The sequence below is a fragment of the Perissodus microlepis genome, chromosome 9 (assembly GCF_051167445.1).
Source record: "Perissodus microlepis isolate ML-2025 ecotype Zambia chromosome 9, ASM5116744v1, whole genome shotgun sequence".
Lineage (NCBI taxonomy): Eukaryota > Metazoa > Chordata > Actinopteri > Cichliformes > Cichlidae > Perissodus > Perissodus microlepis.
The window spans coordinates 17,214,714-17,285,810 of NC_140469.1; the positions used below are offsets into that span (position 1 = coordinate 17,214,714).

The 71,097-nt window shown below is 39.8% G+C and overlaps 5 protein-coding genes and 1 pseudogene across 6 annotated transcripts; 4 read left to right on the top strand and 2 right to left on the bottom strand.

Moving 5' to 3' along the window:
* Nucleotides 1–3,468: 3,468 nt before the first annotated feature.
* drd3 (dopamine receptor D3) lies at nucleotides 3,469–33,067 on the bottom strand. Of its 2 annotated transcripts, none has more exons than XM_084939342.1 (8): nucleotides 32,704–33,067; nucleotides 30,487–30,819; nucleotides 24,640–24,752; nucleotides 21,201–21,337; nucleotides 16,876–17,069; nucleotides 13,890–13,955; nucleotides 10,757–11,126; nucleotides 3,469–9,193 (listed from the first exon to the last, which is right to left on the bottom strand). In XM_084939342.1, exons 2-8 carry the CDS (start codon nucleotides 30,775–30,777, stop codon nucleotides 8,997–8,999), a joined length of 1,368 nt encoding a protein of 455 aa, XP_084795468.1. In that variant the 5' UTR covers nucleotides 30,778–30,819; nucleotides 32,704–33,067; the 3' UTR covers nucleotides 3,469–8,996. The 2 variants fall into 2 exon arrangements, with proteins under 2 accessions (XP_084795468.1, XP_084795469.1); XM_084939343.1 differs by having other exon boundaries at nucleotides 10,757–11,123; nucleotides 32,704–33,066.
* Nucleotides 33,068–35,459: 2,392 nt separating this feature from the next.
* LOC146380340 (thiosulfate:glutathione sulfurtransferase) lies at nucleotides 35,460–37,782 on the bottom strand. Its single transcript, XM_084940368.1, has 4 exons — nucleotides 37,490–37,782; nucleotides 36,854–36,976; nucleotides 36,595–36,757; nucleotides 35,460–35,751 (listed from the first exon to the last, which is right to left on the bottom strand). Exons 1-4 carry the CDS (start codon nucleotides 37,668–37,670, stop codon nucleotides 35,697–35,699), a joined length of 522 nt encoding a protein of 173 aa, XP_084796494.1. The 5' UTR covers nucleotides 37,671–37,782; the 3' UTR covers nucleotides 35,460–35,696.
* An 11,858-nt stretch (nucleotides 37,783–49,640) lies between these two features.
* On the top strand, nucleotides 49,641–51,010 carry LOC146380341 (cystatin-B-like). Its single transcript, XM_084939346.1, has 3 exons — nucleotides 49,641–49,818; nucleotides 49,906–50,007; nucleotides 50,686–51,010. Exons 1-3 carry the CDS (start codon nucleotides 49,750–49,752, stop codon nucleotides 50,812–50,814), a joined length of 300 nt encoding a protein of 99 aa, XP_084795472.1. The 5' UTR covers nucleotides 49,641–49,749; the 3' UTR covers nucleotides 50,815–51,010.
* A 3,843-nt stretch (nucleotides 51,011–54,853) lies between these two features.
* LOC146380342 (cystatin-B pseudogene) lies at nucleotides 54,854–55,431 on the top strand (annotated as a pseudogene).
* Nucleotides 55,432–56,997: 1,566 nt separating this feature from the next.
* On the top strand, nucleotides 56,998–58,314 carry LOC146380343 (cystatin-B-like). The gene is made up of 3 exons (XM_084939345.1): nucleotides 56,998–57,191; nucleotides 57,271–57,372; nucleotides 58,002–58,314. The coding sequence occupies exons 1-3, from the start codon at nucleotides 57,051–57,053 to the stop codon at nucleotides 58,128–58,130; spliced, it is 372 nt and encodes a 123-aa protein (XP_084795471.1). The 5' UTR covers nucleotides 56,998–57,050; the 3' UTR covers nucleotides 58,131–58,314.
* Nucleotides 58,315–66,999: 8,685 nt separating this feature from the next.
* On the top strand, nucleotides 67,000–67,824 carry LOC146380344 (cystatin-A-like). The gene is made up of 3 exons (XM_084940369.1): nucleotides 67,000–67,118; nucleotides 67,224–67,325; nucleotides 67,497–67,824. The coding sequence occupies exons 1-3, from the start codon at nucleotides 67,044–67,046 to the stop codon at nucleotides 67,635–67,637; spliced, it is 318 nt and encodes a 105-aa protein (XP_084796495.1). The 5' UTR covers nucleotides 67,000–67,043; the 3' UTR covers nucleotides 67,638–67,824.
* Nucleotides 67,825–71,097: the final 3,273 nt, after the last annotated feature.

The following is a 71,097-nucleotide window of genomic DNA, read 5'->3' on the forward strand; positions in this document are numbered from 1 at the left end:
ATTGACAGAATGAGGGGATTCCAGGTGTGCAGGGCCCAGAGAGAGAAGGGTGTGACTGTGCACAGAATGCATTATCATGCATGTCAACTCCCAGTTCATTATAGGAATGTGCCTCTATTTAAGGAGCACACCTAATCTGCTGCTAATTGCAAATTGCAAGATAGAGAAAATCCTTCCATCTGGGTAAAATAACCATATCATGGACATAATTTCCTCCAAATCTCCTGGGAAATACAGGAGGCTCTGTATTGATGGATATTCCCTCTGCTGAGCTCTCCGCCGGGAAAATGTGAGAGCAAATCATCCCCAAGATGAATGCTGATAGGTTTTGAGGGGTTGTCCCTCTATCTTTATCTTCCACCACTTCCCTTCTGATCATTAACTCCAAAAGTAGCTCCCCAGTCGAGACCTGGCCTGGAAATAATCACACGACCACATTGTGGTGGTAATTCTCAGGGCCTTTAATCTCCTCGACAGAAGAGGTTCTGAAAAGACGATGCACTGACCCTGAAGAGCGAGAGTACATCTGATATTATGCAAAATTTTTTTAATGGATACATGTGCGCTAATGTGTGTGTACTCACTTTGTGAACAAGTGCATGTGCCATGAACTGTGCGTGAAGCTTTCTCAGGACTTATCAGGTGATCCTCTCTGCCCGGATTCTTAATTAACTGTTCACATGGCACATAAAGTAACCTATCATCCTCATTTTGTCTGATCTTACAAACATCAGGACACTTTTCCAAAGGGCTTCTTACTTATAGTTTCACATCCAAGAGCAGGTCCACTCTGTGCATCTTAACTAAAGCATCTTATTGAAGTAATGCACTTTGAAAAGTCCTTTGAAACGTCCCTTATTTACCAACACTTTGCACCGTCAACCATCTAGAACTAATTCCATCTAATCACACTAAGTTACTTCAAATCCTTAGTGTCACTTATGAATGTTAATCGTGAAATGCACAAAGAACACAGCCCTCCTGAGGCCTCCATTTCTCCTCGTGTACGTCTTCTTCGTTATCACAGGAGTGAGATAAATTAAGCCTGTAACATGAAGGAGACGCGAGGCATGCGGGGCAAGGTGCAGTGTTCACAGGCCTGTTTGCAAAAGACTGAAGACACCAGGAGTATACAGGTTTGGATGTTATCCCATGTTCCCTGAATAATTCAGTAAATTCAATTCAGTTTTATTTATATAGCGCCAAATAACAACTGCCTAATATTGTAAGGTAAAGACCCTACAATAGTACAGAGGAATCAACAATCAAACAACACTGTATGAGCAAGCACTTGGAGACAGTGGGAAAAAAACCCTCCCGTTTAACAGGAAGAAACCTCCAGCAGAACCAGGCTCAGGGAGGGGTGGCCATCTGCCACAACCAGGTGAAGGTGAGGAGAGGAAGACAGGACAAAAGACACACTATGGAAGAGTGTCAGTGAGCGATAATAACTAATGATTAAATGCAGGCTGGTGTATAAACACATATTGAGTGAAAACAGGTGTGTGAAGAAGAAACACTCATTGCATCATGGGAAGCGCCAAGCAGCCTAGACCTATTGCAGTACAACTAAGGGAAGGTTCAGGGTCACCTGATCCAGATCTAACTATTAGTTTTATCACAAAGAAAAGTGTTAAGTTTTAAGCTTAATCTTAAAAGTAGAGAGGGTATCTGTCTCCGAAATCCAATCTGGGAGCTGATTCAAAGATCTGGAAGCTGAAGGCTCTGCTTCCCATTCTACTTTTAAATATCCTAGGAAGCACAAGTTAACCAGACGTCTGAGAATGAGGTGCTGTGTCGGGGTGATACGGTACTATGAGGTCTTTAAGATAATTATTGAAGACTTTGTACGTGAACAGAAACATTTTAAATGGGATTCTGGATCAAATAGGGAGCTAATGAAGAGAAGCGAATGTGGAAGAAATAACAATGAAGATGAAAAAAACACTCCCGCCTTCTGGTTTTCAAACTCAGGGGATCAAATGAAGTGATGCTTATGAAGCTGAATGACTCTAAAACAAAACATATATTCAAACAAAATTAAAATTATAATTCAAGGGCGCATTAGTTAGGATTGTTGGATGAGAAGGCCCTGGTTTTAAACCGCTGGTCAGTGTGGAGTCTGCCCGTGCTTGTGTGGGTTCTCCAGGTACTCCGGCTTCCTCCCACAGTCCAAACAATTGGTAATTGGCAATTCTAGCAGTTCTAAATTGGATGTAGGCGTGAGTGGTTGTCTGTCTCTCTGTGTTAACTCTGTGATAGACTGACGACCTGTTTAGGGTGTACCCCACATTTTGCTCTGTGACAGCTGGGTTAGGCTTCCACTTGACCCCACAGTGACGAGATTTGGTGGCTCTGTTTATGCTGTAAAGGGCATTAATTGGGTCTTCTTGTCCACACATGTTCACTGCATTATAGTATACATTTTTTTCTCGAGTGATCACCTTTGGGATTAAAATATCTGTTCTAATCCGAATGTCTTTTCCAGGCTGACAGTGCTCCATTCCATAGGGAATGCTGAGTCACTGAATAATTTAATGAGTATTACAATTATATGAACCTTTTTATAAATTATATTTGTATTGATATTAAAATTAGTATTATTTGCAGACGACACAAATATTTTTTTGTTCTGGGGGGAATCTAAAAGAGCTGCTGGATACAATTACATCAGAAATGTGCAAAATTCGCTTAATCTAAGTAAATTCCCAAAGAAGCACACAAGTGCAGATTCATATAGATGGTGTGGAAATTGTGCTTTTTTGTTTGTTTGTCTCTTTTTTATTTCTCTCATGTTGTTGTACTTTTTTAAGATGTTCAAAATAGAGATTCGATTCAATTCAATTCAATTAGACTCAACTATTATATGGTATGGCTTTTGCAGTCTTCAGATCAAAATGTAGGAGATTTTTATCAGACAGACATTAAAATGACAAATGATGAAATACCTTTTAGAATTTTTTCACAGCAGACCAAGCATCTTACTAAAACATTGTATTTTGATGTTGCCTTAGTTTTTCCCTTGTCCATATATCCAAATTGCAACTATTGAGAAAAATGAACGAAAACCAAACAATTGCAGCTGAAAGCACAGAAATAACTTTTTGTAAGCTAGCAAAACCTCTATTAACTCTTTGTGATGCTAGCAGGACACTATATGAAAAAGCATCGTGATTAGGTTTAATACAGTCCAAACTTCGCCGAGTATGTGTTTTTACAAAGCTTGATGCTTAGCGCTAATCTTTGAGCCACCTCTCATTTGTTTATACTTTCAGCCAGACTTGTTGTAATGTTTCAAAAGTGGTCTTGAGCGATAGTTTTCCAGATTTTTTGAAGGTCTTTCAGATTTTTCTGTTGGACACCAGCTGCTTTTTTTTGTTGTTGCTTGTTTTCAATCCCAACTTTTACCTAAAGGAATGTTTTTTTGTTTATTTGTTTAGCCACTTAACAAGGACAAAAAATCAGTGGTGTGTCTCCACATAACAATAGGCGCTTTATTACAAGCAGCCTGTCACAAAAATTATTAATTGGTTCCCATTTCTTTACTTGAATCTACAAAAATGCCAAAGATAACACAGTTTCACAAACATATAATGGTATTTTTGGATAAACAAGATGATTTCCAAAAAGATATTAGCTGAAAACTTGGCATATCTTGACATGATGTGTAGTGTGTCCTTATTTTGATTTGAGGAAAGTGAACAAATGGAGAACAAAAGAAAAAGGACAAGGACAACTGAGAACAAAAGAACACTGTCAGTGCAGTAAAAGCATACCTGGATAGAAAAACACACAATGGAGCACTATCAGTCAAGGACTGGCATCCCCAGAGCCTGAACCTCAACATTATTGAAGCCGTGTGGAATCATCTTTACAGAGAACAGAACAAAAGACAGCCAGCATGCAAAGAAGAGCTTTGAATGTCCTTCAAGAAGCCTGGAGAACTTTTCCTGAAGACTACTTCAGGAAATTAAAAGAAAGCTGCCTTAGAAAGTTCAGACTGTGTTGAAGAATAAAAGTGGTCATACCAAATAGTGACTCAAGCTGCTTTTGTCTCGTATGTTGCCGTGTATGAATAAATCCCTGCACCTGATTTCCTAGCAAAATATAAAGAAGTGAGGAGAGACCCAGCAAATGAACTTTTAGTGAGCATAAATTATGTCAAACACCTCCTTTACCCTTGTAGAAAGTGCCCAGACTGCAGTTGAGCCCTTGTAATGTGCCCTTTTTTCAGGTGTGAGTGTGTCACTAAAGGGATTGTGAAATGGTATGGCCTAATCAAAAGGAGCTGAAAAACCACTGCGTTATTACATCTTGACCAGTCAAACAGAAACAGAACTCATTTCCTCATCACACACAACTCCTTAACCTCAAAATGGTGTCAAATTAACAGTAAAGGCAGCATTCAACTGACATGGAGAGACAGTGAGGGGAGGATAATTATCATGCCGCTTTGACACACTGGTGGGAGGAAAAAAACCTCAGAGGCTGTGGTGAAAGAAGACAAGGACAGACTCAAGACGTGTAGCCAGTCCTGACTGTAATCAGCATCTTTATCTATCATCATTAGGCACTGTTAAATGCGGCAACTGCCGATCACATCCATTTACACGCCCACAGAAATGCACAAAGCCTCTCAAATCCATTAGGAGAGGAGGAAGGAGCAGGAAGAGTCTTTCTGTTAGTAAAGCAACCGAAGGCATCAACTTATTTATGTCCTTTCACCTCCTCAGTGGCAATGCAGCAGGCAGTATTGAGAGTCAGAGTCAGGAGTCCGACCACGTCAGAGTAATTAGAAACTGAGCAGCCATCAATCAAGCAAGCATCCTCTTCCCTCTGAGACTTACTGATAAACATGCCAAAAGCTGCACAGCATTCATCTTTTCATGAGCAGCGCAGCTCAACTCTTCCTCCGTCTTTTACTCATGGATGGCTCCTTCATCTGTGGCCCTCCCAACTCACTTATGTTCTGTCGTGTGCATCACATAAATGCATGCAGACAGAAAGAAATCGAGCACTGGTTAGTGCTTTCAAAGACATTCAAATCGCGCAAAAAATACGCTCCCCAAAACCCCTGTATGTGTCCACCCAGGCATAATTATGCATGCAGCTGTGAAGCATACATACAGGGATCATGTTTGCGCATGCAGCATGAAGTGGAGAGTGAACCCAGTAACAGTTAGTTTGCATAACAGGTCTAGGGTGGAACTGCTGTTTTTCCACACTTGCAGCAGGACTGAGGAGACGTGCATATTTGCTGGCTGTTCATTCAGTCGGGACATTTAGTTCAAATTAGCTCGAAGGTTTGGATTAAGATTCTTAACAACATGACATGTTCCTTATCTTAAACACTGCATAATTACAAAAAAGAAAAAAACTTTTTGCAAGTGTTTTTGCTCCACAAGACTGTCTCTATATTACTTTTCTGTTTTGTCAATTAGCACTGCCTGCTTTTTCCTTTCCTTCTTGCCAAAAATGTAAATGCAGTTTAAGATATTACCCAAATCTACCGTGAAATCTCTCATCTTTGATGAGATTGATTCCACTATGGCTTTGCTCCATTTCCTCCACCTCTCTTTGCCCTCTGCAGTGCCAGTTTTTTGGGGTTAATCTTAAAGGAAAACTACAAAGAAAGCTGACAGAGAAGTCTTTACATTAGATGGTGTGGAGCTTCACCAGGCTGGTTCAGTGCTCACTGTGCAGTATACGAATTAAGTAAAGGCTCCACGAGGCATCTCACATGAACCAGAACGAAAGCAGCAGCGAGGACTTTGAACGCTGTCAACACTTCAAGTAGCCATCTCTCTCTCTCTCTCTTTCTCTCTCTCTCTCTCTCTCTCTTTCTCTCTCTCTCTCTCGCTCTCTTTCTCTCTCTCACTTTTATTTCATTTAAATAAATAAAAAAATCAATAACTATTGATAAATAAAACCATACAGAGCAATTGAGCCAAAGCACAGCAACATTTGCAGTATTGCAGATGTGGCTGCATGAAGTTACTACTAATGCAAACATTTCCATCTTTGGAGCTTCACTTTACATCAAGTTTTATTCACAGGAGTTCACAGGAAATGCAACGTGTTTGTCAATAAGCCTAGCACTTAGAATCCATATTTACAGACTTTTTGACAGATGATCAATCTGAAATAATGCTGAGAGTGGTTTGGAGACAGGAGACCTCAGGAATGCTTAGTCAACTACTCTCACTGGGTCCTACTATTCCACACTGATGCCATTCACATAAAATCACATTACAGAGTGATGGGAGCAGGCCAGCAACTGCCTGACTGTTAAAACAATAGTTTATGCTGATAGTAATATCAGTAATATCAGGTAATATCAGATTTGGCTGATATTACTATCAGCCAAATCTTTATGAGTGTCACTTTAGAAGCTGGGTTTGTTTTTATAAAAGCTAGTTCAGCATGTGCAGGCGGCCACATGATTCGATAATCTAGGTCTTTCCCCACTAATCTGGTAAGCATTTTCAGTGATTTCTTTATTAATTTCTTCAAAATAATAAATATATTATTAGATTATGTTTGCTGTTAGCGTTACTCATGTTGGTTGGCTTGTGATATTTTTAGCTAACTTCTTAGCTAATGCTAACTGAATGATCACCGTGCTTCATAATCGTCTTCACAAACCAATGGGTGACATCATCCTGGTTATTTCCATCTTTTATTCTCTGTATGGTATATAAAATAAAAAATATTTTACTGGTCTATTTTTTAAATAATTTAATATTAAGTTGTTTCCTGGGACTAAAAAAACATTTTTTTCTAATTATTGAAAACATTTGTAACAAATGACAAATTTTCTTTTAATGTTTAGAATTTGGCAGTTTTGGAAATATTCTAATTAGAGCATCTGGATCCTCCACATAATTGTAGATACTCAGTGAGCTCTTCATGAGCTTACTTTGACCTCAGGAAAAAAAAAGTCAGCTCACACAGACATCTTTCAACGTAAAATCAGATTACCATGAAATTGGATGAGCACGTACAATACCCCAAAGTGGTAGACTCTTGTTTTCTGTGACCCTGTAACCTTTCCTCTGGCTGCATTTTAAGGGACAACTTCAATATTTTTAGCATCACTACAGATAAAGATAAAACCCCATTAGCTTAATATATTTCATCCCTCCAGGAGTTTCACATTGTTAGATGTAATGAACATTAAGCCTCTAGAGTAGCGTCAGGCCTTTGGGGCTTTAGGTTTATTTGCAGGAGTCTGTTTTTTGTTAATTGTCACTGTATTACAAGGAATAATCTGGAGGTACATGCACGCAGCTGGGCAGCATTTACAGCATAACCTTTAATTAAATTCAAATTCAATTAAAGAACAGAAAAGCAAATCCCTCATCTGATCACAGAGGAATCACAGCCTGTTTTAAATCCTGACAACAGCTCAACAAATGTCTCAGCACCAAATTATGTACTTTTTTAACAGAAGGAAGGATTGCCACAAATGCCACGAGCTATTGATGTTTGCATTATGATGATTACAAACTGTATGTTCCGCTCATGTCCCAGCATACATCCATAAATAAAAACATGCGCACACACTCACGCGCCCGTTTACACACCTTGTGCGTCATCATCATAACCGGTTTCAGCGGAACGACTCGATGGCACAAAGCGTCAGGGGAGCAGGTGTTTATGCCTGTCAGAGGAGTAGAGAGAGCCTGAGATGTGGGCTGAGAAACACCGAGCCCCTTCTCCTTCCTGCAGCTTTCCATCCATCTCCTTTTTCTCCCCTCTAGTCCTCCTCCTACAGTCATCTTTGATCCTTGTTCTCTCACTTCATTTCTTTCATTTTTGGCTTCACTCATTCCCACTCAGCCCCCCCTCTTCATCATCCCTTATCTCTGTTTTGCTCCTCAGACTCATCCTCTCTCTGTTTCTTAAATCTTCAAAATATCATGGTCACTCAGCTTGGCTCCTCCACGGTCCTCCCCAGAACTCTTTTATGCACCAAACTCTAATGGCATCTTTCATCACAAGTAACATTTAGATGTATGCACGCATACATGAGCCTGAAAAATGTCTATTTTTTTTTTTAATTTTATTGACAACATAATGCAGTAAATATTCGGTTGCGCAGCCAATGAGACCAGCCAAGCAGGCAGCTCTGATGAAGTCACAGGGAGGGTTGCGGATAAATAGACAGTCGCTTTAAAAAACAAACAAACAAACAAAAAAAAACCTGAATGTCTCCACTCTGCATCACATTAAAACATCACACATTTCTAATGAATGGATGAATCCACACTGAGCACAATGTCTCCAGACCAGGACAATCTTCAGGGACCGGCGTGATCCGCGGTGATGACAGAGAGCTGAGAGGAGTTAGTCCACACAGTGCGGTGGCATTTGCCTCCGGACAACTGAGGCCTGCATCTTTGCGATCAATTTTTCAGCTTTAAGGATCCTTTTTTTTTTTTTTTTTACCCCAGAGCCTTCACAGCTACATTGAATTGAAAGAGCGTGAGCGAATACCATCAATTAGTCAACACATTACGTTAGCAGCAGGCTTCTGAACGAAGCGGCCTGCAGCTCTACAGTCAGTTTTTCAGCCTCTCACACTTCCATCAATCTGAAAGTACTGAATGGAGGAAGCGTGCCAATGAGCAGTACACATAATGCACAAGACACATCCACAAGAAAGCCCAAAGCCTGTGCTATAAATAAGACTGTATGCATGTTTAAGTGTCATTTGAGGAGTCATACTGTTCAAATACAATCCCAGCCATGTCGAGAAATGAAAGCTTTAGCCCTCGTCGGAGTCCGAAAAGTAAACTTCCTTCTGTATTTGCATTTATTGTACCCTGCAGTGTTTGTCCATTTCCGTGCTTCACCTCGGTGCCGCTGTGTAACTTATGCAGCACACAAAGCATGCACCTCTCTGGCCACTGTTTACTAAATGCTCCGCGCCGGACTTGTAGCGCGGGTGCGCAGCCTCATTTCCATTTAAATTTCCTGACGTGGCTCCTTCCTCAGCAGCTGAGGATCTTGATGAAGGCCCGTCTGAACTCGATGTTGAAGGTGGTGTAGATAACAGGGTTGAGGGCGCTGTTGACATACCCGAGCCAGGTGAAAGCACTGTAAAGTGCAGGAGGCACGTAGCATGTCCTGCAGTGGGTGTTCAGAATGTGAGTCACAAAGAAAGGCAGCCAGCAGATGAGAAACACCCCTGGAGCGGGCAGACAGCAGAGAGGTATGGAGAAAGGACAAAACGGAATTGAAGGTGTACGCCGGACAGAGTGGTGGGTATAGTAATAACATTTAAAATAAAAAGGAAGAGAAAAGGAGAGAAAGAAAAAAGAATTTGTGTTAATCATGGTCACAGCACATGCTGGCTAAAACCTCCCTCAAACAGTTATCTACCAAAGCCTTCTTAACAACCCTATAATAACTACACTGGGTTGAAACCTGCATCTGCAGGAACAGTAATGGTTTGTTCACAACAAACACAAAGCGAGGTTACGCTTTGTGACGCAGATTTGCAATAACAATTTAAATTTATTTCCCTCTTTGCACAGATGGGTGGGCACGGTGGCGGTTAGCACCACCACCTCGCAGCAACAAGGTCCTTGCTTTAACGCCCTCATCACCCGGGGTCTTTCTATGTGGAGTTTGCATATTCTCCATGTGCCTCGGTTGGTTTCCTCCGGGTACTCCAGCTTCCTCCCACAGTCCAAAGATATGCATGTTGGCCATAGATATGAGCTACATAAATGTGGCGTGCAGTCTAAAGTGCTTTGATTTGTCATTAAATGAAAAAGTGGAATATAAAACCCAGTCCATTTGCACTTTCTATGCAGTTAAGCTGCATTAAAGTGTCCCTTCATGTTTGGTGTGAACACAAAGTAGTGTTTCTCTGACAGTTTTGAAAAAAAAAAAAAGAATAAAATAAAATAAAGAATGGATTAAGCCCTACTTTTGTCTGCTCTAACGTAAGCTTCAAATGTCACAGTGTCTAACTACATAGTTTACTACCTGCAGATAAATACAGACATGGATAAATCTTCCACTACTGCCCTGTTGCTAGTGGGCAGACCTATGAGGACACTTTTAATGGGCCAATTAGACCAGTTTTAACCTGTGGTTTGTGCGGTAGTCATATTGAAGTCTTACCCATCAGCGGCCATCAGGATACATTTTATTGTGTATAAACAAGACTGTAAATGCTGCATTGTACCTTGAGCAATCATTAAATTCAAGCGCTATAATTGGTGTCTTGACATTGCGGTAAAGTTGTGGTCAGTTTGGATGAAAAAGCAAGGCTGGGATTGTCTTCTGTGCATGCGCCACTGGCTTTCACTGACACCAGTGTAATGTAATCGGGCACCTCTGATTACATTTTGTCAGTGAGATCTATGCTGTGTCAGAGCTAACTGGACCAGGCCTAAATAAGCAACCTGGCTGATAATTGGAGCGTGTGAAAGCTGTGTCAGGAGCTACAGTGTGTGCGCTGTCTGGGCCGACACAGTGAACCCGAAGCCTGACATTTCAGCTTGATTTATTGTAGTATAGATAAAAACAATATGCAGGAAATGCACACAGTGAGAAAAAACGTGTTGGTACTGTCGTGGGTATATGTGGCAGAAGAGTTAATCATACAAATGTGAAAGAAGTCGAAGCAGAATAAGCAACTCGGTCATATATCGCCTCTCTAAAAGCTGCCTGTGTCATAGAGTGTGTTATTGTGACATTTACACTTTCATTTCCTCAGCTTATCTCAGCCTCCACTCACCGAGCACAATGGCCAGCATCTGAGTGGCTTTTTTCTCCCTCGCGTGCATGCTCCTGAATCGGGGATTGCTGATGTGAGACATCGGCCGCAGTGATGTGTGCGTCTGCCCGTTGGACAGATCTTTCACCTCACAGCTCATCCTGACAGGAGGACGTTGGATCTGGCTGTTCTCGTCGGGGTCCCGTTCCCCCCGCTCCTCCTCTACATCCATCTCGGTGCGGCCACACGAGGCATGGCTGATGCTACAGTAGTTCTGCATGTCCACCGGGGGCAGCACTGAGTTCTCCACCGGCCCTGTCTTTGGGCGTTTGCCCCACAGGCATCCTGAGAGCAGGTTAGGCTTGGAAGGACCCGAGGGTTCTTCAGTCTGCTGACACGAGACACGACACAGTTATTGACAGCTTGAAATCAATAAAGGCTTAATGCTGGGTTGGTGTGCTGGACGTATCAGGACAACAGTTTCGAGCCTGAAATTAATTTTTTGCTTTTTGCTTCCACACCAATGCTTCCAACAGACAAACTGATGTGATTTTTCAAGGGGTTTACATACTGTCACCGGTCCCTTTTTCAGGTACACCGAAACAGCTGAACTGCTCCTTAATGTAAATATTGAATCAGCCAGTTACATGACTACAACTCAGTGCTTTAGAGGATGGAGACATGGCCAAAACAAACCTGCTGAACTTCAAAGTGAGCATCGCGGGTGATTAAAGTTACTTTGAATGTGTAACAGTTCCTGGTGAAACTGGACATTTGTTTCATGGATGTGTTTTCAGCACCTCATTGAGTCTATTCCACCATTAATTAAGGGAGCTTTAAAGGCAAAAAGGAGTCCATGACAATATTAGCAAGGTGTATTTTAGATGATGTGATGTTTTATTGTGTGACTGGCACCAGGGAATTGAGAAGAGACATTTATTAACTGTGTACTTTTCACAAATTTGGATTTAATTGTGTGATGGAAACTGTGCTAAATAAAACAATAATTAATTTATCTTATTATGGCCACAACGATTCCTAAATTTTGAACATTTTGTAACACTTTCAATTCCACAGCAGAATAGTAACAGTAAATAACCAGACATCCTAATAGTGTGTTCACAGATAGGAGGGCACGCTGCGGTACATTCAAGACCAGTAAAGACGCATACAGGAGATCAGAGACAAACCAAAATCATGGTGATTTTTGGTCATACTGCCCAGTCCAACAAAACTGATTTAAAGCCAAAGCTCATCAGATTTTAAAGTTTTATTGCAACGCAAGGCCATGTTATTATACTTGCACTAATCAGTGTCTTCATAAAGCACCAGATCAAATTATGTGTATGGTTATGTGATTTGGTTGGTCTGTCGAGTATTTTAGTGTTTCAGATCTCCCTATTGCTATTCCATTTGGTGCTTTGGCTAGCACCAAATGGAATAAAAACAAGCGGTCACCTCAGCAGATGGATCTACAGATTTTATGCCAGATGCACTCCCCGACACAACCCTCCCATTTATCTGTACTTGGGACCAGCTGCCAGAGTGCAGTAGTGACCGTGATGCTAGGTTTGTGTCTTCTCCCAGGATCAAGCTGGGGATATTTTACATGTAAGGCAAATGTGCTAACCACTGCACCACAGAGCCACTAGTATCTGAGCATCAGCTGGCAGACAAAGTTTCCATCTGGTGAACATATTCAACCATTTATTTGCAACAGAGACAGATGAAACAAAACCAGCTAGGCAGGATGAAGGCTCAGTGGTTAGCACTGTACCCAGACAGAGAGGGCCTGGTTTGTCCTGCCAGTGAGATATATATTATTACTTCTTATCTCATTCTAGGACACTGTTGTAAAGGAGATTTTTCATCACAAAAGTTTCACTAGCTGGTTTAAAAAAGGATTTAAAAAAAGCCATTTTCCTCTGTAGAGGGTAAAAACCAAAACAGAGGTTAAAGATTCACAATAAACACCCCCAAGCAGCAGATGGCTGCCCCTCCCTGAGCCTGGATAGGCCAGAGGTTTCCTCCTGTTTAAAGGCAGTTTTCCTTCCCACTGTCACCAAGTGATTGCTCTAATTTATTGAATGGCTTTCTCTTGTAGGGTCTTTATCTTACAATATACAGTGCTTTGGGGTGACTGTTGTTGGGATTTGGTGCTATATAAATCAAACTGAATTGAAATACAAGTTTAAACGTTTCCGTGTGCCTGCTGAATGCCTAAATATCTATTTGTTTGCTTCACCTCTCTTGACTAAGGTGACTATGTGCCAATTTTGTGTTTTCAGCTTGTGTTGCCGCCCCAGAGTATTGAAAACAACATTATTCCGGTTTTAATGTCTAAATTAAGTCATCACACTTCACTGCTCTACCTTCTATTTTCCCTCACCCCTCGTAATATCTATTGAGAAATTGCCTTTAGCTTATCCTCCTTAACCTCATGCGGAAAATATGTGAAGCTGAGAGCTAGGCTGCTGCGCTAAGCCAACAAAGTGGCAAATAAGACTCAGAAAAATGTAAAGTTATGGTCAATACATATCTGAAGGGCTCTTCAGATGGACTAAAAGTGTGCCCAACTCCAAGTTCAATAGTTGACATTCAGCACACGCCAGGAAATCCTGCTACATTTTAGGAGCTGTTTCATTTATCTCTTGTACCAGAAATTACTTTAACTTTCCAAACCTGCGACAAATTCAATCTCAATTTTCCCTCTCCAGCAATAACACGTTTTTAAGCACTGTGCAATTTGCAGTAAGACCACAAACATGAATTTTCATGATATTCTCAGCCCATCGCGCTTTTTTATTTCCTTGCTGATATGAATCCTCTGCCTTTGAATGCTGTTTGAATTTTGCAGGTGGTGAATTTTGCAAGTGCATCTCACGCAGTCTTTGCTCAGCCACGCTTCACAATCACAATTTCTGGCTCCTTCTGTGACCCCCCCAGGCTGCGACCACACAGCCAAATGAGAAAAAAAATCTAATTTATCTGAATATGGTCATAGAGACACCGAGATGAAAAGCTAAAATTCATGCAACCACATTATAAAACTGCAACGCAGTCAATATAAGTTACCTAAGCATTAAACAGTGATATATAAGTTAAAAAGTAGAGCAATAGAAAAAAATAAAATCTGGTTTAACATAATACCCACCACTTTAATCCTTATAGGTGACAAGTCATGCTTCGCCTTTGGAGTCTCTTCTTGCAGACAGGTCTCCTACGGGGATCAGAGGAAAGTTCAACAGAGAAAATAGTTTCCAGAGAAATGAACAAAACCCCGTCACCTCAACCCCATCAGTCCACAAGTGGAACATATTTGTGCCGTTCACTTCAAACTCATTGAGCCATCTCTTTTCATCTCCCAGAATGCTTTCATTAAAATTCAAACAATTCTCATTGAGCGTCCCCGACGCGGACTAAAAATCAAAAGAATTAGGATTTACGCCTGTTGTGCCTTCAGTCATTCTCCCTCCTGAGCCGAACGCTGTGCAGTCCAATTAAAGCTTGCCGCGAAAATAGAGCTAGGTGCCTTTGAAACACACAAAAAAGACATACTCCTCCTTCATAGGAAACGTTTATTCTCTTGACTCAGTAAGAGTCCTATTATCTTGTTTAAAAACATCATTCCACCGTAGTTCTCTCAACCTGAACCCCTGCAGAGCTGGCATCTTACAGCTGGAGGCCTCTACTCCTGGATGAGATTCCAAAATGGGACTGCACTGTTATCTAGTGTTAAAACGGAGGGAACAAAGGGAAACAAAGGGTGCAATGAACGCAGCCAGAATACTCAGGAAGCTTCTAGGTGTGGCAAAGCTATTCAAGTCACTGGGTTGAATTGTCTTTTTATACACCATATTTTAATAATAGGGTGCAGATGTATTAAACGTGACCTAATGTATCCTTGCCTGTGGTTATTAACATCCATCATCTGTATGATAGATGTAACTGGGACACGATTGAAAAACTGACAGCTTGTTGAGAGAAAGAAATTGTCTCATAATAGAGATTAAAGAACAATGTGACCCTTGTGCCTACATTATTATTATGAGGACTAAAATATAACTTAAGCTTGCTTTGTTTGTCAGATCCATCCATCCATCCAATTTTACTTGAATAAAGGTCACATGACCCCATCAGCGCACATTAATCAAAGTAAAACATTTTCACTGAAGTTACTTTAACTTCTTATTAATTCTCAGCTGGTTTTGCTATGCAACAAAACATGGAAATGTCCATATGTGTCAACAATGATGTCTATTTGCAATCCTGTGAAAAACTAAATAGACCCTCACTATCTTTATAGACTCAAAATCCAGACCTCAACCTGATTGAAATGCAGTGGTGGGACCTTAAGAGAGCTGTAAAGAAATGAATGTCTGAAAATGAAGTGGAGCAACATCGTAAGGCAGAATGGGCCAAAACTCCTTGACAATGACACAAGAGACTGATAAAGTCATTGTCATGGTCCCTGTGCCTCCCCGGCCAGCCCAGTGTGGCCACAAGTGTTTGTTATTTTACTCTCTCTGCTCCCCTCGCCTTACTCTCTCTCTCTCTCCTACCTGTCTGCCTGGGCGGAGCTCTGATTGGGCTCCCGCCCTTGGCCTGCGCCTGCAGCTGATCTCCGGTGATTTGCAGCTCTTCTTAAGGCAGGGGCTCTGAGCTACTCGTTGCTGGAATATTGAGTAACTCTCGTTAGTATTGCCTGGCTTCATTGCGATTCTGTTGTTCCCGTGCTTGCCTTCGACTTACCCTCGTCTGTGTTAATAGGTTTACCTGGATCAGCCCTTTTGTGACCCCTGGACCCCGTGAGTGTGAGTGGGCAGCTTGTGTGGAGATTATTTGGACAAGAAGCGGAGCAAGTGCGAAGAAGTGTGTTTCCCCAGTGTACATAGCGCACCAGTGTGATTAATAAAGTATTGTTGAACCGTGCTTTCTCAGTCTGCGCCTAAGTCCGTTCCACCGCCGTGACAGTCATAGAGAAAAGCAACACCTCAAGTTATTGCTGCTAAAGGTGGTTTCACAAACTACTGAATCATTGAAGTACTTGGATTTTTACAGCACTTCAGGGAGTCCAGTGAAAACCTTTTTTCTGACTGTCAACAAATAATTATGCATTTTTTTTGTTTTTGTTTATTTACTTTTTCATTCAGATTTTTTTAATACTGGGCTCAAGCTCAGGAGCCAAACGTAGCACAGATCTTCTGATTAAACTTGCTATTCGACAAGACATTTATTTAAGAACATCTGTAGTTTTGCGTTGACAGCTGTGTCAGCTGCTAATGAACAGAGTTAAACACACATTTACATTTCATCTTTGCCCGTGTTCATTCTGCACTGCATGCCGACATTTACAGAGTGCACTCGTACAAAATCACACAGCTTTCTCTATTTTTCCAGTAATAATATTATATTCTGCAGATTTCTCTGACATTTCCTTTGAACCCTCTTAATTGCAACTGATTCAGCATATCAGAAGAAGACACCTTTTCCCGTGCACTTTTACAGTATTTCTTGCAGTGGTTTTCTTGTTGATCACTTTGTCTACATTTTGTACTCTAAAATTAAACAATTATTAGAGTCTAATAGAGTTATTTTTGACATCTTAGGTTTGATATATGAAAGAAAAAAAAAAAGAAAGGATGATGTGTTTATTTTGCCCTCAGCAAAAATAATTCAGGCACCACTGTGGCCCCTTTATACTCTGACGTCTGTCAGAATATCTGTTCTTTAATGTGACATTTATAGAATAATTAAATGATTTTGTGGAAGCAGGAACACGTAGACCAGAGAAGCGGAATCCCTCACAACCCCATCGGCAAATCATACCCTGGTCAGATGATTATTAAATCATTATAACAGCACATCTACAGTTCTAAACACCATGAGCTCATTATAAAAGAGTCAAGGCAATCTCAGTGTAAGTAATCAAGTGAATCTTATTGTTATTCATAAATGTTTGGAAGATTTTGTGGCTTTTTATGACAAGGTCAAAAACTTCTTCATGATGACCCCCAAAGCTGCTCCTCTAAATAGATTTTTAGAATCAATAGATAATTATTGTTAAACTAACTATCTCATAAAGCATCTTTCACTATACCGTGCACCACTAAAAAAACTAATAATGGAAACCGACTCACCACAGACGGTGGGGTGGAGCCTGGCTGCACCTTTCCACTGGCCTGTCCAAAAGTGATCCTCTTCCGCCTCATCCTGAGGAAGACGTAGATGCGGATGTAAACCAGCAGAGTGACAATAAACGGCAAATAGAAGGACACCACAGAAGAGTAGATCACAAAGTCAGGGTTGGAGATGGAGCACACCAAAGGGTCGTCTGCAATAAAAGGAAAATATCATTATGGAAAACAGCCTTAAAATTATAGGATAATAAAAGAGACAAACATCATCATTTAAAGCTGGCTCTCTGACCCCAGAGTATGCTATCAATCTTGAAAATAGCCTTGATCGTTTGTCCTCTTTTCATATAATGCCTATATACCGAACACATGCTATACCCCAACAGAGATCACTGCAAGATAGAGACATGACTGATCTGACAAGAACTGAGCAATAAATTCAGGATAAGAGACCACTTCATATAATAAAGGCTGTATATAGACAAATTCTTCATCCAAAATCATGTCACCCGTATAATTAGCATGAAAATAAATGAAAAAAAAAGCTGCAGTGAAATGCATATCACATGTCTGTGTTTGTATGAGCTTCCTGAGCAATACCTCAGTACACAGAGAAGTGGGATGAAGGATGGATAGATACAATCTATTTGGTGCCACTCTCCAAACTACCTTCAGCTGCTAGACTCAGAGTACTGATTATTTCTTTTTTGTTTGGGAACAAAACAGATTTGTCTGTTTGAGCTGATCCGTGTCAGTCGATTACTTCAAAAGAAAAACAAAGGATTTCAGACCTAACAGGACCCCCCCACCCCACCCCGGTCTCCGCCCCTGAGTGGTCAGATTCCTGCAATAAACAGCCATTTTTTTCACTCTGGCTATAAGTAGACTAAACTTAGTGCTTGCATGTCTGTGATTTGCTTTACATTGTGTTTCACTAATGGTCTTAATTGTGTGTGTTCACTCATGCATCTGTGTTGCTGCTGGCTATTGAAATTAAAATAGCTGCTGGTGACATTGTTCATATTTTGTTATTTAGCTTCAAACTATATGTGATTTGGCTTTACAGCACATCTTCAGTGTTGGAAAACACAAATGATTTTTAACAATAAACAAGACGGCATCTGTTTTCCACTTGAAGTAACTTCATCCAATCAGACTGCAATGCAAACAATATTTTGAAAGGACAAAAGAAATATTTGCTTTACTTTTCTTTTTAACTAGAAAAATGTGTGACAGAGCAAACAAAGTTGCAAAGTATTGAAGGACTTCCTACAATAATTAAAAACAACAAAAGAACAAAAATAAAAACCAACCATAAAACGAGCACGGATCATGAATAAATCAATACAAAAATCTAAAAGGATCAAAAGCAAAGAAGACAGGGATAAATAAACAAGTATTAAATAAATAAAACAGCCACTTACCAAAGATACAAAAAAGTCCTCCAATGAAACAGTGTATTAAGAGTTAAAAGTTTAATGGACATAAATGATTCAATCAATCAAGTGCAATCTTTGAAGTAGAGAAGAAAGTGTAGAAATAAGAAAGTGATTTCAGTGACTTTGATTGTGGTGTGGTTTGTTGGTTGTCTGAGTATTGCAGAAAGTGCTGATCTGCTGTGCTAGTGTACTACCATCTCTAGGGTTTCCTGAGAATGGGCCGAAAAAGAGAAAATATCAGTGAGCTGCAGTTCTCAGGGTGAAAATGCCTTGTTTATGCCAGAGGTCAGAGGAGAATGGCCAGACTGCTTTGAGTTGATAGCAAGGCAACAGTAACTCAAATAATTGCTCATATAACTGCGTCAGATGGCCACCCCTCCCTGAACCTGCTGTGCTGGAGGTGTCATCCTGTTAAAAGGGAGTTTTTCCTTCCCTCTGTTGCCAAAGCACTTACTCACAGGGGGTCATATGATTGTTAGGGTTTTCTCTGTTGTATTGTTGTAGGGTCTACCACACAATATAAAGCGCCTTGAGACGACAATTCACATCGGGTCACCAAAATTGAACAGCAGAAGATTTGAAAAATGTTGCCTGCTCTGATGAGTTTCAACCACCTGAAAGCATCCATACAATGGTGGTGTAATTTTCTTGTCCCATTTTTATTTATTTATTTATTTTTTTACCAAATATCGATTCATATGTACTCCACATTCACCAGATCTCAATCTCTCCAGTAGAGCACCTTTGGGATTTGCTCGAACAGGAGTTTGACATCATGGATGTGATGCCGAATCTGTGCCATGATGACTTAAAGCACTTCTGAAGACAGAAGGAGGAACCGACCCAGTACTAGCAATGTGTAACTAATGAAGAAGCAAGTGAGTGTGTCAGTGAGCACCCAGGCATGATCGGGGTTAATGAGTGCTTATAGTAATTTAGAACATGTCTAATTAATGCTTTAATAGCAACATTTTAAAATGAGGAAAATAGCAAGCAGCAATTTATTGTAAGTGTAATTTTAACTGGAAGAAGTAAAAATATGAAATTTAAAGGCATCTATGACCTAATCAGGGGCAGACAGAAATGCACACAATAAGGCTCAGCATGAAAACAACTGTCTATCCAACAGGCAGATAGAAATTTGGGGGCTGATGATTTAAAGTTTTGACAATAAAGAAGGCTCTATGTGAAAATCCAGTGTTGAGTGCACAAAGGTAAACAGAACCGCTTTTGCAAATATCAGGAAAAAGTCCACAATTTATTCTGGACAAGCCAACAAACTTGCTAACGTGCCATCTCTGCGGCTTTCATCGGAGCCAAAACGGACATCATGTTGTTCAAATACAGCAGTTTGGCTAAAAGATTCACAAAAGAGTAATGATTAAAAGCAAAGCGGGATGATTCTGGCTGAGGTTACGGGTTTGTAGCGAACATCTAATGTTTCTATATTTTATGTAAACTTGCTCAGGGGAAAGCATTTTGAACTATAATCATCATTCACTCCAAAAGACATTACAGTGCTGAGTCCAATACATCTCAGTCTCTGAGACAGCAACTTTGATAGACTGGCCCCTCTGGCTGGGAGAGTCACATATTTGAGTCCAGCAGAGTAACAGTGGAGCCATTTTTGGCCTCATGACAGTGTTTGGCTCCATGTTTCTTGAGCGGATAGCTGTTTTATGCTGTGAAATTCATTGTGTGAATGCTCTCTTTGTTTGCTCAATATAAGCTTGTCTATTTCAGAGGCAGGGCCATAGCAGATGTAATGCCACGCTACAACACATTTGTAAAGAAGCAATACGGAACCCAAATCAAAAATTATGTAGTGTTAAAAAGCAAAAGACTCTCTGTCCTACCTGGTTTCACTGACAGTGAATGCCTCGAGTATAAAACTATAGGTTTTCTGACCACGATTGTGTATGAAAGTGGATACTTGGATGAGCTGAATACTTCAGATGCTGAGTTCAAAATAGCAAAGTTTTATGTTCTACTTGCAGACAAGAATGAGGGGATTTTTGTTCCTGCAGTGATCCCACGATAGAGTAAAACGCTGTTAGAATAAATACAGAACAGCATAGAAAAGTATCTGTATAAAAACACATGCAAAATAAAAAATAGCCCTACTGTGCACAGTACAGGAATCACTGCACATCCTGCTGTGTCTTTTGGTCATGCATACTTATCAACCTCACCTAATGCTCCCGTTGCACTGTAACAGGAGAAAACCCACCATCAACACTGCATCCACCCTCTGCACCTCCCTCCTGTTGTAATCTCCTTGCTACACTACAATCCTTCCTCGCTCTTCTTCTCCTTAGTCAGGCTTCTACACCTGTAAAATGTTCATCTGAGCAGATTCACCATCTGTTGATGGTAAACGCTCTTGCTTGTGGAAGTAACAACATCCAAATGAGAAAAGCTGTAACGCTGGGTTTTATTAATAACCAACAGCAGCAGTTGTGGCATTGCAGTGAATCTTCCACTTGTTGGTTTATATATTTACTTATTTTTTTAACAGGAAATATTGTAGCTGTCAGAAATTGCACAAAATCTCAAACTCTGTGAAAACGCTGCAAAAGTGTGACATGAATGGTCATTTTCTCTGTGATTACATCCTTCACAACATGACAGGAATACTGCATTAGACTCTGCTTCCCTGATCTGCCCACATCCTTCAGATTTGACATGTTCTAGCTCTTAATGCCAATAATATCATTTGCTGTTACTTTCACAGACTTGACAAAACTCAGATGACACATGAAATGTTTACAGCACTTGAGTTACTCGCCACGGCCATCCTAAATGCTAAGAACACTAAACTTTAATTCTAAATTACGTAATTAACGTTAACCAGAAAACAAGCCAAAGTCGAAATGTTGCTGAGCTGACCTGTGGTGTTGAATCCAAACAACAGGGGGCAGGACACCGTGAAGGCCAAGACCCACACGGTAGCAATCATGACAAACACTCTTTTTCTGGAGCGATGAGTGGTGTTGTACAAGACGGGCATCACTACTGCCGTATACCTGCAGACACAGACAAGGATTAGAGTTTGCTCAGCTTTGCAGACGTAGTTGTACAGAGGACAGGTGGTGACATTTGAATGAAGGAAAAAGTGCTGATACGGTCCTGCAAAAGGGAATAATTAGAGGGAAAAAAAGAGTGTTGGGCTTTGGGGATGCCAAGAAATGCAATGCAGAGAAAAAGTGGATGGTATAAAGACCAACAATGGGAAGGCGTACCAGGCACTATTATTTAGAAACAAATGGGTATTCAGCAGTAACTCTAGTGAGGCTTTGATTTAAGAGTTAATCAGCACACTATATGCCAAGAGTGTATAATGAGCCCGGAAAAACTGTCCAGCAATAGCCTAGAAGAAGCTGCAATTATGCTGGAACCCAACCCAAAATAGATGTGATGTAATGTTGTTTAGAGCCAGACAACTGCCATGATTGTTTATCCTCATCAGGCTAATTACTCCTGTTCTTCTCTGGGCAAAATGCAGAGTGAAACCCGGAGCCAAACGCGGACGTCCACTAAAAATATTCTTCCCATGCTGCTTCCCTTTGCCTTTAACCTCCTGCTACGGCGCTGCTGGGTTAGAATAAATGCAAAGATTTAAAAAAAAATTAAGGAACAGAAAGGAAAAAAGTTGAATGATAAAAAAATTATATGCAACCTTTATTGATCAAGCGCTGCTTTACGTTACACCTTTAGTTTCATCAGCTCTTAAAATCACCACTCAAAGCACGACTTAAACTGTAAGTACTTTCACCGGGACAATTCTCCTTGAAGTTTCACTGTAGAACTTGGGTTATCGCGTATTTACGCTGCTTCTGAAGAGGCGTTGAAAGCTGACAAATCCTCTGTTTTCAAAGAGATCAATGCGATAAACTAACGGCGCTGCTGCGAAGGTAAAACTGATCTCAGTGACACGCAATGTCCCAGGGGCTTTGCATTAATTTAGAAGCACACAAACATCTGATGCTGCAGAGGTGCTTTTGACTTCTGTATTAAACAGGAAGAAGAGCAGCGTTCAGGACGACTTCATTGCTCAGGTGCAAATTATGAAACATCCAAAAGAATCAAGCAGTCCAATAAATAAAAAGAAAGGCTTCAGGATATCTAATTTGCTAATTTAATTGTGAAGACAGCCCCATAAAGTATTTAACCAGTTGATTCGGAAACATTCAGCTGGATTCGTACAAAAAAATGATGTCAGGAAAGTTTTACAGGATACAATCGCTGCCAGATTAACATGTTTAGAAGCTCTGGAATTGGGGCCACTGCCCTTTTTTGGCCTCAGAGCTCCATGGCATTTCTGTTGTGCCATGTTGCCTCATTAAACCCGGATTCTCATTGTTGGTTTTGTTGTTTATTAATTCATTTATAATGATTTCTTTGCCACTTCTGACAGGAGACACATTTCATGAACACAGCATTGACATAGCAAGATTTTTTTTTTTTGCTATTGTTCTGGATTTTGGACTCAGGGTTATGAGTTTGAGGGTTTTTTTTAGATTCTATTTTGCGTGCTGTTTTCATTGCTCTTTTGCTTTTGGACTTGAGTTATTTCTGAAGTCTAACTAGTGTTTCAACTGCACCTGCAGTTCAATAGAATTTGTTACTATCTACCTTATTTGCATTTATATTATTATTATTCTTTACACTCTACGCTTCATTATGGAAGTTTGGTTATTTATGACTGATTATTTAGTGGTTAATAAACCAAGAACCAGTAGCAAGTGTCTTTGGAATAGTGAACAAATGACAAACTCTCACGATAAGCTCTCTAAGTGATCGAAGCTGCAGATTTCTCTTTATTTTTTTGGCTAGAAGAAACTCCCACCACACTGTGAGCATTTTCTCGCTGGCATTATAAAAATATCACTACTAAAATTAAGTGTAGGAATGTTGTATTTTACTTTTAATAACCTCCACCAAGGGGGTTGTGGGATTCGTTTTTTAAAGTTTATATTTTGTCCAATTTACTAAAAAAAAAAAAAATTCTGAACAGATTTGCATTGACGTTTCGGGCCCTGGCCCAACTTAGGAGTGATTCCCTTTTGGAGTCGATCCAAAGGAGGACTCTTTGGAAGCAGTCTTCACCACTGTGAGGTAGGGCCGTTTCCCATTATATCCTCACAAATGCTTATCATATTGATGTAACAAAAATTGGCAGATATCGTTTTGATGTTCTTGAGGAAATCTAAGCTGGAGCCAGAGATCCTTCGTCCAGGAACTCGCTTTGTGGAGGGAGTTCTCAGCTCTGGAGGAAATGTGGTCTTTGACGGCTCTTGCTTGGACAGAGATTCTTGTTGATATGTGGCCACCACTCTGGTTTCACGTTTCCTCATTATCTGGCAGAGTGGTTCAGATCTGCTCGTTTGTTGGGTCTTTTTCTGTGGAGTTGGCATGTTCATCCTGTGCCCATGTGAGTTTTCTCTAGCAGCTTTCTTCCATGGTCCAAATACATCCATGTTAATTTATTGGCAATTCTAAGTTAGCTGTAGCTGTATCTTAGGCAATGATGCAATATAAAGTAATATAATGAGTAACAAATCAAGAGTAATAGCAATGTGTTAAAACCCCACAACAAATACTGCAGGAGAACCTTGTTTGTTATTGCGGCAAATGAATGTATTTGAAATAATACCAAAAACTCAGAGTCACACACAGTGAAACTGGGACTTATAAAACATTTACTGTCATGAAAGCGCTCATTTTCCCCTGCAGTCGTATTCGCTGCAGAGAAAGGCAAACACTCCCTTCTCCATACAGGCTGAGCAAATATATCCACCCGAGAGTTCTTATGCATCAGTGTATTCATCCTGTGCAGTTGAACCCCTGATGCCTGTGGGGTTCCAAGTTCAAAGACCCTTTAGAGATATTAAATGTTAACTTTGATACAAGAACAAAACCTACGCAAATAATGATGTAAACACCAGATGCTGCAGGAGAGGTTCGAGGTCCTCATGCTTGACATTTTCCTGTGCAATGGCACAAACATCTTCTCAGCAATTAGCCAAAAACCTAAAAACACCTGGCCTGCATGCACATGCTCACTCCTGTTACTTTCTCACTGTCTGTCGTTGTGAGAAACTTGCACGCTGAGATGCACACACAGACACACAACTATCAAGAAGATACGAGCAAGATGGGGAAAATATTTAAATCCTTCAGCGAGCTTTGAAATGTCTATGTGGCGAGGTGACGGAAAAAAAGTCTAACAGAGATGACATTTACACTGGAGATGTCATGGCAACATCTGTAGTCATACATAGTAACTGCAGCAAAAAGATAAAGACACACACACACTCGCACTCACCTGTCAATGCTGATAGCGCACAGGTTGAGAATACTGGCGGTGCACATCATCACATCCAGCGTGACAAAGATGTTACAGTAGAGGCGGCTGAAAAGCCAGGCTCCGCCGACCACCTGCAAAGGACAGACAGGCAGATTAACGACACTCACGTTTCCCCCTCCTTTTCTTCCCCTTCTTCACAGTCAAGTGTGAAGTGCAGCGCAGGTGACAAAAAGGTTTCGTGAAGAAGGGAAAAAAAGGGCACACAAGAGGCACTTTGGCCCAAATTACATAAAGAAAATCAAGTCTGAGCTGCCAGCATGAGTCACATATTAACCCTGACACACTACTGGGATATCACTTTGGTTTATTAATGTGTGTTTATGTTATGATATACTGTTTCAGATTTGTAGCGAGGTAATCTGAAGTACTCAAGTGCAAAAAGTCCTGTTATTCCAGTGCCGTGATGAGTGGCATGGAAATAAGCCGAAGGAGGGTGCCCATAAATGCAAGGTTTAATTACACTGAAGGTGTTTGTCAGACTTTTTTTCACAAAGGGCATAAGCCTCCAGTTAACACACCAGTACCCCCACCTCTTCCTCCCCAGCAGAGTCTTACTCAAGTCGACAGGCTTTCACTTAGGCACCATAATACCTGGTAATAACTGTCTGACAGAGATAAATGGGATCCAAGCAGCATTGCCTCACTACTGAATCTCTCAAATCCAGCATGTGAATATATGCCTACCTGCACAGAGAGGCAGCAGGCACACATGGGAATATGCACATACACATACAAGTATGTAAATAGGTAAAATTAGCTTCTTTTTGCTATTTTTTTTCTACACCAGAGGTGTCACACATTCTAATTCAGAAAAATTTCACATGCCTAACCTGCTTAACCTAACATCGTCATAACCTTTTTCGACACGTGGAAATCCAAATTTCATCCCAAAGAAGGGATTCTGCCAACTTCACACACAAAAATCGGTTGCTTTCTGTCTAATAAAGTCTTCTCTCAGGAGGCTCGGGGGGAATTTTGTCAGGTCTCTGATAATTATCTAATGACGACGGCACAATGATGCCATTGTGGTTATGATTGCTACTAAGATAACAAAGTTTCAACACAAATTCTTCCACAAACTAAAAGTGTGAAAATTGAAGAACAGCTTTGCGTTGTATACCAGTTTGAAACTACATACTGTTTCTCTTCAATTTGTAAGTATTTAGTGTGCTCACATGAGACACCGTTTCCTGGAAGTCAGTGTTTTCCACAGTTGTTGCTTGAAATACAACATTGCAATGTAGTGTTTTATGTACCAGCTGCATTAACAGTGAAAATGTTTATGCTTTCAGTAAATTGCATGGAATTGGGCCTCATCATACTGAGTCATGAATGCCTGCATCTATTCAAGCAAATTGCTGTGGCACCTCTATCATCTTGATTTTAAGCCCAAACCCTAGATCATGCTTTAAATCTTTGTGGCCCCAATTAAATACATTTCCAATAAATAAGGGCTCTACACACACTATGTTCATGCATGTAAACAGCACTGCAACATAATGGAAGAGGACTCTAAATTATTTTAATAAGTGTGTGAGACCAAAACAAAAAGTCAGGCAAATAAAGCCACCACCCGGGGAGAAGTAGAAACCATGTTTTGAACTATTGACCGTGAGCTCGATATGAATCTCCTGTTCCACCACATACTAAAGCTCTTTTATTGGACTGAGACCTGGTGACTGTGGAGGCCAGTTGAATACAGTGAAGTCATGGTCATGTTCTAGAAACCAGTTTGGGATGATCTGAGCTTTGTGGCATGATGCGTTATGCTGCTTAATGCTGCCATCAGAAGATGGGTACACTGTGGTCATAATGGCATGAACATGCTCAGCAACAATACTCAGGTAGGCTGTGGTAATGAAGTTATGCTGAATTGGCACAGAGTGGTCCAAAGTATGCCAAGAAAATACCCTCTACACCATTACACCAGCAGCACCCTGAACGGTTGATACAAGACAGGATGGATCCATGTCTTCATGTTGTTTAAGACAGATTCTGATCCTCCCATCTGAAATGTTGCAGCAGAAACTGAGATTCATCAGGCCAGCCAATGTTATGTTTTTCCAGTCAACTATTATCTCGCCTATTGATCCCACGTGAATTGTAGCCTCACTTTCACCTGGTGTGGTCTTCTGCTGTTGTAGTTCATTTGCTTCAAGGTTGGTAAACCTCAGGGATGGTCGTGTGTGAAGATCCCAGCAGATGAGCAGTTTCTGAGACACGAACCAACAACTATGCCACATTCAAAGTTACTTAAATTACTTTTCTTCCCCATTCTGATGCTCAAACTTCAGCAGGTCGTCTTGACCATGTCTACGTACCTAAATGCTTTGAAAGTAATACATGTGATTGGCTGATTACATATTTGTACTAATGAGCAGCTGAACAGGTGTCATCAATTACAAGTCATCGATCATGACTGTGTGCGGCAGGCAGTAATGGTGGACCCAAAGTGCAGACTCATGGAGGCAAAAAGGTGAACTCAAACACAGCTTTACTGCAGGATGACAAAAAATAACTGAACTCAAATAAAAATAAACTGAACAAGGTATGCAGGCTGACAGACAGAACACACAGTAAGAGATGATGGAGATTACGACAGAGACAAAGGAAAACACAGGACCTAAATACACAGAGGGTGCAATTAGGGAATGGGAGATGGGAGGGAAACATAGCTGGGACAAATCAGACCTCAAGAGACAAGGAAAACAAAATTAGAAACACTGACTTGAGACACAGACTTTCAAAGTAAAACAGGAAACATAACACAGAGACACAACAAGGGGATACAGGTGACAGGGGAGACAGAGGAACCATGAAGCAGAGACAGAAACCAGGAGACTAAGAATGCTAACATAGAAACCAAAATACTAGAAATATAAATAATGACAAAATCAAAGTTCAATAATAATGCAAAACTCAAAACACTGGGTCAACAACCCAGGTACCCTAACAGATTTGACTTGTAAAGTACTGTATGGTTTTTACTGAGAATGCACAAGCTAATTATAAGACTAGATCAGACGTTGGTAGTTCAATTCCTGACTGCTAATCTGCATGCAAAAGTTGCTCCGATGCATTCATTGGCGTGTCAATGTTAGATATAAAGGTGTATAAAAAGTGCTTGTGTGAATGAGGCAAGTCGTACAAAGCGCTCCGAGTGCTCGAGTATAAAAGTGCTATATATGAACCAGCTCATTTAACACCTGACTACCCTAAAAAGAGAATATAGCCTCCACTTTACAAATGGAGCCGTTTCTATACAGTCATGTTGCATATTTTTGGAGGCTGAGCGACATTGTTTAGGATGAAGTGCTAGACGTGAGCGCTCATTCATTACTGCCATTGCAACCACTTTGCTCAAGTACAAGTCATAGATCAGCTGCTCCATTCAAGGATAATATGACTTGCTCAAGGGCACATGATTGGCTCCTGCTGAGGACAGGAAGAGCGACGCTCACTGACTTTTCTCGTAAGAACACACCTGCAGAAGCTCATCAGCATCCCTCTACATCAGGTTAATCCGCAGACCTTCAGATTACAGCTCCCAGGTTGATGCTGCTTAGTCTTGGGAGCTGAAAGTCTTTACCTCTGATGCTGAATAAGTTTCTCCCCAGCCTTTTTTTTTTAACAATATTCTTTTAAATTTACTCTAAAATAATGAATATTGGACTTTTGTGTCATATTATCTTTTAATAACCAGTTTTTACAGTGTTTAATAAGCTCCCCTTTGAATCTGAAATGAGGAGATCCAACTCCTAATTAAAAAAAAAGTAGCACATGCTTTTACAGCATAGCTGCTCGCTAGGAAGTTAAACCCATGACTGAACCCTGTCGAGGTTTATGGCGCCCTAAATTTACCTTTCGGAGGATGTAATCATCTTTAATTTGTCAACTTCTGCTCACTGGGTGTGTAATTACTTTTTTTTTGGGTTGGTCTGCTGTTGAATCTTCTGCACTGCAGGAGAAAAAGCACTTTCTGCTGACACTGAGCAAAATTCGGGCACGAAAGGTTGGCTGCTTATTAAACACAACCGGACTTCAGGACTCATGTTGGCAAACGCCTGCCCTGCAGGAACACTCTCTGTCTCTGCGAGCTTCAAGGAGGTTGTTCTATACACACCTACGAGCCTGCCTGAAGTAAATTTGCAGCGTTCAGTGACCTTAGTGAAGTGTGGTTGTCTGATGGTCATGTGCACCTGCATACTTAATGGAGCTGCTGAACAGCAAGTAACACGAAGGAAAGCGATAATTACCAGAAAAACTATGTTACACTAGTGAGTAATCTGCAAGGAGTAAATAAAAGTGAACAGAAACTATAAAAAGCTTTTTGCTGCGAAGGTTGGATAAGAATGAAATTCACAAGTTTGCAGAAGCCTCTTTATCATCTGCGGCTCAGCCAATTACAGAGCAGATGACGCCCTTATTTAATATTCAATATATCCTTAAGCAATTATGTATAATCTACATAAATACTGAATCACTATCTAAAATACTTTCATCATCATTACTGTCTTTGGGTCACCCACACAGCTGTCACCATGTAATAAGCTCAAATGACCCTCATCCTTTCCCTCTTTGAGTTTAGCTTTTTTATTTTGTCTTCCACACAACTTTCCTCTGTTCTCTTCATAATGTCAACTCATTCACTCCTAAATAACGGTATTTTATCCCGTCTACATCCTCCATATTTCTAATCATGTCTTGCTTCCCCCCTGCTTCAGGGCTCTCCATGATTTATTTCCTGTTAGGCGGCACTTCTGCAGCTGTTAGTGGGAATATTGCAGGGTACTAATTATCAACAATTAATAAAAACAAACATCCATAAGCAGGCAAACATGCAATTAGGATTAAAAATGGTGTAATCCCAATAGGAATGGGAACTAGTTTGTTAGCAAGTGAAAAGAAACGATGAAACAGTGATAGCTGAGTGGATGAAACACTTGCTTAAAATGAATGGTTGAAATAGTTAGAAAATGTACATGGATAAATAAAAATGAACTACTAAGGTGTAATTAGAAGGGGCAAAACGTTTGACCTTAACACTTTAGCTGGTTTCTGTTTGGCTGTAATTTCCTTTAAGGTCCGATTCTTCTAAAGCTCTTCTGATAAGAAGAAAATTAAATTGCTCTTTGGAAGTCCTGCTGTGGGTATCTGCATGTGCATCCATGAGATTTCAGCTCAAACTGGCGCTGAAAGCAAATATCAACTTCTGTTTCAAACCAATCTCAGCCTCATGTTGACGAGTATCACAAAGACCAAACAATGTATTTCTGTGGAAGGCCCTGCAAGCTGGCAAGAACACGTTGCATCAGAATTTGTCCAGCAGGGTAAGATCATCAGTGCAAAGACCTGTTGTAATATTATGGGGCAACTGAGTAAGAACACTAGGCACAAAATGACCTGAAATCTTCTCGTCTCATTTTGCCCCCTGCAACTCTGTGATGTTCTCTGGAATTCAGGTTAAAGAGTTGATGTGCGGGCATGGTGGAGAAGAATAAGCGGAGAGCTGGAAGCGGTGTAGTGCATCACAAGAAAATGAAAAGGGAAAAACAGACCAACGCAAATGAGTTCCATTTCTGTCAGATCCCACCTCAGCATGGATAAAAGTTTGATTCAGCTTCTGCTACTCTAATCATTAGCAGCAGGAATGAAACCTCTGCCAAACAGTGCAAAATATGACTATTCAACCTCCAAAATATGTAAAGAAAATCCTTCTATATGGATGTAATTACAATATATTTTTAAAACACTATTGAAAAGAACATGTGTGAGATACTGAAGGATGTAAACGCAGACACTCACCTCCAGGTAGACAGCCCAGGGCATGACCAGAGAGGCCACGAGCAGGTCAGACACAGCCAGGCTCACCACCAGGTAGTTGGTGGTTGTCTGGAGGGAACGTTCCCTCAGCACGGCCAGACACACCAACACGTTCCCAAACACGATGGCTAGGATAAGCAGGGAGTACAGCATGGCATAGTAATTGCGTTCCCCTTCATCCTGCCATGGTGCCTCCAAGGTCTCATTCCTCTCATCCCATCTGAGGCGCTCTGACTCATTCCAGAGCCGCTCCGAGCTGCTAAACATCGCCATTGAGACGTCCCAGTGACATGGGAGGTGAGATGTTTGGCAGACCTGCCCAAAGAAAAGAGTATTGGAATAAACACACAACCTTCTGTTTCCTTTTGGATTCCCACACTTTAGTCATTAGGTGAATTTACCCATAGAAAGGCCTGCTGGAAAACAGATACTGACTCCCAACACAAGTCAGATGCACTGATAAATGAAACGTAAGGAGATAAATCCCAGCAGTAACACTCTCTTTGCAGAGCATCGCTGCTTTTTGCTGGCACGAGAGTTTCATTTCTCCTGCTGAATAAAAACTGGGGGAGCATATTGACGCCTCTTCACGATACGGCTCCATGGCTCCTATAGAGACAATCATCTCCATAAAGACTCAGCAGACAATGTATGCTTCGACTGTGCAATGCATTTATGATTGTTCCAGTCAGCCTTTCAAAAGCACTGCGATCGTTCCTGTAAATGGCATTTAAAACAACTGATAAAAACAGGAGCTATAAAACAGAGATGGTAGCTTTAATTAGGGCCTGGAAGAGAAGCCTTAAGCAGTGTCTGGAAGGTTAGCTCATCAGGGAGGGGTAATAAGTCTGTGCTGCCACCCTGAGAGGTCTGCTTGGCTCCGTGCTCCTTGCACTCAGCCCTTCCTCTCATTTATCATCAAACCTCCCTATCTGGCCCAAGTCCAGATATCAGCCCACTGTGGTAATACTCACACCTGTGTCTAGATGATAAACATACTGATCCATCTAATCCAGCTTCCCTCATTCTTCCAGTGACAGAAACAGGGAGAAAGACACAGAGAAAATCAGATCCTTTTTAGAACTGGCTCAGACCCAGGAGGCTTTTAAAGATTTTCTCAGTCTATAATGCTACCAAGCTCTTCAATAGCTCCTGTATCATATTATTGTCCACAGGAGAACCTGAAGAAGCAGGGGAAAGCCAGGCACCAATACCGATCACCTTGAAGTCTCCTCAGGGGAGTGCAGCAGTGGATTTATCACAGAATGAGGTGTGGCAGGTTGCAGGGATGCCAATCAAAAAATATTTGAGGAAAACCACATCTTTACACGTACACACACACACACACACACACACACACACACACAAACACACAGTGTGTGTTCAGTCTGAACAGGAGCACAAGGTCGCATATTGCTCTGCTGAAAGGTTTGTTTATACTTGTAACAAGTGCTAATTGGACCTGATTGCCCTGTGCACACTTTTGTTTTACGACCTCGCTTTAATGTTAACCGCTTATTCCGGCCTCTCACTGCCACTATCCAGGGGTCTGACCTCTCATAAGTGCCTGAAGTAGGCATCTAACAGACCCTTCAATGCACATGCATGGTGGCATAGCATCTGACTCAGCGGACATGCTCTGAAGTCACAGTGAAGCCTGCACAGTGGCGGCGATCGTGACGGTGTTTAACTTAATGTTTTTTCGTAAAGACAGTTATGTTAACCCAAAAATAAACTGCGCATAGACTAAGGGGAGGGTTGCTGCCACAGCAGACTTGGCTGACACCTTGTCAAGGATTCCCCCCCACCCAGTCTAGCTGTGTGTAATAAATTCATTTTGGTACCTGGAATTTATTACAAATACCTGCCAAGTTCACCTTATTACTCGATCGTCAAACATTTATCGCAGAATTCAATTAAAGCCCATAATTGCAGCGCCCTATCGTGCGTCGAAATCAGCTTTCTGCAAAGGTTGAGGTCAGTTGTAGTCCAGTCACACACATGAATGGCCCAATTAGGGACAAACATGATTGTGCCACATGATTAGTTATCGAAGTAAATGCGCAATCAAACTGTTAAACGAGCTGCGGATGAGGATTTAGCTGGAGAGACAACACATAAAACATTTCAATTAATAATACATTACTGCTTTTTCTTTTAAAAACCCTAAACAAAAAGTACGCACACACGCTTACATACCTGTTAGTGTTTCGCAGTGAAGAATTCATCAGATGCCATCGAGGAAAAGCATCATCCGTGCTGAGTTAAAAGTTGCCCGGTCGTTGAGTCCAGCACTGCGAGGCGAGCGGGAGGAGCCGGGGGAGCGCTCGGTGCCATTGCGCACGGGCGAATGTGGATGTTGAGAGCTCACAGATGAAGCTCCAATCTCGCTCGCTCACTTCATTTCCCCCCCACCGGCTCTCGGTGGCTATGAGGTTTTCTATGGTGAGCTTTCTGCGGCCACACCGGAGTTGTTGTGGCTACATCAGGTGTGCTTAGTGACGCCGTAGCTAATTATTACGAGAGGGGGGCGCGGAACATGTTTTAATCTGAGGATAAAATGATTGCGTGTCAGTGCTATGATAGAAGTTTTTGTATATCTGCGTTGTGAGTTAGAATCCCCTCCCTCATCAGTATGACCCTGACACAGTCTCGCAGTCTGGGTCGTGCTTTGCTGGAAGTGATATTGGAATAAAAATAGCCAGATGCTGGCCTCATAAAACAACTAAATGAAAGACCTGTGGGGCATTAGGCCAACCTGGGTGCTTAAAAAACATGTGTAAACCATCGCGCCATTATCTTTATGGGCCCCTTTATAACCCTGCGACATAAGAAATACCAAAAAGAAAAAAGAAACTCTATGCAGATAAAGAATACCAGGAGCTTTTTGCCTTATATTTCTCTGCTCTCATCCAGTTCGCCCCCCTCCCTCTGTCTACATGGCATTTTAAGATAAGAGGAATCAGTACTGCACGAGCCCCTAGAGCACGCACCAAATAAGTGAGATCTGGAAGAAACAACACGAAGGAGGGTACCATTTTTCCCATTCATGTACACATTCCAGCTCGCAAAGAAGGAAGAAAAAAAAAAACTGGAGAAAATTCAGTTAAAGTCCTGTGAGGGAGGTTTAGCACAACAGCCGTTTTGGAGACAAATAAAGGCCACGTGGTTTACATTTCCAGAATTTAAAAAAAAAAATCAAAACAGAGCCATGTGGTCGACTTTATTACAAAGCCTTGGTAGAGTGCATTTTAAAAAGCAGCGAGCAGCAGGAAGTTAATGGCCTGTCCTGTGTAACTGCAGCCGCTGACAAACAATCGCCCACTGATCATTTTTCACCCTGAACCACCTGTCAGTTTGTGTTTTAACTCATGTAAAAGTGCCTAAATGTCCTTGGTTCCCACTGGAAATCTGACCCATCCTTCTTGTCTGCAGAAGCTTTCTGGCATATATATATATATATATATATATATGTATATATATATATATATATATATACATCTTCTGCCGTATAGAGCTCTGGATACTTCTAATATGTGCTGTAGGTGGCATGTGTTTGGAACCTGATGAAATTTTATGATGTCCCACATCCACAACACAGGATACATTTTGTCTTTGGATGATGTTGCAGTGCAGTCACTCGAAACCATTAATGTCCATTAAATCCAGACACCCTTTGCTCTCTTTATGTTGATCTCCTCCAAATTCATCATTTAGGGTGTGCACTCAATTCCCTCCATACATCCACATCAACTCCTTCACCCATGACACGCCGGCTGTATGGATACTATGCAAATAGCTCTGATCAGAAAGGGACGGAAGCTGAAAAGTGAAGTGGGATCAGTTTCCGCTTTTGAATGAGAGCTGCACAGACCTTGGCCAGCTCGAGCTCCTGACAGCCGCTCACAGAGCTGTTACTCACAGGATGTATATCAGCGCAGTCTAATACCACTGTGAAGGTCAGTCCTTATAGGGCATGGTACAATAATAAAAAGAACAGTGTTGGAGAGTAAATGGAAATAAGCACTTAGAGTTGGCCGGCGTTTTGCTGCCATCTGCTGGCATTCAGGCTGAACTGCTGTTATTCCAAATTGAAATAATTCAGTGCATGTGCGGGTATGTTCACACTGCAAAAGGACAAAAAAAAATGAAACTCAGGAGAACATATTAGGAGACATGTTAAATGGAAATAGACACAGTTGAATAATTTAGTAAAACATAATAATAAAAGCCTATGGATTGCTTATTTATTTATTAGGTATTCTAAAGAGCTTGATTTTATTTTATTTTAATTTATTGGTTTTCCCCTTGTTGTATTGATTGATTGTGAAACCTAGCCCCACCCTTCATGTCATTTACTGAGGTCAAATGGCCCAGGATGTGCGTGGGGGTTAAGGTGTCTGGGAAGGGATCTCATTACACCAACTCTACCAAATGTTGCAACAGGAAATGAGGGTTAATCATACCAAGAAATGTTTTCTCAATGTTTTATTACGCAAATGTCCTTAGCTCAGAGGAGTCACACCCAGTGCAGTCTTCAGCTGCTGCTGACAACAACAAAAAACCTATAATAATAATAATAATAGTGGAATTGTAAAGCGCTTTGGGTGCCTAGAAAAGCGCTATATAAATGCAATCCATTATTATAAGCTCAAAGTGCTGGCGAAACAGCCACATGCTCATTAAAATAACGTTTCGGGCCAATGGAAGTAAATTTTTCTCACCACTTATTTAAATGAACATTTTAATGAGCTTGTCTCCTGTATTTTTACTTCTGCGCTTTCCTTTTTTCCCCCTTTTGTTTAGTGTTTTCATGGACACATCAACGTGGTAAAAAGAAAAAAGAAAAACAAAACAACCAAAAACTTGAATATAAAATGGACAGGTGGGTTTTTTTTCTATACTAATTAGATATTTATAATGACAAAGGAAAAAAAAAAGATTTTAACACAATGTTTAATGTTTTATAGGTTTTATTTAAAGAACCTTCACATTCATCAGCTGCCAATTCATGTCATATCTTGAAGCAGGATAAAAAGGACACTTGTAATATTTTTAGTAAAGTTACAGCAAAACTGTTAAAAACTTCTTTTGACAGTACTCTTGAACAAAAGAAGAAATATATCCCAGTCACAGTGCATTGAATAAAAGGAACAGTACTTTGAAGAACTTCAGTGCAGATTTCACCCGATTCACTTTCCTTCTCGCTCGACCCACTCTGAGTAGCCTCCTTTAAAATGTCTCGCCCTGAGGGGGGAAAAACAAAAGCACAGATAGAGGAGCTTAATCTCTTAACACTGTTGTTTGCTTTATATTAAAAGGTCTCCCACAGTTCAGCAAGTCAAAGTATCACCTGAGGACACTTCTCCAGCTGCAGCAGGAATGCACCATTTATATCTCATGGATTGACTTCCTGGGAGACATCTAAATGTAGCAGAAGTGCTGTAAAAATAACTAATTATCTCGATTGATTGATGATTAATGTCCAAGGTTTTTTGTTTTTATATGCACATACTTTTTTTTCTTATAGGCCAAATGAGACTTCATGTAGATTTGTCAGTAGAAAAATATCTGTATGGGAATTGCACATTCACAAAACTAAGTAAATAATTTTCTTTCAACCCGTCTATCAAAGCCAGTGAGACTGCATGCAGTATAAAACCTGCCATCCAGTCTAATCTCCTCACAGTGTATCTGATCTTCACTCGGCATAACCTGATCTGCAGGACGCTCGTCTGTGACCTAACTGCCCATTTTGTTGCTGATCCCTGTCCAATTTGCCAACTTAACTTGTAAATGGCCACATTTCTCCACCATCGCCCTGTACCATTAGCCTATACCCTTAGAACTGGTTCTGGAGAAAGAGAAAACACTCCACAGCATAATCTACAGAGCTAGCAACACAGGTTTTTGGCCATGCCCCAATTCTTTCAGACTTTGTAAATCTCTCAGTGACGCCATGCAGTATTAGACATCACCTCTCCATAAATTTACCCTGGAAACATGCACACCGCGTTCCCACAGTCAAAGTAGTGTGCTTAATCTCCAGGTTTGTTTTGCATAGAAACAAGCACATGTATTACTACTTACTTGCTAAATCCCAGCTGATGAGCGATGCTCAGTGCTCTGCTGCTTCTGATGCCACTTCTGCAGTGAAACACAATGTTGTCGTCAGCTTTCGTGGGAGCCTTTACTTCAAACCTTTGCTCAAAGAGCTCAGGGGACAGTTGCAGAGACTCCTCCAGGTTGTCCACTGACGTGCATACCAACAAAGAACACACATGTTAACTACAAATGCAGGAAAACAGGAAAACAGACAAGTCCCTACAAGTTTCAGAACCCTGCTTACGTGGGACGTTGACGGCCTGGGGAATTTGTCCAGCCTGGTACTCATCAGGATTTCTCACATCAAAGAGCTGAATGTTATGTCTTGCCAGCATGGTCTTCAGCTCTGAGTAGGTCACCACTGAACCTGAAAAGCAACAAAGAAAGTAAACAGGAAGAAAGAGTTTTAATTTATTGTTGCTTATAGTGCTTATATTCGTTGAAAATTATGTGAAAGCACCATTTCCTGATTTAATTAGAGTACGTGTTATCTGAACCCCTGCTGATGGTAAACACTGTGGCTGCCTGGTGTGGGGGTGAAATCAAAGTGCCACAGCTAAGCTACAGTATTATCCTCTCTTTGAAATATTGAGAGAAACTGCTTGTGTAAACCACCTGCAGTCCATTCAGCTGGGAAAATGCTGAGTATAGGTAGCCATAAACACAGACTGTGACACACACAGTCAGGGTATTTCTCAAGCAACTGACGATTTAAAACAGCATTCCAGCAGTTTAACACAAAATACCATGAGATCAAACTATTAATATAAGTTACTAAGAAATATATCTGTAGGCTCAAAGTGACATGCAGGCCTAGTATTACAAGATTATTATTTTATTCCTGTAAGAGGATTTCGACAGGACACAACGACGGTTTTACCGTTGTCTGATGCTTCTTCGCATTTCGGACTCGATGTTGAAAAAGTCCGACATATCGACCCAAAGGTCGAGTAACACCTCCGGTTCGCCTCCGTAACACCTTGGCAGAAACTCCGGGACAGCACGAAGGACAGCATTATGCACACTACTGGACTGCACGAACTGACACGACCTAAATACATACTGCTACTTTATTGTTATCACCAAATGACCATACATTCACTCAGCCGGTTTAATTCTTCTTCTCCTTCTTTTTTGGGAGGGGGTGCTCTTTAAATAACGGTGCGTTTGGCGCCGATCTCAGGGTGTAGCAGTTATAGCACGAACCGCTGGTAAAAGGGCTTTCATTCTCTCCCGATAGAGGGCAGTGAAATCAAGCAGGTTTGTTCCCATTTTCTGTAGTCTCTTTACTTTAAAGCAGCGGTCCCCAACCTTTTTTGCGCCACGGACCGGTTTATGCCCGACAATATTTTCACGGACCGGCCTTTAAGGTGTCGCGGATAAATACAACAAAATAAAACTAGTACCGGTACCGAAAAAAAGAAAATTTATTCATAACACACGTGAAAAGACCCAGGAAAAGCGAGTAAACGATAAAAACGATAACAAAATAACGCTGAAAACCGATAAAAACCCTGAAAACTATACATTTCACACCTGAGCCTCAACTCTCGCGGCCCGGTACCAAACGAGGCCCGGGGGTTGGGGACCGCTGCTTTAAAGCATAGGTGTCAAACTCTGGCCCGCAGCCTAATTACATTTGGCCCGTGAAGCCATACCAAATTACTATTAGAGCTGGCCTACTGGTATTATACAGCTAGTATATATATATTGTGTAGTATTAATCTTTGCTTGTTCCATATTCAGTTTTTCAGTTAAACTTGTTTGAGTCCATAAGAAAAGATTCATTCTTATATCTGGAGGAAGATTTTTTTTTTCAATAAATATTAATGTTAGCCCTCGACTTTGTTCCAGTTTTGAATTTTGGCCCACTGTGTATTTGAGTTTGACACCCCTGCTTTAAAGGTTTAATACATTTCTACAGTAATCTGGAGAAACACATATCATTGCGACAATAAACTAACTGACTGTTCGAACACACCTGACATGTCTACTTTAAACACTTGACAAGTTTAAACACTTCTTTCATCTTTACGCTGTTTTTTTTCCTTCTCGGCCTGCTGTCATTGGGCGCCCTGCTTCCGTCTCAGAGCTGCGCTTGCGCATATAGAAGCATATGGACGTCCTGTGTTGAAGCACACAAATCTGTGGTAAAAACGAATGAATAAGAAGAAAGAAGAAGAAGAAAGATCCACATAATAATATGTTATACACAATCAGTCATTGATAACTTCAGTGTAATAATTGTCAGTTTTCTTTTTGCTAACTAGCTCCATACAACTTTACAAACAGTTAAACTTAGTTAAAGACATTGATGCCTGTCCTCTGGTAAAGGAAAGAAATGCGTAAGATTTGGACAACAGCTAAGAAAGGGTTAAAAAAATAAATGTTTTCAGGTGATATTCTACCCTGAATAAAAAGATTTTATTTATTATTATAGCACCACGTCTCTTATAGAGTGACTTTTCTATCTTTTCAAAGGAATAGTTAAAACATCTGCTGGACGGTGCTCAGGATGTTTTATGAGTCTGTGGTGTCCAGTCGAATCCTCTATGTTATTGGTGTGCTGCAGCAGCAGACTGAGGGTAGTGCATAACAGCACTGCTCAATAATCCGATGTGGCAGCAACGTCGTTGATGTGGAGCTTGTCTTTCTGACGGATGTTTCAGAAAGGAGGATGCTGTCCAGGTTACAGTCAATACTAGAGAAATCCTTCACACAGGATGCAGGAGCATGTTCAGCAAAAGACTCATTAAGCCACGATGCATCACTGAAGGCTACAGTAAAGCATTCCTATCCGTGGCCATCAAACTTCATTACTCTTCTTCATGATGCCTGGACTGTATTCACCTGTAATATCTTATCTATAGTGCACATTATTTTTTTAAGTGATGATGATGAGAGATGAGATAGCCTTTATTTGTCAGTTGCAGGTCTTTTGCCCACAACCGAGATGACAGACCTTGCCGACCGTACATACAATACAAACATCACATTGGGGAGACAGGTCAGGCCAGGTAGCGAGGAAAAAAAACATCGAAATGTGCAACACAAAAGGATAATACAGGAATGCACAGGTATCAACACACCATAACACAATAAACACAGATAAGCAACATGGGAAAGTGTTCCAGTGTGTACATCTGATCTGGGACCGCTGCAATCTTCGGCTGCGCCTCCAGCTGACCCGATGTCCACATCATGGGGGAGGTAAGCGTTGGAGTTGGCGTTGGATAGGGAGGGTGAGTTTGCAATACTTAATTTTAATTCAACGTCACACTTTGAGAGTCTTAGTCTGACTTATTTTTTTTATGTAGAAACTTTACATTTAGTAACTTTCGTGATTATATTTTATATGAGTGTCTGTTAAAAAAACTAACAATAACAGTTTAGAATGGAACTAATAAAGTATTCTGATTATGTCTTTATTTAACACATCTGCTTAGAAATGTCCGCCTTCTTTTCAGTGTAATGGAAATAAATGACAGCTGCTACATGGCTCTCAAAGGGACAAAAATAGATGTGAAAAACTGAGCAGTAGTGTCTCTTTGTAGCCATGATGACAGTTACTCACCATTAGTTTATAATAAGTTCATCTGTAATAACACCAACAGTGAGAGTTCATCAGGAATGTGAGCCTCAAGCATTCAGTGCTTTGTAAGAAAGTTACACTTTCCTGCAGAGACACTGCAATGGGGGTTGAAGAAACAGCTCTCACATATGATGCTGTTTCATTCACATGACCTTGCTACTGAAAGAACACCTGCACATCCTGTTGTTGTTTATCTTGCTAATCAAGTAAGCCTGGGAACAATTACCCCCCCAGTGTGCTTAACGGTTGGTCTATGACAGCTTTGTTTTACTTCCTTACACCTTAGTCTTTCAACTTGTGAGCCCGCTGTTATCTTTCTGATGCTTCTCTTCTGTTGATGTGTAACACTTACATGTAAAGCACACCCACCCTCTGATTTTTGCCTCCTCCCTTACTTTGTCAGTGATTCCTGGTGGTCCCACTCTCTCACTCAGTAACAACACACCAACACAGTAAACTCTTGGAAAAAAAGGAATTTTTGTGATTTGTAAAATTATTTTATTGGTTAATTTGTGATTTTTTTTAACATTACAAAGCTTTCCACTTACTTTTGATTTAAGACTATTTTTAACTGTTCAGAGAACTCAGTCAGTGTTTGTTTGGGATAACACGATGTCAGTGCTGTGCTGTGGTTGAAATCCTGATGGAAAAAGCATGAAAACAAGTCGTTAAATCAGGCTCGGAAAACCTGACAGCAGGACAAGAGCTGACAATTTGCAGATGGTCTGATGTATGTAGCCACACTCACTTCACTGCAGGGCTTAAGAGGATAGACGTGTAGTGACTCCTGGGACATGAAGGGTTTGAACGTGTATTTTTGGCATGGCATAATTCATTGGTCTGTGCATGGAGAACCTTTTCCCTTTATTATGTGCAAGTGTCATTAGTTGTATCATCCACCATCCATATGTGATGGCTCTGGCTCAAAGGGAAGGACAAAATATGGAGACCACACATGATTTGCATGAAAAGTAAAACTTGTTAAAAAAAACCCCTAAAGTTAATAATGCGATCAGTTAATCAGTAATATGTGTGTAGTGTGTGGATGTGTGTTCCTGTGCTGTAGATAAATCAGAATATAAAGCAAACAAAGTTCAAATAAACTCAAATTACCTGGAAGGGAAACACAGAAAAGTTGCAAACACTACTCTAAATAATTTTACTCTAATACCAGTAACCATCAAAACCTGGAACTGGATACAGAGGAGTGAGGGTCATTACACATATTTATTCAGAATAAAACAGTTTTTTGTGTGTTTCAGTTCTAGGGGATGTTAACATAACTGCACAGCTACACAGTAACAGTCAGCGCATGTAAGGAAATACAGTCATTTAACTTATTTTTTAAGGAAATAACTCAAATAACTGCACCGGCATACAGAAGCCCATTTTAGTAACAATCACTACTGTGTTGTGATGTCAGAGTAATGTCACTAAAGCTGTTTTAAAAAAGCTTCTTGAAAAGCATCCAAGTGTTTTAAAATGTCACAGGGACAGCAAGTTTCAAGTTTCAAGTTTTATTGTCATGTACAGATAAACAGTGTAGCCACATTTATCCATAATGAAATTCTTTGGCTTGTGCTCCTCAGCTTTACATGAGCATATAGAGATTGTGCAGTTATATTGAGAAGAAAATAACAGAAAATAGCAGTGGTAACAATAAAGTAATAATAATATTAATAACAACAATAAAAAGGAGAGGAAAAAAGTATTAAATATTAGAGAATTTAGTTGGTATTTACATTTAAGACAAGTTGGTATTTACAAGTTTGTGCAAGAGTATGTGCAGCACTAACAGCAATCATATTTCCCTTGTATTGGCTTGTCATTGGTGTAATTCCCAATTCCCAATGTACCATTACTGTGCCATTAACCTTTGTCTTCCTGTCTTTCTGCGCTCTGATTCTTTTTCCTTATTTTCTCTTTCCCTTCACCCCCAACCAATCACCCTGTGTCTGCCGGAGGCTTTTTCTTGTTAAAAGGGACTTTTTCCTTCCCATTGTTGCCCTTGCTCAAAGGGGATCAGTTGATTGTTGGGGGTTTCTCTCTTATATTGTACGGTGTTTGGTCTTTACCTGACAACATAAGACAGCTGTTTTTATCAATTGGCACTATTTATATTGAATTAAATTTTATTGATTTTCTTTAGTTGAATTGAATTGAACTGAATTGATCTTATATTAGTTTTTAACTTAATAATTTTATCCTGTTCAATAAATAAACAATAACTCAAAAGAATATTCTTGCAGTGTATGGTTTATTCTTTATTTCTGTAAGTCCTATGCTCGCATAGATTTGGACTTTTTAAAAACTTTATGCTTCACTGTGAATGGCAAAATTTTTATATTTTGTTATACAAACATTACATTGTTGACTTTATTGATCTATGCTGGAAAATAAACCTATTGCCTCCACATGAGGACATACTTTTTTTAAAAAACAAAAAGCAAGCAACAGCTGTGTAACAAAGTATTGACTTCCTGTACAAAGATGTAGTTTTCATACTTCATGCTAGTACTTCAGTGGGTCCAAGTCATCACAAATAGTCAGGAGAAATGAAAAATGCATCCCAAAGATGAAGGGGAGACAACTGGCAACATTACTTTTTAAAATTGTCACAATATGTGACAAATACGGATACTTTGCTACAGAATACATAACACAATAGCCCACTCAACTGTTCAGCGGATGTAATAAATGATGTGAATAATACACTAAATGTAGGCTGAGTTTTTCAAATGATTACACAGCGCCCCCAGGTGGCGGAATGTTATAATATTACACAATTCCTGTGACTGTAGGAAAATTAATATGGCAGGGTTTGTTTATCTGTCTTCCTCACTGCTCGTCACAATATCACTTTCTCTCAACATCTCCATCCTCCAATTACTCCAGCAAACACCTACAAAGCCCTGACTTAGAGATCATGTTTAGTTCCAACAACTTAAATACTGTTAGTGTAATTACTTTTAAACAATCTGTAACTGCTGAAAGTTTGTGTTTATCGCCACACCAGGGAAAGATTTTCTTGCTGCTGCATGTGGGATAGTCTGAGAAGGAGAGTTTCCAAGGTTTTTTTCTTTTTAAAGAGGGTAGTAGAGGAGGACAAAAACAAGAGGGCCCGCAGAAAATCTGCTCATCTTCTGCCCTGTGTTTTACAGATTTATTACACAAAAGGTGGGAGTGCACAAGCCTTTAAACATGAAACTACTATTTTGCAAAGTGGAAAACATATTTAAAAAAACCCCAAAAAACTTTTTAGTCAAGCACAAATTGTATTCCAGTGTAGCTTAATGATGCACAAGTATATTCAAAGTATCTATATAGAGCTGACCGTTTCAAAATAATATAAAACGTATTCATGTTTTCATTGCAGCTGCTGCTGATTTTAATTATTTTTATACTGATCGGTTGCATGATCTATAATAATGCAATTTATATGCAAAATAATTATTCTGTAAAATCAATATTATGGAGTAAAAAAATATGATATTTGCATTCAAAAATATAGCAGTATAGAAGCAGAAAGTCGCAAAGCATACAAATACTTATATTATGTACATGTACGTTAAAGTATGTATGTTAAAGTAAGAGTGTATCAAGTTATACTCCTTCTGGTCCTATTCATGCGGTCATCTAAAGGTACTTGGTGTGTGTGTGTGTATTAGGCGGGGGGGCACACCACTGAGTCCAATGTGATTGTAGTCTACTGTAGACAAGATAAACCTGGGAAGACTCTGTTAAACTGCTTTTTAACATGTTTGCAAAATATGTATGTGTCTTGGTAATCTCAAATTACACTTAGAATTTTTTGTTGGTCTACAGGCTGACATCTGCCAATGATAAATGGATTTTTTTACATTCTTATCGTTTAACTAAACATATCTAAAAAAAACCAAACATATCTTTTTTTCTTCTAAACACTTTAAAAACATTAAGGCAATAAACAAAAAGATACTTCTTTGACCAATATCTGCATTTTCTCAGGATTGCACAGTTACAAAACTGAACTTACATTTAACACAGTAAGCATGTAACACACGTGTTTGAACTGTAACATAACAGCACAGGAAAACACATTGCTCGAACTCAAGCAAGATAAGGTGCAACAGTGAATTTATGATATTAAAATTACTAAAATGTCTCATAGAAAAGTAACTGCTTCACACATTTCTGCTCTGCATTAAAGCAAAGCTGAGGAACATGTAAGAATCTGGACCAAAAGGTCCTTTGGCTGGATGAGCTGCATGTCTCAGAGTCTAGGGTGGTATGACAGGAGTGACACACCCGCTGGCCCTCGTACCTCGTTTCATGTGTGTTTTTAGTTTGTGTAGGGTTTTTTTTTATGAGCGAGAAGACAAATGTGCTCCAATTATAAGTTTTCACAATTGATTATCAAAACGGTTAGAATTTCAAATTTGTTTTCCGTGGCGCCATGGGCTTCCTCTCTCTGGCTCAGAGGCAAAAGGCTCCCGCGCCCAGGCAGGAAACACTTTTTAATATGTGTGATAAACTGGACACTAAGGCGATTGGTCAAAACAGTTTAGGCCTTAGGTCTGATGTAGGCTCACGTGTCTTTTTCTGCAACTTTCTGGGCATCTCCTTATTTAGAGACGCCACTTCACCCATCACCAGACCTGTATAAAGAGACAGAAACAGAGCTCCCCAAACCCCAGAAATCTCCGACTAGTGATGCCTTCACCAGTGAGACAGACCCTTCCCCTCAAATTCCTTACAGAAGGGCGTGCAATAAAGTATAAAACACAAATATGTGATGCTAATTATAAAATATTAGCCTTTATTTTCTTAAAAATACATCCCAACATTTGCTTCTCTCTTCTGGACCTGCTTATCTTTGTATTTTAGTTAGAGCTTTCAATAAAGCCATTTTGAATTTTATTTGGTGTTTTTGAAATCTTCTGTTTTTGTCCAGCTCTGTCAGACACAGAGATAATGTGACAGCTACAGTAAATGCAGTTTGGATACTCACAATCACTACAGAGACTTTACAGTGACACAAAGACCGATAATTGCTTTTCACTAGGGAAATATTAGATCTGTAAAATATCAAAATTATGCATTAGTCTTAAAGCCATTTCATTTTCACTCAAGAGAGGGAAAACAGTCAGCACATTTCTTTCTTATCTCTGAATATAAACAGACATCCAACCTAATGATGAAGCATGAAAGAAATAAAGTGATTCTATACATGTTTGTGTGACACAACAAAAATACATGTCTCTTCAGACACAGAAATTACGGGTAAGTATGAATTAATTTTTTTTTAATTAGTAAAACTTCATATCATATACCAGTAATATTCATGGCAGCTCATCAAAATGTCAACAAATAAATGAAAGGGAGTTCAATGAAAATGAAGTATTCTGAATTAAACTCACCAAATACTGAAATCCTTTGTAGATCAGTCAAAGCAAACCAGTCTTCAAAAGCTTCGAGAAACATCCACACACATACACATCATTGCAAGATGTTAATTATGTTTTTGTCCTTATGGCATCATTTATAATTAAAGATTTTTCTTAAAATGTTCTTTAACTGTCAGTGTCAATGAAATACATAAATTAATTAATACTCACAATACAGCACCTAAATCAGAGCAAAACCCACTCGGAACTTCTCATGTTAGGACCAACTACAATATCGATATAGCAACAAAATGCAATGTTCTTTGCATTAGAAACATTAGACAAACCAAGTCAAAAAATACACAAATATAAACTGACTCTAAGCTGTCACTAGCAGGACTTTTATTGTCATTAACTCATTTTTGTTTTGAAACTAGGGCTGTCAACATTAACGCGGATTAATCCGTCATCACGATTAACGCGATTAACATTTTTAATGCATTTAACCCATCTGGAGCACAGAATAAACAAACTTTGGACAAACGGTGTTGAGACATTTTAGAGACTTTGAGTCATTCTGCGTTCCAGATGGGTTAATTGCGTTAAAAATGTTAATCACGTTAATCGTGATGACGAATTCATCCGCGTTAACGTTAACATCCCTAGTTAAAACATTATTACCGGTCAACCGCTGGCACTGTATATCTGTCATGGGCATCTGTGTTTGGAGTGTTCAACAATCTCACTGTGGTTTTTTCAGTGGATCCTCAGATGTGAGATGAGTCCACTGAAACCTGCTACACAAGTTTCTGCTCTGCTTTAACGCAAAGTCGAGGAACATGTAAGAATCTGGGCTAAAAGGTCCTTTAGCTGGATGAGCTGCATGTCTCAGAGTCTAGGGAAGTCAGTATTGTAGGAGTGACACACCCCCAGGACTCCATCTACCGAAGAGAAGTTCAGTAGTTTCCAAAACGCGTATCCATAAACCGAAGCTTTGCATGCAGTTTGTCTCACAAAATGAAAGGATGGTCAGGTCATTACTATCCTAAATAGAGAGCTCGCATGGAGCTTAGATTAGCTGGAAGCTCAAAGCATTAATTTTTCTATTTGATTTAATATATTTTCAGGGCTTGCAAACAGGATAAACAACATCAGGATAACTGTTACACTATAGCTTGGGTCTGTGTAGACTGAGTGAAGAAACTACATCATCTTGTCCACAATTCTATTCTTTGTATTATCTGAGGTCACATGCTGGTAATGTTAATGCTGACACAGCTTCCAGAGAAAACATATACTTCCAACAGAGCAGCAACACTAATGGTAATTAAAAAAAATACTTTATGGAAGAAGAAGAATAAAAACAAAATCCACAGAGAAGTAAACATCCAAAAGTTTCCTTAATGTCGTAGCAGCAGACATGTTTCAACAAGCCAGTTTTATCCCCATGTTACATTAGCTTGTGTAATTGCACCACCACTTACTACAGACATTGGTGAAAGTTTGTAATGGGCTGTTAATGTAGGTTCAAAAATATGCATATTTCTTTCATGTTGCTCAATAACCAGCCCACAAACCAGTAAAAAAATGTTACCTCATTAAAAGTCCACATATACACTATCAGTCAAAGGTTTGACAAACCTTCTCATACAATGTTTTTTTTTTTTTTTTTTTTTTAAATACTTTCTACATTGTAGATACATACTGACATGCATACTCTCTGTTTGCTGCACTGCAAACCCTTGGCCTTCTCTCAGTGAAGTTTATGATGTAGTCACACACACCCACTTCTTGGTCTTTCCTCAGGCAGCGATAGAGGTTATCAGCAGGGGCGTTGTCTCTACCAGGGATGTAATGAACCTTAAACTGGTATGGCTGCAAAGCAAGATACCATCTGATGATTCTCTCATCACTGTCCTTCATTCTCTGTAGCCACTGCAGGGTTTTGGGTCAGGGTTTTCTGGTCAGTTTGAAGGTTGAATTCTCTTCCCTGCAAATAATATTTGAATGAGTCAAGTGCCATTTAAGGGCCAAGGCTTCCTTCTTCACCGTTGCGTAGAGGCTCTCAATTGGTAGCAGCTTACGGCTGATGTAGGCAACAGGATGTCTTCCTCAAAGTAGCAGCCCTTTGCTTTGTTGACAGCGCTGCAAACCCTTGCCCTTCTCTCAAAGAGCTTCATGATTTAGTCACCTGAAATGGTTTTCATTTCACAGGTGTGCCTTGTCAGGGTTCATTTGTGGAATTTCTTGCCTTCTAAATGGGGTTGAAACCATCAGTTGTGTTGTGCAGAAGTCAGGTCGGTACACAGCTGACAGCTGTCAGAATTCATATTATGGCAGGACCTAATCAGCTAAGGAAAGAGAAACCACAGTCCATTATTATTTTGAGAACTACAGGTCAGCCAGTCTGGAAAACTTAAAAAAAACTTGCATGTGTCGCCAAGTGCAGTCGCAAAAACCATCAAGCGCTACAACAAAACTGGCTGACATGAGGACCGCCCCACCTCTGCTGCTGAAGACAAATTCTGAAAAAATGCTCGATAAATAATGAAGATAAATTCATCTGAGTCACTAGCCTCAGAAATCCCAAGTTAACAACACCTCAGATCAGAGCTCAGATAAATGTCACACAAAGTTCCTGTAGCAGACACATCTTGACATCAACTGTTCAGGGAAGACGGTGCGAATCAGGCCTTTATGGTCTGATAGCTGCTGGGAAACTAAGGAAAACTAAGGAAAAACAATAAGCAGCAGAGATTTGGTTGGGCCAAGAAACACAAGGAAATTAGACCAGTGGAAATCTGTGCTTTGCATGGCTACTACAGCATCCTGCAGCAACATGCCATCCCATCCAGTTTGCATTTAGTTGGGCAATCATTTTTCAGCAGGACAATGACCCCCAAAACCAGGATGTGTAAGGGCTATTGGACCAAGAAGGAGAGTGATGAGATGGTGGGCCAGATGGCCTGGCCTGCACAGTCACCTGACCTAGAGTTGAGTTGCACCCTGTCCAGAAATCCACTGCTGCACCTTTTACTCCTTGGACTCATTCAGTTCAAATACCAGGCAAAGCTTCTCCAGCAATGCTGTCTGACCTGCTGGCCATGGTAACCACATTACATGCAGAGGCGTGGACTGTTAGCACCACAGCTTGAGGTTTCCGAGTAATCCTGTTCTTTCAGGCTCTTCCTGTCTTTTCTACATACAAGAAACCCAAACTATAAGAGATGCATAACTACTAAAAATCCAGACATGTCATATGTATCTGTGAGGTTGTTTGGTCTATGTGTGCACTAGTTTGGCTTTTCTGTGTTATTTGTCGCTCCTTGATTATGTCTGTCTATGTAGTGCCCTTATTGCAGCCTTCCAAGTCATTTTCAGCTGTCTGTCTGTGTTTTATTTTTTTTTTTCCTTTAGCTTGTGTCACTTTGTGGCTGGTTTTTCATCTGCGTGTTTTACTTTTTTGCTGCCGTTTGCAGTCATTCAAGTCTCCTTTTTGGTTTTTATTTTTTCATCTAACATTTCAAGGTTTAAAGATTAACTTTAAACAAGTAATAATTAGATTTCCCCTGGTTAAGAAACCAATGAGCTGGGTAAAATCTAATTCTAATTCAGCCTTAAACAACAAATAATAGCAATAAAATAATTTCTGAACCACAGAGAGCAGTACCCACTCAGTACTTTGGGGAACTGTGGTTTGCTGAGGTTCAGATATCCGAAGTACGATAACCGGAAAGGAAGAGCTGAAAGCAGTTTTTAGGCCGTGATTCATGCGTGATCCTCTCCAAACATCACAGATCACACCCTGTATTTTCACTTCCCGGCAGACTGTCAGCTGTCATACGCTCGCACTAACCAGCACATGCAGTAAAAGGCGTACGGACTAAAAAATACGTGTACAAACATTTAGAAGATTTATCCTATAAACACAAAATCGATGTATAAAAATGTGAAAAGCTACTCATTGTTTTCTTGTCTTAGGATATCTGATTATGTGAGCTTTTTTTCTTGGTTTTTTACACGATCGTTTGCAAATACCACCCCCTTCTCCCCCTATGCCGATGGTACGGTCCAAAATGCGGCGTCATATGACTCGCTGACTCACCGAACGACCTATAAAAACAGGCTCTACGTGCGTTTATTCACTATTTCGTCGTTTTTCACTACCAAAAACTTGTCAAAATGCCGATGTGCGGAGGGCTTACCGATGTGAAGCAGGCTGATGAAGAAGTTCAGAAGATCTGTGATGCAGTGAGTAGAAAAGAGAGATTTTACACTTGAAATTTTGTGCACACGGGGCCTGTGCTTCTTATTGATGTTGCTGTCATTGTTATTCAGATGAAGCCTCACGCAGAGCAGAAAACCGGGAGAAACTTCGAGGTTTTCACTGCAAAGAACTACAAAACACAGGTCGTTGCTGGGACCAACTACTTCATTAAGGTAATGTTCGTAATGCAAGCAGTGAGCTCAGTGGAAACACTGCAAAGCTCCGAGGTCTTGCATATAATAAAATATCATCAATAAGAGTATTAACTGTAGATAATCTGATCCATCAAGTGAAAACTAACGCGATTATCAGTGATTTTCTTTCTTTCTTTCTTTCTTTACCATCTCCAGGCTTATGTAGTTATGTGGTCATATATATAGAAGTTCATGCAAACCTTAAACTGTTGATTTTCTAGTCTTAAGTGTCATTCATCACGGCTGAATGACACTAAGTTTCCAGCCAAGTTTTGGTTAAATGTATTTAAATTTTGAGAAAAATATGCAAAGGAAGATTAAAGTACATGTGTGCTTCACACTCCTGGTGTTAATGGGCAAAACAAGCCATTCCAGTGCTTCCAGTACTTGTGTATGATGGCTTGGAACACATTTGCACAACACTCCCCCAGAGCTTCAATAAAGTCTCACAAGCACAAGCAGCTTTATTTTCTTAGTCTAAAACGACCCATCCGTGTTTTTGATCACTCGAGCCATAGTCCACTCTGTAATGAAGACATGAATGCCTCCTTTCCTACATGTTAGCATGTTGTGTGGTCAGTGTGGCTTATGTTATCACGAGTACTTCTATGTGCACATTAAGTATCTCTTCTAACTTTTTCTTGTACTTCCTTGCAGGTCCATGTGGGCGGAGAGGAATGCGTTCACCTCCGTGTTTACAAGAAACTCCCGTGTTATGGAGGAGAGCTCGAGCTATCCAGTGTGCAGCACCCAAAGAGTCACGATGACAGTATTGAGTACTTCTAATGGGAGAACGAACCAGCCAAAGCATCAGTGCCTTCAGGCTGTAGTCTTGTAGTAATTCATTAATAACCTGCCTCTTGACAAACATGTGCAGTTTCCTTTGCTTATATGTAACAATATACTGTAGATGGTAGATGTAAGGTAAAGTGGAACACTTTTATACAAGGTGCATAAATAAATGAAGCAGATTTTTCTTCTATTGTGGTGTCTGATTTGTGAAATGCCTGCAGCCCCAGGAGTGGACTGTATTATCTGAAAGCAAACTCATTTCTCTTTCCTAACATAAGACACATTTGCAGTATCTTTAGTAAATGTGGCAGGTATAGACATGTCTTGCACAAGTGATTGATGGATTTTAGCACACAATGTTTGTGTTCAGACCTGCAAAAACATTTTTGTAGCAATAGTCATGTCAGACTGAACTCTGAACACAATATATTTTAAAATGACATCTTTTGGAGAGTTCTTTCATCTAGCTTGCCCTCCTTTTTGAATGCTTACATGAAAGAGACATAATACACAGTTGAGTCTGATATGAGGCAGGGGTCTCATTGATTTAAATCACCTTTTTCTACTTTTAGCATACGTTTTGTTCTTTTACACTAATCAATAGAAAGTTGCTCAATTTTCTCCAGCGCTGAAACATTTCTGTCCTGATGGGAGTGATTCTTGTGCAATAGTCTAAACATCTAGAAGGCTCAAGGGTCACTGAATGGTTTAAGTTCATAAATACTGTCAGTCATTTGTTATACATTAAGTGGATCTTGACAGTGGTTTCCAAAAACATTGTTAAAACCCCAAATTATGAGAAATTATTTTCTAAGACTGGTGTTTCAACCTCCAATGGAGCTCTGTAGGTTTGAGGATTCATGATCAAGGTGAAACTGTGCTGGCAACGTGTGGTAGCCAACATCGTGCATTTGAAATGTAAGACGACCCATGCTACCATGACATGCTATTCCATAGCATAGGTAAAGAAAAACTTTCGCTTTAAGATTTCCAGTTATTCAAGTTTTCAGTGGTCCAAAGTTCACAAATGAACTGTACATAACACACAACAGTGTACAGGGAAAATATGATTTAAGCAATCTTAAATGACAATAAGTCACATGCTGTATTTGAACATGTCGAGGCTGTCGGGCAAACCTCAAATCACACTTCCCAACTCTGACTTGGAAAAAAAAAGGTGGTCAGTGGGTTGTCAGCAGTATTTTGTTGGCAGACTTTGGCATTAGTCAGCCTATGATTGTTTTTATCTTGTGACTGACATTTGTCTTTGTTAATCACACGCAATGTGATCCCATTGATGACTCAAGTTGCAGATATTTCACCATAGTCTATGCAGTCTGTGTCTACAAACATATTGTAAATATGCATCAGATTGAAATGACACACTTTAGATTGATTTTCTTGTGGAAAACATTAAAACCACACTGTTCCTCTACTAGAAAATACAAAAAAAGGTTTGCACTTGCTTTGTGGCACTGTTTGCCACATTGGATGGATTTCTTGCAAGAAATCAGAGGGCTGTTGGAAAAAAAGTGTAGAGGGTGTTTAATTACAAAGTTCTATGTGCAGATGGATTTTACATTAAAAAACACTGATTATTCACACTTTATATATTTACATTAAGTCATGAACAGTCAGCAAGATTTCTTGTTAAAAGAAGCACAAATATGACAAAAGAAGCGGCACTGCAATAAAATAATCACAGCAGGATGTCACAGTACTGGATCTCACTGAAACGTTGGACATATCAGAGTGTATTTTTTATTGGGTATTCATTGACAACAGACTCATTGTGATTTCAATAATAAAGTTAATTCAGTTCTCTTGTTCATAACGACATATATTTTTGTTGTGAACTATTTGCAAAGAGTCAAGGTGTCTGAAAAAACAGTGAAGACAAAGCAAATGGATGTTCCCCCAAATGCTAGGTAAAAGCTACACAAAAGAAAATAGTCACAAGTTAAAGAGACAAAGAAACAGCAAAGTGCAAAGAGAGCCTCCACTGATCCTGAGACCGTCTGCAGGTCCGTCTCTGTCCTCAGATTCCAAACATTCTAAAAAAGAGAAAAAACGTCTTCAGGTCTTAACGTTCTTTGAGAAATGTCCAAACTATTCTTTGAAACATGTGAGCACTGCTGTTGAGTCTCTGTTTCACAACCAGAAGTTACATTCCTCAGAGTTGAAATGTGACAAGTAGAAATTGTTGGTCTTTAACCCCACGACCCAGCTGCCATAGGCAGAACCTGGATTCATTGCAAAACATAACATCTCTCAGCATGTTCATGTTCAGTGCATGTGTTGCTAACATCATTGCAGATTGTCTGGGTAGAGTGCCATCAACCAAAACTTTGCAAATCTGTAGCAGACTGCTTACGGTTTCTAAGTGCTGACAGTGACAGTACGGTCTGCTTGTGGTGCCGTCTTCTTAGGACACCAACGTCTCTGCTTGTCTCTGACATAGAACTCGCTCTTCAGTCTGGAGATGGTATTAAGGCTCACTCAGAATAATTTGGCATATTGGTTTTGTGGAACAGCAGCTTGAAGTTGCCCTGTGGCACAGGCCCTATCCACATCAGTTAAATGTAGTATGCTTGGAGCAGACCTACGCCACATCAAATTGCAAAAAGACCATCAAATCTTCTGAGTATATATGCAGTAGGGTTATATGCCATACTGTTGGCTTTAGAATAGGTGGAATGATTATTTATTTGTTTTTGTCTGAATGTATTATTGTAGGGTCTACCTTACAATATAAAGTGCCTTGAGGCGACTGTTGTTGTGATTTGGCACTGTATAAATAAAACTATAGGTATAGGTAAACATATAGGTATTGTGGGTAATGAAAGAGCAGATAGGTTGGCTAAAGAAGCTGTTAAAAAAGTAGATGTTGATGTGCAGATATCAAAAGTATAGTTTGGAAAGAAAGTAAGAATTTATGGAAACTGACTTGGTCATAGCGAAGTAAAAGGGAGACATTTATATAAAGTATAACACACAACAGAAGTTAAGAGAAGTAGAGGAATAAATAGGGAGGAGGAGATATTAATAAGGAGAATACGAACAGGTCATTGTTTTCCGAATGGCACTCTCCTTAGAATGGGGAAACATTCGACTGGTTTATGTAACTGGTGGAAACAGTTGAACATGTACTTATTATTTGCAGGAAGTATGCCAGTCAAAGGAGAGTGTTGAGGGTAGAAATGGGTGGTACTACAGAGCAGAAAAGTTTGAAAGGTAGTTAAGTGATTAAGTCATGATGAAGGAAAAGGAGTGGTTTTTTGAGAAATACTGGACTCATCAAGAGGATCTAAGGTTTTGGAAGCGATGTAACAGTAAAACCCAGGAGATGGCAGTAGTACAACATCTTTGGATGCAAGCTGCCATTAAAAATGAAGGAAGAAGAAGAAGTTTCTTTGGTGGCAGACAGGATTTGACAAATTATCATTATTCTTTTTTATCAATCTCTTTACTTGTTTTTGGAGTTCTTTGCAAAACTGAAAGTCTCTGCAATCACCCCTTCAGTTAAAAAAACCCTGCAGACCTGGCATATTGATCTGAGTCAAGTTTGATAGCTTATCTCTCGAACAGTCAGCTTAAAGAAGAATTTGCAAAGCTCATTTTGTTTATTTAAGATACTTTTTGACAGACACAGCTGTGCCACATAATGGAGTTTTGTAAGACATTTATATCAGACTACAGACTGACAGGACTGCAAGAAACACCTCTTAGTTATCGCCCTTTTTAGTCATCTAAAGAAAAGTTCATATAAAAGCATAGGTTTTATCTGTTTTAAAGACATTTAAAATTTAAGACACAATTACACGAGTAGATATTTGGAGAAGACAGCGTAAGCAAACATTTAGGGTCTGTGGTTACACATGTTGCTCCACCTATCATGTGTTAGAGCCACTTTCCAGTAAGTTTCCAGGTCACTTATCCAGTACATGTACTCGGAGAGGCACCAGTATGTTTGAGACACACAAAACCAGAAAACTGACACCTCTATTTATTTCAGCTGACTTTCAGAATAGCTGAAATGGTATGCGGAGGATTCATGGAGACAAGGGACGCTGATGAGGAAATTCAGAAAATCTGTGATGAGGTGAGCTGAGTGTTATGTGAGTAACATTCAGACTCACATAACACTCAGACACATCAAGTCATTGCTCTGTATTTTACGTCATGTTTTGCATTTATTTTGTCCATACAAAGGTTAAGTGTCAAGTAGAGGAAAAAAGAAATGAAGCATATGCAGTTTTTAAAGCTGTTCAGTACAAGAGTCAGGTGTTGCAAGGAGTCAACTATGTCATCAAGGTAATTAAAACTGTGATATTATGCATGTTAGGGATTATTAATGAAAGAAAATAAAGTATTTATGGACTGAGTTACTTGCGAGCTCCAGATGACCTGTTGAACAGATGAATATCTTACTGAAGATCTTCAGCGTTCAACAAGTACAAGTTTCCTCTGATTTGACTGCAGGTACATGTGGGAGGATGCAGCTACCTTGAGCTGCGAGTCTGGAAGAAGCTTACATGTTATGGAGTGGAAGCTATAGTTACTGGTATGGAAGACCATCATGACAAAGATCCCTTCCATCCTTTTCAATGAGATCACACTTTGTTTTTTTGCTGCTCTCTGTCTCCCCAGCTGCTGCCTCATGACATGTGCTAAAAGAAAAAAATGCAATAAAGCTCCTTCAAAAGTAACAATTATAGGAAATCAATCATTTTAATTATAATATTTCTAGACATATTGCACTGACTGGACTGCAGCTTGAGAGGTTTGAAGCATTAAAAGTTGAATTCTGTAACAACAAAATAAATTGTGTTGTTGATTTCTTGCCAGTTATAAACTCAGGCTTTTACCAGCAAACTGAAAATATGTTTAAAATAAGTCAAGTCTTCATAATAAACACACCAATTGACAGTTTAGTATGACAACTATACATTTATAGGTGTAAATGATACTTGTGTGGCACAGTGGTGCAACGACCCAAAGACCTGTATGTTAGGTTATCAGTGTTTTTTTGTCGGCTATAAATGTGAATGTGGGCATGTGTGTGTCTCTCTGGTTGGCCCTGCCATACCAGCTCTGGTATCTGTATTGGATCGATACTAGCACGTTGGATCAATACTTTTTTTTTTTACTATGCCCTTAAGTTCAGTAGGTATAACTGAATTGCATTAGATAAAGTTTTTGGAAATGCTGAGGTTAGAAGTAGGATAACCTGAAAGGAAGAGCAGAAAGCAGTTTTTTAGGCCATGATTCATGTTTGATCCTCTCCAAATTATACAATCACACCTCACACCCTGTACTTCCACTCACTACCTGTTGTGCCAAAAACTAATTTCCAGTGTTTCCGTGTTTTGTTTTGCTTTTAAAATGCGTAATTTGTATGTTTGTAAATACACTTTGGTGAACAGGGTTTTATTAGTCCTTTATTTATCCAGGTAAAAAATCTCATTGAGATTAAAAATCTAATTTTCAAGAGAGACCTGGTTTACATAGGGGTTATATATAAAATGTAAAAATGGCCTGTTTTTCAGGTATCTGTATAACTCTGTGTTATTGTATTTACATTGTAACCAATCCGGTCCGTATGTGTCCACTTAAACTATGTTTAGAGAACTATTGTTATATTTGTTGCAGTTTCTGCTGTCCTCTTGGCCAGATTACTCTTAAAAAATACACTTTTAATGTCAATGCGAGATTATTTTTAACTGGATAAATAAAGGATATATAAAAGTCAGTGCCAAAAACTGATTGCGGATTCTACCTTGTTACAGAAATGTTGTTTGTGGCTCAAGCTGACTTGATATTATTCGTGAGGGCAATGTTCAGCACAAAGTTACACTGATGCGTGAGGGATACATTTGACATATGTTTTGCATAGAGCAACAATTTATTTATAGCAGTACAGTAATCAGTTTCTAGTAAATACTGGAAATCAGTTTTTGGCAGACGATCATTCTTTGGTACAACACCGGCAGACTCGAGCGTCAGCTCAGACTAACCCACACATGCAGTAAAAAACGGACAAAAAAATGGACAAAAGTAATTATTTCCGTATGTAAGTGTGCTTCTCTTTTTTTTCATAATGTTGGCAAATACCGCCCCGCCCACAACCCCCTTCTCCCTAAGATGATGGTACGGTCCAAAATGTGTCTATGTGGGGTTTTTTTTTTAGCCTACAAACAAACGCATCGCTTTCCGTGCGCTGGTCCAAAATGCGGAGTCTTGTGAATTGGCGTGTGTTTATAACCTTTTTGGTCGTTTTTTACCAACAAAATGTTGTCGGAGTAAAAATGATCGGAGGGTTGACCGAGGAGAAGCAGGCTGATGAAGCAGTTCAGAAGATCTGTGATGCAGTGAGTAGAAAAGTGAGATTTGACACTCGCACACACGGGGCCTGTGCTTCATGTTGGTGTTGCTGTTATTGTTCTTCAGATGAAGCCTCTCGCAGAGCAGGAAACCGGGAGAAACTTCGAGGTTTTCACTGCAGAGAGCTACAAAACGCAGCTCGTAGCTGGGACCAACTACTTCATTAAGGTAATGTTTGTAATTCAAGCGTTTATGTGGTAATTTATATGGAGGTTCATACAAAACTTAAACTGTTATGGTTAAAACTGTCACAGCCATAACAGAGCTCAAAAAATGTTCTGTTTGTGAACACTAGTGCCATCATGCACTATGTAGCCAAAGAAGTGGATGCCCCTTTTCCACATTGTAAGATAGTTTATTTACTTTCCAGCTCTTTAAAACTTTGCAGCAAAATGTTGAGGAAAAGCACCGAGTTTTTTAAATGGACTAACAATGAGGTGGAGTTATTGCTGCAAGTAACACAAAAGTACAAAGTTGCAAAAGCGAGTGAGAGTGAAAGAATTTGAAGAAAAGCTATCTGGAGCATGTACAAACTGATATTAATCTTTAATAGGGCTGTCAAAATTGATAGCAAACAAAACTACTGCTGTGAAATGCCCTCCGTCATCTTAGTTTGTGAACACTAGAACCATCGTGCACTCTATATAGATGAAGACGTGGATTCTCCTTTTCACATGTTAGCATGTTTTTTGGCCCACAGCTGTGGCTTACATTACTACAGCTGTGATAAAATGATCAGGAGTACTTCTATGTGCACATTAAGCATCTCCTTTAAGTTTCCTTGTATTTTCTTGCAGGTCCATGTGGGAGGAGGCGAATATGTTCACCTTCGTGTTTATAAGAAACTCCCGGCTTATGGAGGAACGCTCCAGCTGACCAGACTGCAGCACCCCAAGAGTCAACGTGACACTATTGTGTACTTCTAATGGGAGAACGAACCAGCCAAAGCATCAGTGCCCACAGTAGTCTCATTGTAATTCATTAATAACCTGCCTCTTCATGAGGGGAAAGCTTTCCTTGTTTCCGTATAATAACGTACTGTAGATAATGGAAATAAGACAAACTAGATCAGTTAAATACGAGGTGGGTAAATAAATAAAGCAGAATTTTTTTTTGTGTGTGTGTGTAATTGTAAGATACATTCTGTGGTCATAGGGGCTATTTTTAAAGTATGTGATTGGTTGGTGAATTGAACTGACTCACAATTCACCACTTATGTGACTCACTTCAGAGATGCCATCAGAATAGCAAGGATAACCAGCGCAGTTTCAAAGAAACAAATAAAACATCTACTTTCGTCCATAGCGAAACAGATAATACGTTTGAAATAAACATTATGCTTTAAAAAGAGCTGTAAAATAGTGAGACTGTCATGGTGAATTGGGTTGAAGGACTCAGGTGCGAGACTTCTTGCAGAGTGACAGTGAATTTATTCACAGTGAAAAAAAATAAGGCAACAGTTCGAGTCTGTAATCCAAAAGGGCAGTGCAGTGATTATCCAAAACTACTTATTGTGCCCGCTCCTCCTCCGATCCCTGTATCCTGGAGGCAGATGAGAAAAACACACACACGGTAACTTAAACGTTCTCTCTCCTTCACAAACTAGGTACGCTAATCGCGACTACGCTACCCGGTTTAGCTCAACGCTCCAGCGTTGGTTGTGACCCGACCGCACCGTTAAATAGGTCTGCTTCGGATTAGTAGCAGCCGGCGAAATGATCAAGCACAGGTGCGGCGATTCCAGCTCGGGTTGCCAATTCAGTAAAAACATAAGTCAAAAGCAAAGAGAATATGAATGTAAATTATTCCAAGAAATTACTTATTGCTGTAGTAAAGATGATCTAAATAGCCAAGAAAGGACTAAACTTATGGAGTTGCAAACTAAATTAGATCAGCTCTACCTAAATAAAGCAGAAGGAGCTTTTGTGCGTTCACGGGCCAAGTGGATTGAGGAGGGGGAAAGAAATTCCTCATATTTTTTTAATTTAGAAAAGAGCAGACAAAAAAGAAATTTTATATCATCTCTGTTAATTGATGGCATTGAATGTGACGACCCTAAAATTTTGGAGAATGAAACTTATACATTCTATTCCAATTTATACTCCTCACAGTTCTCCCAAGCAGATTGTGATGTCTTTTTTGATCAAATAGATAATCTGATCCCTAAAACTGATGAATCATTTAAGGAATTTTGTGAATCTGACTTTAGAATTGAAGAGTTAGATGCATCTGTTAAGAAAATGGCGCTTAATAAATCCCCTGGTCCAGATGGGCTTACAGTTAATTTCTTCCAATTTTTTTGGGAAGACTTAAGGGAAATTTTATTCAAAGCTATACTGGCCAGTATTGAAAAGGGAGAATTGATATCTAGCATGAAACAAGGATTAATTACATTAATTCCTAAACCAAACAAAGATAAACGACAATTGGATAACTTAAGGCCCATAACTTTATTAAATACAGATTATAAAATTTTCTCTAGCTCAGTTGCAACAAGGCTCAAACAAGGGGTTTCAAGTATAATTAGTGAGACACAATCAGGGTTTTTGAAAGACAGGAACATTCATAATAATATCAGATTGGTTTTAGACTTACTGGACTACAATGATCTAATTAGTGATGACAGTTTTATTCTTTTTTTGGACTTTTATAAAGTTTTCGATTCAGTAGAACATCCTTTTATTTTAGAAACACTAACTCGATTTGGATTTGGGGATAAATTTAGGAAGATAAGATATACTGTATAATGATATAAATAGCTCTGTGTCATTAGGCTATGGTACTGGTAAAAGATTTAGCGTCAAAAGAGGAATTAGGCAAGGGTGTGGAAGCTCTCCGTTCTTATTCATAATGGTTGTGGAGATGCTCGCAATTCTAATTAAAAACAGCAGCGTTGCCGGAATTGAGATTATGGATAATTTTTTAATAATTAGTCAACTTGCGGATGACACTACTCTTTTCTTAAAAAATGAACATCAGATTCCCCTGGTAAAACAAATAATCACTACATTCTCAAAAGCTTCAGGCTTAAAGTTAAATTTAAATAAATGTGAACTATTGGCATTAAAGGAGTGTAATTCACAATTACTGTACGATATAAAGGTGAAGAAGGAGGTAAAATATTTGGGCATCACAATTTCAAAAGATCACAAAGTCTTAGAAAAAGTAAATATTTTAGATAATGTTGACAAATGTAAGACAATCTTAAATAAGTGGTTACAAAGAGACATCACAATTTTTGGAAGAATATTATTAACCAAAATGGATAGTTTATCTAGATTTATATATCCAGCTTACTCTTTATCAATATCAAATAAAGTTATTAAAACAATTAATAGCTTGAATTTTAATTTTATTTGGAGGAATAAGTGCCATTATATATCTAAAGATGATTTGGTTAAGCCATACATTGAAGGCGGTGGAAACGCAATTGATTTTGATATAATGAATGGTGTTTTGAAACTTAAATGGTTAAAATCCTTCCTAAATAATCCACACTCCATTTGGTTTTTTATACCAAGTAAGGTCTTTAACACACTGGGGGGTATTGACTTTCTCCTAAAGTGTGACTTTGAAATTACTAAGATCCTGTTAAACTCTCTGAATTCCATAAACAGGTCCTTCTTTATTGGAAAATGTTATTTAAACATAATTTCACTCCACATAATAGCCCAATTTGGAACAATAGATATATGCTGATGAACAGAAAATCTATTTTTATTCAAGATTGGTTATCAAAAGGTGTTTGGGCAATTGCCCATTTTGTAGATGAGGAAGGACATGTTCTAGGACATCAAGATTTTTGCCAAAAGTTTAATATCCAATGTTCTAAAAGTAAATTTAATCGGGTTATAAAATCCATTCCATTGTCACTTAAAAACATAGTTGTAAATGATATAATATATTCTGACGTCTCCCCCAAGTTAAGGCAATTATATACAGATGGTATTCGATTTTGTGATGTTAAATGCAATAATAAGTTTCTTAGATCTTCATTAAGGAGTCTTTATTCTCCAAATTTACTTAGACGTAATTACATATTAAAAGATTTCCAAAGGGAAGAAATTGAAAAAATAAGAACTGATTATATCACCTTCCCTATCCCTCCTAAAGGGAAAGAAGTCCAATTTAAAATCTTGAATAAAATTTACCCGACAAATAGACTCCTTAGTGATAGATTCAAAATAGAAACGGGTAATTGTGTATTTTGTGAAACAGAAGAGGAGGATTTGGACCATCTATTCTTTTTGTGCAATTTTATACAAATATTTTGGTTGGATTTTCATACCTGGCTTTATTCCAGTGGGATTCAAATTACCCCATTTACCTTAAATATGATAATGTTTGGAGTGTTTTTGAAAGAAAAAAAAGCTAATTATGGTATTAATGTGTTATTAATCTTGTGCAAGCAATTTATACATAAATGTCGTTTTTTTTAAGACTAAACCAACACTAGCTTACTGGAAAAACGACTTAAACCTGTTGGTTAAATCTTTGACCTTAGTTAAAAAGAAAAAGGCTGCTTTTTTTGTTTCCTTTTTGGAAGATTTTGATTTAGTGAGTTAATAATTTGTTAAATTATGTGACCCCATCTTTATATTTTCTTTTCACTATGTATGAAAGTTGCTAATATGTAAGGAATGTTTATTCTCTGAATCTGTAATATATGGTGCATTTTGTTTGTATGTTAATATTACTAATAAAAAAAAAAAAAAAGATGTTTCAAACTTTACAGCGTTTGCAGACCCAGTGTCCATCATCCCTGCATTTGGCACAGGTGAATTTCTGACATGTTGCACAGGTAAACCTGCTGCGATTCCTGTTGCACCTCTCTTGCACCTGGCACTGCGTTGTCTTTACAGTCCCTGGCACAGCAGCTGCAGCAGCTTCAGCAGCCTGCCTCTGTGCTAATATTTCCTTGAGCTGCATGAATCGGCAACGAAGTTGCTGAGCTAGAAGACTCAGAAACAATCTTCTTTTGCCTGTCCACCCTGTACATGCCTTGTACAAAATGTAGGCATTCACCGCCGCCAGGTCCAGCATATTGTAGAAAACCGCTACTGGCCACCTGCGTGTTGCTGCTCTTACGGAATATATCCGCGCCATTTGGTCCAACACGTCTACACCACACTGTAAAAGCAGAGAGAGAGAGAGTCATGAATATATGTTTTTTTTCTATAGGCCTGTATAACACACATCAGAAAACATTGTAGCACTGGTGTAAAATTGTACACACATTCACATACCTTCATGTGGTTATAGTCTGTTATCGTGTTGGGTTTCCTCTTTCTGCCGTCACTGATCGTCACGTCTTGGTGCATGGAACTTAGAACACACACAGTCTTGTTTTTTTTAGGTGCATAAATTGTCAAGGAGACACTGCCACTTCTAAGCACTGAAGTGGAGAATACCTCTCGCTTTGCAGTATCTTTTGCAAGTTGAGGAAGTTCACGCCGGACTTTATTCACCGTGCCCAGTAACGTTGTTTTGCGCTGCAGCAGTCTGTGCGACAGTGACAGTGAAGTAAAGAAATTGTCCGTTGTGACATTTCTCCCATCATCCAAAAACGGCTCCATCAGTTTCATGACCACGTTCTCTGCCAGCCTCTCTCCCTTCTGATGACTGGGGTCCTTTCCCAAGTAAGGAGATGCACTGCAGACATATTTGGTGTCCAAATCCGTGGCCATCCAGAACTTGATCCCAAATTTGTCTGGCTTGGTTGCAATATACTGTGTGAATGGACAACGAACCTTGGTAGGGAACAGCTGTTCATCTATGGTCATGTGTTCTCCTGGAGTGAAACTCTTAGCACGGTTCTCGTTGAAGCGTGTCCAGATGTCGGAGATCGCCGCAAATTTGTCTGTTTTCACCCGTTCTGCCCGCGTGTCCCTGTCATCAAATCGAAGGTGTTGCATAATTGAAATGAATCTATCTCGGGGCATTGTCTCTTTGATTACTGGCACCAGAAATCCTTCTGACCAGCAATCCACAATGGCACCAACAGGACACATGATTGCTCTTACAAACAGGATTGAAATGAATGCCATCAGTTCATGAACTGACAAATTCCAGTCCGGCTCTGTTCTGTTCTGCAGAATGGTAAATTTACATGAACCTCACTTTAAATGGGTTTATATAAATATCATATCTACTATGGCAGTGACAAACCTTAGCAGACTCTGTGGGTCCAGCTTGCGCAGTGAAGCACGAACGATTTGCTACTGCACTGGGCATTCCAATGTCCTCCTCTACCCACACAGTGCCGTCTTTTGCCTTGTGGCTCTGGCTGGGCTTCCCAGTACCACGGGGCCTCTTCTGTGGAGGCATGTTGGGTTCTTGTTCCGTCTCCTTTTCAGATTCTTCTGAGGAGGTATCGGTGGCCTGCTGGACAAATGAAACCTCTCCTCCATCAGAATCTGCTTCATCCATTTCCTGAAGCAAGGCCAAAGCCTGTTGCGCGGAGAGGTTCTTCCTGTGTGGCAGTGATACGGAGGCCATCCTGATGTGCGTTCTCAGAAATGCGAACAAGAAATCATTCTCCCGCCTGGGTCGGTCTGCTTTTATGCACAGCACTGTGCTGTAGTCAAGCAATGCCACTCCCTCACATTCACAGTGACAATGGAACAATGGAAGATCTGTGCTGAGAGTCAAGGAAGGTGTGAATGTGTGTCTTTTATATTTGCAGGTCAGTCAATGTGTGGGATATTTTGTATAGGTACGGCAGGCATTTCTGAAAGTTGTAACACAGAGGTTTGGCCTGACTTGGATCTGAGCAACTCTGAGTGAGCAAATGCAAATGTGCCAGGCCTCAAGGATAATGGGTGGTTTGCACAACAAAAGCTGGAGGAGAAACGAGCTGACGACCTGTGAAAATCTCAGCAGTGGTGCTTAACACCTCGGGACTTGCACCAGAAAATAAAAAAGCCAGTATTTCTAGGGGGTGTTGGGTTTAGGGAAGTTACGCAAATTTGCGCAGGTTTAGTAAATCTAGTAGTCTTCAGGGACAGTTCTCCGGACTTCATGAAGGACATTCAAAGCTCTTCTCTGGATGTTGGCTGCCTTTTCTTCTGTTCACTATCAAGATGATGCCACGCTGATTTAATAATGTTGAGGTCTGGGCTCTGGGGAGGCCAATCCATGACTGATAGTGTCTCACTGTGTGTTTTTCTATCCAGGTATGATTTCACAACATTGGCAGTGTGTTTTGAAGATTGTCATGGTGAAAAATGAAGCTGTTCTCACACACCACTGGATGAAATGCAGCCCCAAACCATGACAGAGTGTAACAGCGGTCTGGCGAGGAAGGAGGCTAGCAGGTACAGTGGGCATTTGGTTTGGAGGTTAGCAGGATAACTCGAAGCCAGTCAGTTAAATCGAACAACAGACCTTTGTTCGTTGTTAGCAATATGAGACCATACAAGCCAGGTCTCCACGGCTCTACTCTGTCCGTACATACATGCGCGGTGACCAATAGTTGCAGGCGCCAGATGTTACAATGATGAGGTCTCTCTGTGAACAGACACACAAGCAGCATGTAACAGCTGCCACTATACTCACACACCTACTAGGAGACTCACCCAACTACTACAATAGTACCCCCCACCCCAGTGGTGCTATAACACAATAAGGGTGGTTACATCAGCCTCCACCATATTTCATAGATGGATGGAGACACTCACTGTGGTGCCTCTTTCCTGGCTGCTTCCGTAAATATTGATGATTATTTGAACTAAAAATGTAAAATTTGGATCCATCACTACATTGGACATGTTGGCACTAATTTTGGTTCAGTCCTTGTGTAATTTGGCATACTTCAGCCTTTGTTCCCCGTTTCCCTTCCTTAAGAAGCCTTTTTGACAGCCACCCTTCCTGTTTGTTAAGGACATGACTTTCACATACTGTTCATCTGCTGTTGACAGTATTTTAGGCCTGCTCATGTTTCTTTTGTCCCCCAGTTGTCCATTTTCCTGAGATTTGTTAAGGGCATGCTGCACACTATGCTGCTTACCAGGTTTTTAACTGGCAGATCTTTGTTTGTGCAAAAATATAATTTTATGCTTGTTGAACTGTGTTATCTTTGGTACTTTCATATACTGAACTAAAGAAATGGGTATTAAACAATGGGGTTTTTCATGTCAGGCAGCCAGTAATAAAGTTGTCTCTAAAGATTCGATTTGAAATTGAGTCTTGGCTAAGTTGTCTGTTATATGTGCTGTCTTTGTTATGCTTGAAAAACACTGGAAGACCTCCAGCCTGAACCACGTCATAAAACACAAACATAAACATAGCTCAAGACTTTGTACAGTAATGTACATAATTACATTTTAAATCTAATCATAAGTTATTTAAAAATACAAATAATCATGTAAGACAAAACAAATAAACCAATAAATATATAGAATGCAGTAGAAGATAAAAACACATCTATCATTAAATCATACAATGACTAAATGTCAGTAATATGACTTTGCTTCTCAGTATGGTATTACTTGGAAATGTTTATCCCAAATTTCTTTTTGTTGTAGCTACGTGCAGCATTCAGAAGTGAAGTGACCATGTTATGCATGTCTAGTTCAACAACTCATAAATCATTCACCCCAGATTTTGGCACCACAGTGATGATCAGTTGCAAAGAACAGGACTGAAAAAAGGTTACTGAGGCATGTTAATTGTTGTACTACTTGTGGTATTTCTGATATAATTTTTTTAAACAGAGTGATCACAAACCAATTCTGGTGACAAACCTTTAAAAAATATAAATATATGAAATGATGAAGACTGGCATTAATAAACAATGAAGCAACATTAAATACGTTAAAAAAGGAAAACATTTCTGCTCACAGATCGAACAGTATTTCCTGCTTAGAGCACCATCACATTCAATTTGTGACTCATGTGATGTGAAAAATAATGATGGATAAAACATTTTAATTACAAAAGTGGTATCCTTTCTTTCTTTTTTCCACCTTTTTTTTCTTCCTCCTGCCTGCTTGGACATTTCCCTACTGTACATGCGCTGTAATAACGGAAATGACACAAATAGAAATGAGTAAATGACCAACTTAAAGTAACACATGGAGCAAGAGGAGCCTATAGAGAATTTATTGAGCTCATCTTTCAAAAGCAAATGTTTTAGGCACAACATCACATTCAGATCACATTTTTCTTTGTTTTTGGCAAAAGCCACCAGACAGGATAAAACAAAACAAACAAACAAGAAAATACTGTGAATAAATACGGGGATGGAGAACCCTATCAACTATCAACAGCGGCTTTTGTCTCACTGAGGTGCGAATGAACCGATAACTGTAGATGATTTATTCTGTAAAAAGCTGTTTAACTTATTCTGAACTCTCAGGTATACAGGGGAAAAAAGGACAGTGTCTTCCACTAGCCTAATCATCAGATTTCTATTAAGAGATCGTGCAGTAATAAATGTAATGAAAGTCTCTTTTATTAAATTAAAGCTATTAAAGAAAACAGACTGACATGTGTAGTAGTCCTTACCTAGCTGATAAATCTTGCTACCTAACATGGCAGTTTAATTAATTACACCAGTCAAACCTGCTATGATTGCGTTACATTTCTGTGTCTGCAGTTTTCTGAAAAACACAAGTGTAACTTTTGAGAAGTGCCCCAGTGTAAACTGGAACTGGGATCTTTCCCAGTTGAGTAACAATGATGTGAGGGCAGCGGTTACACAGGTAGCCCCACCCTTTACTTACTGTTTCAGGGTTTGTTATCCAGTATAAATATGTGTGTCAGCCACCTGTACTGACACATCACAGACACCTAAAAGCAAACGTTTACATCTCTGTTTATTTCAGCAAACTTTTAGAATGGCTGATGAGACATGCGGAGGATGGTCAGAAACAAAGAAAGCTGATGAGCAAATTCAGAAGATCTGTGATAAGGTGAGCTTCAGTCTACTTTGATTTTTTTAGAGCCTCTATGCACAAAAATCTTAGCTTTGAATTTCAGTCTGAATTTATATCAAATTGTATTTTACTTAAACAAAGGTCAAAAGCCAAGTAGAGAAAAAGACAAATCAGAAATATGCAGAATTTCATGCTGTGGAGTACAGGAGTCAGGTCGTGGCAGGAATGAACTATCTCATCAAGGTAATTATTACTGTCATTTTCATTATACATGTGTTTCACATCATCAAAAAGAAGGAAGAAAAGCTGTTTATGGGCAGAGTTATTTGTGACATCCATGTGTTTTATTAAAATGTAAATCCAAGATTCGTCAGTGTTGAAAACACAGCATGGTTTTCCCCGCTTTGACTGCAGGTTCATGAGCTTCATGCTGGAGGAACCAGTTACCTTCATCTGATGGTGTGGCAGCGGCTTCCATGTGAAGGAGGACAGGACGTCCTGACTGGACTACAGGAGCATCACCACAAACACGATCCCCTTGTACCTTTCCACTAATGTGATCACAGAGCCTGCTTCAGCTTTCTCCAAAATGTTATTATCATTTTATTGTAATAATATTCCTGTGAACTTGAATGTTATACAGAGAGTATGATTACATATACAGGAATGAAGACAGAGATGGTACAATGTATACTTTAGAACTGGATGAAGTTGAATGAATAGATTCACAAATGAATAATAAAGAAACTCTAAAATACTTTGGGTTAATCAGTTTCTTGACAGTAAAGTCATATTTGGTGCTGATACTGTGAGTAAATCCTTCAGGGAAAATGAAAAAAAAGAAAACAAACAAGTTACTGTTTTTCTTGATGTGAAGAAAGAAAGGAAGTGACTTAATAAACAAGAAGCACTCAGAGAACGCAAACCTTCGCCAAGGCAGTTCACCCTCTGGGCAGAATTTACTTTAAGTGAATAGTATTTGATTTTGCGTACGTTCATTTACATTTTTTTTCTTTTTAAAGGTAATTTTAGAACTTTGTAATGCAATAAAAATCAGATAAGGGAAGCATGACCGATGTCTACTCTGATTACACAAACATTAGGAGTAGGCAATTCATTAACAGGTATTGATTTTTAAAGATCATAGATTATACAGTCAGTACCATGACTTTAATTCTTTTCTTCTTGTAAATGTTTATCCTGTATTTCTTATTGTCAGTGGCCGTTTTGATATGGGTGACATGGGCCGTGGCGACATCAGGTGGCCTCAGGTGGCAAATAAATAAATTCAGTGCATTTGGGGGATTGCATGGGCACCAATTTCTACTGCCCATTTGTGGGACTGCAAGGGCACCCACCATTTGCAAGGTGCGTCTCCTGCTTGCCGCACAGGGAGGAGAGGGGAGGAGTGGCTCAGATTTTATGGCTTGCTGGAGCGGCATCTAATAACCAGCTCGCAAAATTTAAAAAATAAAATAAAAACAAACACACAGGCACCAGACATCATGATTTAGACTTATAATTTGCACCGATGTGTTTTCTAAGTCCGATCACAAATATAAATGTGCGAAGTGAGCGCGAGGGCCCTCAGTGCGCTTGCTTGCTGCTGCTGCTGTGCTGAAGTCTCACACACCACACTCACACACCAAAAGGGGACGGGTGCTTCAAAATAAAGCACATTTCATTCATAATATTGTTAATCCAATTGCAGAAAAACACTCCTATACAAACCAAATCTGCACACTCAGGTGTAGGTCTATTAGTTTAACTTGTGGCGATTTTGAGGGATGGGTGTTGATACTGGAGTGCAGATCAACAAGAAAAGGTCACGTTGCTCAGTTTAGAAAAAAGAGAAAAGAATAGGAGGAGAAACCAAGATAACATTCATAGGGATAGGGAAAACAGCAGACACTGATATGGCTTATTGAATCTTCAGCATAATATTAATTAACCATTAATTGGAAAAGGTGTATTGTTGATTTGACTCCTATTCTCAATGTATGACAAATTTTAATGACTGTTTCTGTCATGGTCCTGAGTCTGATGACTCAGTGTTTTGTGTTTATCTCATGTTCCTGTTTATTCTGGTTATGTCTTTTGTTAAGATTTGCTAGTTAGGTTTTGGTTCTGTGCTCCCTCTGTTCCTGTTCAGTCAGTTCTCAGTCTGTCTCTGCATGTGTGTTGAGTTTCCTGTTTTACTTTGAAGGTCTCTGTCTTATGTCAGTGTTTACAGTTTCTGTGTAATTAGTGTTAGCCGTGCCTCCCAGCTGTTTGCTCTTGGTCCTGTTCACCTCTTGTATTTGGTGTCTGCGTCTTCCCCTGCTCGTCGTCGCATCGTCCCTCATTCTTCACTGTGTGCTCTCTCTGTCCGCCTGCCTGCATAGTTATTTGTATTTTCAGTTTGTTTTTTTTTTGGTAATCAGCAATAAAGCTATTTGAGTGCACTTCTTTGCCTCCTGGAGTCTGCGCTTTGGGTCCACTCTTCCTACCTCCCACACACAGTACATGACAGTTTCCTATCCGTTTGCTACGCTCAAACCAGACGATAGTATTCTGTTGTAATCTAGCTGACTTAGCAAAAAAAGAAAGAAAAAAAATCCCTTACACTATTAGGCTACATTATTTAGGAAAGTTTTCTTACTGTAATTACAGAGTAATGCATTACTTCTAAACACTGATGTTGTGATAGCATATTCAATTAAATGCTTGTTCTACATATAATTCTGAATATTTGATAAATTGGGCAAAATTATATTACTTCTGAAATCTCAAGAGCACCCTCTGCCACTGGCACTGCCCAAGATGAGGAGCTGTCCACCTCCTCAGCCACATATGTGTTTCCTGTCTGATCCCGAGGATGAAGACCCAATGTCGGCCACTTTCGGTGTAATTGTGTGCAGCCCGAGTGTGTGTGTTGCATATTATTTTAAAAAGACTTTGCCGCCACTATGAATGCTGTGTATTCCAAATAACTTGTGTATACTAATGCAAATGTAAGCTCATAGAGTAGAACCCATTTAAGCGGCCAACGAATTGTTAATGTATTGTTAATTTATCGTTTCTGGTTTTACTATAAAAAGACTGGGGACGCTTGTGTTTTCTTTCTTCCTCAATTGATCAGATAAGACTTGATTAAAAGAAATAATGCAAAGGCATTTTGCTGTGTTCACAGAGGGTCTTGAGGGTCTGTGTAAACGGAAAGATCTTGGCGATGGTGCATAAATTTGGGCACCATAAAAAAAGAAATGAAATCAATATTTAGTAGATCCGCCTTTTGCAGAAATTACAGCCTCTAAACACTTTTTGTAGGTTCCAATGAGAGTCTGGATTGTGGTTGAAGGTATTCTGGACCTTTCCTCTTTACAAAACATCTCTAGTTCATTCAGGTTTGATGCCTTCCGAGTATGGACAGCTCTCTTTAACTCACACCACAGATTTCCAATAATTTTCAGGTCTGGGGACTGAGATTCCAGAACGTTGTACTTGTTCCTCTGCATGAATGCCTTAGTGGATTTTGAGCAGTGTTTCGGGTCGTTGTCTTGTTGAAAGATCCAGCCCCGGCGCAGCTTCAGCTTTGTCACTGATTCCTGGACATTGGTCTCCAGAATCTGCTGATACTGAGTGGAATCCATGTGTCCCTCAACTTTGACAAGATTCCCAGTCCCTCCACTGGCCACACAGACCCACAGCATGATGGAACCACCACCATATTTCACTGTAGGTAGCAGGTGTTTTTCTTGGAATGCTGTGTTCTTTTTCCTCCATGCATAACACCCCTTGTTATGCCCAAATAACTCAATTTTCGTTTCATCAGTCCACAGCACCTTATTCCAGAATGAAGCTGGCTTGTCCAAATGTGCTTTAGCATACCTCAAGCAGCTCTGTTTGTGCTGTGGGCGGAGAAAAGGCTTCCTCTGCATCGCTCTCGCATACAGCATCTCCTTGTGTAAAGTGCACCGAATGGTTGAACGATGCACAGTGACTCCATCTGCTGCAAGATGATGTTGTAGGTCTT

Coding starts and splice junctions, on each gene's coding strand:
- LOC146380344 (XM_084940369.1), top strand. CDS start 67,044: ATGGCTGATGAGACATGCGGAGGATGGTCAGAAACAAAGAAAGCTGAT. Junction 67,119..67,223: donor TTCAGAAGATCTGTGATAAG/GTGAGCTTCAGT, acceptor ACTTAAACAAAG/GTCAAAAGCCAAGTAGAGAA. Junction 67,326..67,496: donor GAATGAACTATCTCATCAAG/GTAATTATTACT, acceptor CTTTGACTGCAG/GTTCATGAGCTTCATGCTGG.
- LOC146380341 (XM_084939346.1), top strand. CDS start 49,750: ATGCCGATGTGCGGAGGGCTTACCGATGTGAAGCAGGCTGATGAAGAA. Junction 49,819..49,905: donor TTCAGAAGATCTGTGATGCA/GTGAGTAGAAAA, acceptor ATTGTTATTCAG/ATGAAGCCTCACGCAGAGCA. Junction 50,008..50,685: donor GGACCAACTACTTCATTAAG/GTAATGTTCGTA, acceptor ACTTCCTTGCAG/GTCCATGTGGGCGGAGAGGA.
- LOC146380340 (XM_084940368.1), bottom strand. CDS start 37,670: ATGTATTTAGGTCGTGTCAGTTCGTGCAGTCCAGTAGTGTGCATAATG. Junction 36,977..37,489: donor CGAAGAAGCATCAGACAACG/GTAAAACCGTCG, acceptor GTTGCTTTTCAG/GTTCAGTGGTGACCTACTCA. Junction 35,752..36,594: donor CATCAGCTGGGATTTAGCAA/GTAAGTAGTAAT, acceptor TTCCCCCCTCAG/GGCGAGACATTTTAAAGGAG.
- LOC146380343 (XM_084939345.1), top strand. CDS start 57,051: ATGCGGAGTCTTGTGAATTGGCGTGTGTTTATAACCTTTTTGGTCGTT. Junction 57,192..57,270: donor TTCAGAAGATCTGTGATGCA/GTGAGTAGAAAA, acceptor ATTGTTCTTCAG/ATGAAGCCTCTCGCAGAGCA. Junction 57,373..58,001: donor GGACCAACTACTTCATTAAG/GTAATGTTTGTA, acceptor ATTTTCTTGCAG/GTCCATGTGGGAGGAGGCGA.
- drd3 (XM_084939342.1), bottom strand. CDS start 30,777: ATGGCGATGTTTAGCAGCTCGGAGCGGCTCTGGAATGAGTCAGAGCGC. Junction 17,070..21,200: donor GTTTGGATTCAACACCACAG/GTCAGCTCAGCA, acceptor CTTTTATTGCAG/ACGACCCTTTGGTGTGCTCC. Junction 11,127..13,889: donor CACCTATAAGGATTAAAGTG/GTGGGTATTATG, acceptor GTCTCGTGTCAG/CAGACTGAAGAACCCTCGGG.